The following is a 63135-nucleotide window of genomic DNA, read 5'->3' as shown; positions in this document are numbered from 1 at the left end:
ATGGTATAAAGTAAAGTACATTGTTGTGATAGATCTATAACGGATTAGGCAGCGTAAGCCAAGAAAGCGCTTGGGCATCCATTTTATATTCAATCATCACTGCTCAGCTCTTTATTGTCATACAGTAATGTGTCACACGCCTGTCATACAGTAATATGTTACACACCTGTCATACAGTAATGTGTCACACGCCTGTCATACAGTAATGTGTCACACGCCTGTCATACAGTAATATGTTACACACCTGTCATACAGTAATGTGTCACACGCCTGTCATACAGTAATGTGTCACACGCCTGTCAAACGGTAATGTGTCACACGCCTGTCATACAGTAATGTGTCACAAGCCTGTCATACACCTGTCATACATTAATGTGTCATACGCCTGTCATACAGTAATGTGTCATACACCTGTCATACATTAATGTGTCACACACCTGTCATACAGTAATGTCACACGCCTGTCATACTCCTGTCATACAGTAATGTGTCATACGCCTGTCATACATTAATGTGTCATACGCCTGTCATACTCCTGTCATACAGTAATGTGTCACACGCCTGTCATACAGTAATGTGTTACACGCCTGTCATACAGTAATGTGTCATACGCCTGTCATACAGTAATGTGTCATACACCTGTCATACAGTAATGTGTCATACGCCTGTCATACATTAATGTGTCATATGCCTGTCATACAGTAATGTGTCATACATTAATGTGTCATACACCTGTCATACAGTAATGTCACACACCTGTCATACAGTAATGTGTCACACACCTGTCATAATGTGTCATACGCCTGGCATACAGTAATGTGTCACACACCTGTCATACAGTAATGTGTCATTTGCCTGTCATACAGTAATGTGTCACACACCTGTCATACAGTAATTTGTCATACGCCTGTCATACAGTAATGTGTCATTCGCCTGTCATACAGTAATGTGTCACACACCTGTCATACAGTAATTTGTCATACGCCTGTCATACAGTAATGTGTCACACACCTGTCATGCAGTAATTTGTCATACGCCTGTCATACAGTAATGTGTCACACGCCTGTCATACAGTAATGTGTCACACGCCTGTCATACAGTAATATGTTACACACCTGTCATACAGTAATGTGTCACACGCCTGTCATACAGTAATATGTCACACGCCTGTCAAACGGTAATGTGTCATATGCCTGTCATACAGTAATATGTTACACACCTGTCATACAGTAATGTGTCACAAGCCTGTCATACAGTAATATGTCACACACCTGTCATACGGTAATGTGTCACACGCCTGTCATACAGTAATGTGTCACAAGCCTGTCATACACCTGTCATACATTAATGTGTCATACGCCTGTCATACAGTAATGTGTCATACACCTGTCATACATTGTGTCACACGCCTGTCATACATTAATGTGTCATACGCCTGTCATACAGTAATGTGTCATACACCTGTCATACATTACTGTGTCACACGCCTGTCATACATTAATGTGTCATACACCTGTCATACATTGTGTCACACGCCTGTCATACAGTAATATGTCACACGCCTGTCAAACGGTAATGTGTCATATGCCTGTCATACAGTAATATGTTACACACCTGTCATACAGTAATGTGTCACAAGCCTGTCATACAGTAATATGTCACACACCTGTCATACGGTAATGTGTCACACGCCTGTCATACAGTAATGTGTCACAAGCCTGTCATACACCTGTCATACATTAATGTGTCATACGCCTGTCATACAGTAATGTGTCATACACCTGTCATACATTGTGTCACACGCCTGTCATACATTAATGTGTCATACGCCTGTCATACAGTAATGTGTCATACACCTGTCATACATTACTGTGTCACACGCCTGTCATACATTAATGTGTCATACACCTGTCATACATTGTGTCACACGCCTGTCATACAGTAATGTGTCATACACCTGTCATACATTGTGTCACACGCCTGTCATACATTAATGTGTCACACGCCTGTCATACAGTAATGTGTCACACGCCTGTCATACAGTAATGTGTCACAAGCCTGTCATACAGTAATGTGTCACAAGCCTGTCATACATTGTGTCATACGCCTGTCATACTCCTGTCATACAGTAATGTGTCACACGCCTGTCATACAGTAATGTGTTACACACCTGTCATACAGTAATGTGTCATACGCCTGTCATACAGTAATGTGTCATATGCCTGTCATACATTAATGTGTCATACGCCTGTCATACAGTAATGTCATACACCTGTCATACATTGTGTCACACGCCTGTCATACATTAATGTGTCATACGCCTGTCATACAGTAATGTGTCACAAGCCTGTCATACACCTGTCATACATTAATGTGTCATACGCCTGTCATACAGTAATGTGTCATACGCCTGTCATACAGTAATGTGTCATACACCTGTCACACATTGTGTCACACGCCTGTCATACATTAATGTGTCACAAGCCTGTCATACATTAATGTGTCATACGCCTGTCATACAGTAATGTGTCATATGCCTGTCATACATTGTGTCACACGCCTGTCATACAGTAATGTCATACACCTGTCATACAGTAATGTCATACACCTGTCATACATTGTGTCACACGCCTGTCATACATTAATGTGTCACACGCCTGTCATACAGTAATGTGTCACAAGCCTGTCATACATTGTGTCATACGCCTGTCATACTCCTGTCATACAGTAATGTGTCACACGCCTGTCATACAGTAATGTGTTACACGCCTGTCATACAGTAATGTGTCACACGCCTGTCATACAGTAATGTGTCACACGCCTGTCATACATTGTGTCATACGCCTGTCATACTCCTGTCATACAGTAATGTGTCACACGCCTGTCATACAGTAATGTGTTACACGCCTGTCATACAGTAATGTGTCACACGCCTGTCATACAGTAATGTGTCACAAGCCTGTCATACAGTAATGTGTCACAAGCCTGTCATACAATAATGTGTCATATGCCTGTCATACAGTAATGTCATACACCTGTCATACATTGTGTCACACGCCTGTCATACATTAATGTGTCATACGCCTGTCATACAGTAATGTGTCATATGCCTGTCATACATTAATGTGTCATATGCCTGTCATACATTGTGTCACATGCCTGTCATACATTAATGTGTCATACGCCTGTCATACAGTAATGTCATACACCTGTCATACATTGTGTCACACGCCTGTCATACATTAATGTGTCATACGCCTGTCATACAGTAATGTGTCATACACCTGTCATACATTGTGTCACACGCCTGTCATACAGTAATGTGTCATACACCTGTCATACATTAATGTGTCAAACACCTGTCATACAGTAATGTCACACGCCTGTCATACTCCTGTCATACAGTAATGTGTCATACGCCTGTCATACATTAATGTGTCATACGCCTGTCATACTCCTGTCATACAGTAATGTGTCACACGCCTGTCATACAGTAATGTGTTACACGCCTGTCATACAGTAATGTGTCATACACCTGTCATACAGTAATGTGTCATACGCCTGTCATACATTAATGTGTCATATGCCTGTCATACAGTAATGTGTCATACATTAATGTGTCATACACCTGTCATACAGTAATGTCACACACCTGTCATACAGTAATGTGTCACACACCTGTCATAATGTGTCATACGCCTGGCATACAGTAATGTCACACACCTGTCATACAGTAATGTGTCATTCGCCTGTCATACAGTAATGTGTCACACACCTGTCATACAGTAATTTGTCATATGCCTGTCATACAGTAATGTGTCATACGCCTGTCATACAGTAATGTGTCACACACCTGTCATACAGTAATGTGTCATACGCCTGTCATACAGTAATGTGTCACACGCCTGTCATACAGTAATGTGTCATTCGCCTGTCATACAGTAATGTGTCACACGCCTGTCATACAGTAATGTGTCACACACCTGTCATACAGTAATGTGTCATACGCCTGTCATACAGTAATGTGTCACACACCTGTCATACATTAATGTGTCACACGCCTGTCATACAGTAATGTGTCACACGCCTGTCATACAGTAATGTGTCATACGCCTGTCATACATTAATGTGTCACACGCCTGTCATACAGTAATGTGTCATACACGCCTGAACCTTCCTCCACAAATGCTCTATAGAATAGTGACAAATGCTTCAAAATCCGTCCAGTGGTTAATGAGATTAGCCCGAACACACAGACAGACGCCTAGTAAGGACTTTATTTTATATTAGGTATAGATTTTCCTTCAGTCTGACACGCGTGTACTTTGTGACATGTTTAAAATGGGCTACACCCCAATAAGCTGGTTTGTGGTGAAAAACTGTAGATTAAAGACACATTGGGCCGAATTCAAATTGGAGTGAAAACAGTTTTCTGCTGAACTTTTTCGCCAGTGACGTCATTTTCACAGATTCCATTTATCCCCATAGTCTATTTGTCTGAGTTTTTGCTGGTACGAAAAGTTTGCGTCTTGTAACCAGCGGAAAAGTTTCGCCTATGAATATCCGGTGGAAAAAAGGGCAAAATCATGGTTTTGGGGGAGCAAAATTGTGACAACCCCCCTAATCCCTTTTTACACCCCTCTTGACTCTAATTGTGTAAAAAAAACGCAAAAAAACCCCCCACAAAGACACACCAAAAAAGCACTTTGAAAAAATGGGCGAAAAAAATATCAAAGTGGGGGTCCAAATTCAAAAACTAATGAAATAGCTTTTGTGGGGTCTGGAAGTATGGGGGAGGTGTTTTTTGGATTGCAGGTGTTTACTGAAGGTGCATTTTTGGCACTTTTTAATGCTTTACTTTAGTAACTTTAAAATATGCTTGCACCCTTTTTCATGACCCCAAATTTGATGGCACTACTTATTCCCCCCCCCCCCCTCCAAAAAAAAAAAAATGGCCAAATTCTATTCTTCAACCCCTGTCACCAAAGACGCTAAATAGCGCCTATTGAGACCAAAGATCCCAAATACTTTCAGCAGGGCTAATCGGGGGTACCCATAGTGAACCCCCATGTCAGAGCATCTTTTGGGGGGTCTCAGGCTGATTTCCCCAAAACTGACAGAACTTTTCGCTGATTTCGAATTCGCCGGGTCAAGTTTTTGCACATTTACAATTGAATACAGGGATACGCGAGGACGCACGCGATACTTTTTCGCTGGCAAAATCTCCGATGACGGACTTTTCGCTCCAAATTGAATACAGGCCATTGTATCTGGCACATGCGCCAGATTTCCCGATACAGTGCGTCTTTAATCTACCGTAATCATTGGGAACTATTGCAACAGTATCATCGGTTTTGCAACAATTTTTAGCACTGTTTGTTTTACTGTATGACCATCATCTATTGTGTAATAAATTGTACTTTATATGAATTACCTGTATTCTCCTCCATTGTACAAACATAAGACTTCTGATCACTTCTCTTTATTCTCTTACACCTACATATAGAGAGCCCACATCTCTGTTTATGCTGGGTACACATTAGCCCGATGTGTACCCAGTAACCAGCATGAGATCGTAGGTGACGGGTCCTGGTGGGGGTCCCGGCAAAGGAAAGTGTGTACACACTTGCCGATGCCTAGAGCGATGGCGGGGGCCTTGCTGCATTCGGCAGCATGGCCCCTGATGACGATATCCCCGTTCGGACCTGCAAGCAGGTCCAATGGGCGATGTTGCCAACGACGCACGGGGAGCGCAAATCATCAGCGACATAGCCAGTACACACTGGCCAATGTGGACGATAGATCATCCGGATCGGACGACATATCCATAGGGGTGAGCAATAAGTGGTCACCCAGGCTGTTGTAGAACTACACATCCCAGCATACCCTGGCACAGTTTTGCTATTTGACCATGCTAAAACTGTTGCAAGGCATGCTGGGATGTGTAGGTCAACAACAGCTAGAGGGCTGCTTATAGCCCATCCCTGGTAGTGTGTACCCAGCTTTAGAGAGAGCTGCTGTGAAGTCACGTTTTCCTCACATACTATGTCAAGTCGGATAGAACAAGCGCCCAGCATTGTGTACTCAGGGCCTGATTCAGACCCTGTCGCAAGCGCTGATCGCTCGCAACCGGGTCGATGGTGGCCCAGAGCGCATGCGCATGACGGAGCCGGCTCCCTCGTGCGCATGCGCGAGACCCGGATAGCGACGGGCACTCCGTCGCTCCGGGTCTCGTACCAAAGGGGGCATGCTGTCGATGTTGAGTGACAGCACGCCCCCTTCGGTGGGCGGGCCGGGGGAGTGGCTGCCCAAAGGGAGGCGTTCCCATGTGAACGCCTCCGTTTGGGGCCGGCTCCACTGACATCACGAGTGATGTCAGTGGGAGAGATTTTGGCTATATTAGAGCCAAAATCTCTCTGGGGCTTGCGGCAACGAGACCCTACCACAAGGGTCTCGTCGCAAGCCCATCGCGACCATCTTCCTGGCCGCTCGCTATAGCTGTGGGTGGTCACCCACAGCTATGCGAGTGGCCAGGAGGCCGTTCTGAAAAAAAAAAAAAAAATTGTCCGGTCCTGATTCAGAGCGAGCGCTCTGTCAGAGCCCTGATTCAGAGCGTCCGGCTCTGAATCAGGGCCTTAGTACACAGCGGTTTCCCCTTTTGCTATGAGGTGTAGACAGGTGGCCGAGCCGAGCAGACAGTGAGGAATTTCACATCTCTGTGCTGCAGATGTGGCTGTTTATTCAACAGGACATGCGGAAGTCCCAGTGAACTGAACAGGTATAAATCATAGATTCATTACAATGGTCAGGGCACTGTGTTACCAGCATCCTGTGCTGTTTGGGCATGCTGGTAACTGTAGTTCCACAGCAGATAGTCAGAGGGTCATTATTAGCATAGTATACAAAATAGACTACCACAGCACCTATATATATATATATATATATATATACATACACACACACACACACACACACACACACACACACACACACACTGTGCAATCCAAGATGACGGTTTAAAATAAAAATCACTATTGAGCTTTCGTGCCTGCACCTTTATCGTGCGATTATACAATACCAGTGCCAGATTACGGAGCCAGGTGCGTTTGGCCATTTCAGCCACATGTCCGGCTGACAAACCTTAGCAATAAAATAGGTTGTACGGAAGAGCTCAGCGACCATCGCGTCACAGGAAGCCGCCTTTCCAACAAGTACGTTTGTCAGATTGCTGTTATTGTGTAGTGGAAACGTTTAGGAGACGCAACAAGCTCAGCTGCAAAGCGCTAGGCGACGCCAGCTCACAAATCAGGACCGCCAAACGCTGCAATACGTAAAATTGTCTGCCCTTGGTTGGAATCAGGGGTGACTAGAGGGGGGTTAGGCGGGTATAGGGTACCCAGGCCTGGCCTGTATGAGGGGCCTTGTTGGGTGTCAGAGTTAGCCAAGGAGGAGCCATGCCCCCCACCCGTTGGCGCACACATTAGGAACAATACATGTTATTCAGCACGCAATGGCAATCTAGACAATTATGTGATCCCAACTTTATGGCGATAGTTTGGTGAGTGCCCATTCCTGTGCCAGCATGACAATGCCCCTGTGCAGGGTATGAGCGGTTGGGCATCTTTCAGCAGGGCACCTACGACACACCCGTAAGACACAACATCTCAGGCCCGATGTGTTAATAAGATGATGGTTGTGGGAAGGACCATTTATCAGTATTCGGTGGCATTTCAGACATTAGTAAGTGGGCAGGAATGTGTGTGATGACCAGATAGTCGCCAAGGAGTACCATCTTCCCATGCCAACCTCACAGCGACACCCGCTCCGTATTTCTGTACACAACACAAGCTGGGACAGATGTTACAATGAGTTTTATTAGAAAAATAAATTTCAGCTGAAAATAACACACATCAGTCAGTTAACAAGAGAATAACGTTAAGACACACAACTTACTAACACAAGGTATAGCTATCAGGCCACCCAGGGGTGTAGCAAATCAGACAGTGATCCTGTCGCTCGGTTCTCCGGCCAAGGGGTGGGACCTCAGTGAGGCAGGCTTAAGAAATGGTAAACAAGTAAAAAAAAAAAAAAAAAAATTCTATATATATATATATATATTTTAAAGTTTATTGAATCTCATATCGTCCTCCTTTAATGCACTAAACGGGAGTGATGTGCGCAAACTAGTATTATTTGTCCATTGTTTGACTCTAGAAGCAATGAGAATTTTCAAAATTGTATATATTCCTCCTTTAAGACTGGGCGATTCTGCATTGGTCTTCTAGAACATGGCCTAAACCGTCACCAGCACAGAGCAGAATGAATTGAATTGACATGGCCGCCCCTGCTCTGTCTATATACTAAAAATTCCAATTTACAGGGAAGCGCAGTAGCGGTGGAACCTGGCACCTCTGCCAAATGGCTTGTTTTGCAAGAGGGGGTTGTCCCGTTGCGTATGAGCCATAATGGCAGGGATTGGTTTATCTACATACAACAGGACAACTTGACTGATCTTTGTATGGTTGTTACCATATATATATATATATATATATATATATATATATATATATATATATGTATATATTTTTTATCAATTTATTTGTTGCCGAAGTCAGTTTTTATAATCTAAATTTTTATATTCACACAAGTTTTGCAGCCTCTCTACTACTTATATTATTCTCGCAATTCCGTGCAACTTTATTTCTGTTTTTTGTCCTGTGTATGGTTTTGGTGGATGTTTGCACCTATTTTTATTGGATGGCCTCAGCAATCTCCCCACCTCCTGTTTTGTTGTCCATCTCTTCGCTCTGTTTGCGGCTGAGTTATGTCGTATATTGAATTTCTACATTGATGTGTATTTGTAAAATTTAAAAATTCTTTTTAAAAATGTGGTCAAATGATAGAGAAAAAAAATGATTCATGTGAAATTTTATGTATGATATAATGTACATTTATTGTTGCTTAAAACCAAGGCACATATAGGAAGAAAAAAAAAAGTTATTGTGTACCGCAAACACGCCACGTACAGAACAAACAGTTATTTTTAAAAATTTATCTCACGACTGTAGAGTTTAAAAAAGTCTGTAAAGTGCATTTTCTCCTGAGCTTAATCATTATTCATTCATTATTAATCCCTGGAAAATATCTATATGAACAGCTGTAAGTTTGCACTATAATCACAGTTTAATAGACTTATACGAACAGGAGAAGTATAATCTTCTCAGGGCAATTCCTTTTGGTTAAAAATGTCACTACTGTGAGTAAGAAGTTATTGATAGCATTAAAACAGTTTGCCGCACAACTTAGACACGGACACATGAAGAAGAGCCTGGTAAACAGAACATACAGTAGATTCGGCGGTGCCCTTCTTGTTATTCATGTATGTAGGTGCTGTGGTGGAGGGAGGAGGGAGAGGAACGCGTCGGGTCTGCAGTAACTGAATAGGAAGACTGTGATGGATGTGTGCTTTCTAAATTGTGTTTCCTTTTTTTTTTTTTTTAACACAGTAAAATGGTTCCATTCATGGATGGGGCTGGGAGCCGAGATTCACGGCGAAATGCGTTACTCAGGCAGTGTTAGCCAGAAACGTCCGCTTTCAACAAAGTACCTGCATTTTCAGCAAAAACTTCTTACGTAATTTCTGTTTAAAAAAACAAAAACATTGCTCCTAATCCTTATTATAGGTCTTCTATAGAACAGCCTTTTTTTGTGTAGTGTGGTCGCTCAGTCTGGAACTTCCATCAGGTCCCATCTTGATCTCCTGGACCACCGAGGCACTACATGTTGGCTACTACCGCTACTTGATTTCTCATTGCATTGTATTGGATCCTTCCTTTCTCAAACGTTAGTGTAACTTAGTCTTAGAGTCAGGCCATTCGGTACCTACTGTAGGCACTACTGGAATATGATTGCAACACTTTCAGTCATCATGAAGTCCTAATGATAGTAGAACTGGCAGGAATGCTCCCACCACCAGCGTTAGGCTCTCCCACAGTCCCAGCCCTGGATGTGTGTAATCGGACGTCTCGTGGCGTCGATTGTGACCCCGGCCACTGATCTCTGGTAAGACGTGAACGGTCGCCACGTACAGGAAAGTCCCAGCCGAGAACAGCATCCCGTTTCCAGTTGCGCTGAGTTTGTGCTGCAAGCTGCCTCCTGTCTGACAAAGGAAGGAGAACATCATTCAGCAGCAGACACAGAATTTGCGGAACATTGTGATTACAAAAGATCAGTAATTCCAAATACTATGATTAATAATAACATTCCCACCAATATCCTTTACTTCCCATATAGCAATAAATCTCTCTCTCCAACCTCCTGTCCTACTCCCCGACATCCGGGCCCCGTCTGCCCCAATCCACTCTCCCGTCAACTGAGCCCCTTTTTCCCTACTCCACAGACACCAAGGCCCCATCCTACGACAACTGGGTCCCGACCCCACCGATACCCAGGCCCCATCCACCTGGCCCCAATGACACCTGGGCCCCGTCCACCCCATCCCGCTGACACCTAGGCCCTGTGCCTCCAATCCACTGACACTTGAGCCCCGACCACCACACTCCCCCAATTCTGGGGTCTAGTCCTTCCAGCTTGGACCTGTTCCACCTCCTCCACTGCCTAGCACCAATTGTCCATTTTCCAAACATTTGACACTATTCTTACCATTACAGAAACCACTGAATCCTAAAAGCTGGCACTACCCTTGCTGTTCCCCAATCGACTGGTCCTGCCGTCAGCATTCATTTTCACTGTTCTCCAATACTTTGCACTGCTCTCTACATCACTGAATACCCAACACACCATGTTCCCCAATACAAGGCCACCCCTTGCATACCCTGTAAGCTGCACATTGCTTTGCATGTCTACATATTCAATGACTGCAAAATTCCATTTCAGCAGGCGGTTACTTTAGGGGCAGGGACCACAGAAACCTAAGAACCTATTTATAATTCCTGTGCACAACGTGTTTTATGCTGCGGCAAACTGACATTTGATTTGTAACGTGACGGATCACAGCGAATGTCTGAATGACCCGACAACAATGGAAAGCATTTCACAGCCAGGGCTCGTGCACACTGGCATTGTAAGAGCAAACTAGTCACAGGCAACAGAGAAAAGCTATAGTTTATCCCAAGCATTGTTCTAGTATTCACACCACACAAAGCAAGAGTCTCAAAGCTTCATTGCGGGAATCAGTGTGGTCACACGTAGGTGGTCACCTGTATTCTGCCAAGAGCTTAGCAGTCACTAAAGAAGGATTCCCAGAGATTCTTAGATGGTGGTGGTACAGGAGACAGAGAAGACCCTCGCACAATAAATCCTGCAACATTTTAATAAATAATACACGCAACCACTCAGATCCACACAGTAGGTTATATCACAGGTGGGTTTGTCCAGCAGTGGGAACATAAACCCATCTTCTGCGGTTTGCAACTTACCATATTCAGAATTAAATACGTTGCAATCGTCAGGAGCGGCGCCGCCACAGAGAACGCCAAGAGGTGCTTCTGAATTTGTTTTTTTTCTAATCCCGCGTGCATGAGGAACGAGACCAACCCGAAAGCCGCTGGAGCCTGCAGGGAATAAGAAGTCATTGCAGCGGGTTAGAGAGTCAATAAACACCAATTCAAACTCTGTGTTACAAGCAGATGATAAAAAGAAAACCAATTGCAACAAGAAACATCAGCGGCACATTGAGGGGTGCGTTATTCCAGGAGGATGAGAGAGAGCGCATTTACAGGGTGGGCATGGGGAGCGCGGACCCTTCCTTGGGTGCTAACATTTGTCAGCGGTGAATACTGTATGGGCACGATTCTATTCAAAGCGAAGTGAATAGCGCCAGGAATCAGCTCCTGGAGCTATTCTTCTCGCATCTCCCCGGGAATGCGAGCAGAAATCCGACAAAAGTCCAGGCGCGATGCTGTTTTCTGCCCTTAGCGCTGGGAAAACAGCATGGCGCCAGGAAGTTTAGTCGGAGAACGCCCGTTCTCGCACCTAAGCACCCTGTTTGAGGCGCGAGAACGAGCCTTCCCCCGACCGAACATCGCGATGGATTGAATAGCTCCGGGAGCTCATTCCCAGCGCTATTTACTTCACATTTAATTGAATCGTGCCCAATGTGTATATACAGATGTGCTCAGTTACATTGTGGCTGATCGCGCCACAAACGTGCGAACGCATGGCGCCTTGAGATTCCCCGCGACTGCCTATGCCATGCTACGCTATGGCGCGCAATGCAATCACACCACGCATTCCTATGGAGGCGCGTACGCGCGTCTTGCGCTATGCATGGTGCGATTCGCTGCGCCATATAGCAACAGCAAATAGTTCTGTTGTTTCCAAGGGCAACCTATTTCCAGGAATTTCTCACCCCTCATTCTATGTCTACACGATATAATGAGGTGCAGCAGAATTCGAGTGAAACTGATGTTTTGCCCTGACTAGTTCTATGCACTAACCATTGATGTATATTAGATGACCATTGGACTATTAGTCCATATGATTAAACTAGGTGTATTTTAAATGAGGTTTTCAAATTATTATTGTACGTCATAATTGCACTTACCATTAATATTTCGCCGCTTTGCAGTGTACGGGTTTTCCCTACCGTTTTTTTGAGCACCTATTTGCACTTTACAGTATATATGTTTATTCTTAGGTTTTGACTATTGTATTAGTGATTTTTTTTACTGTGATTTCAATAAAAGTGATGTTTGATATGAGATGTACTTAGCAGAGTTCCCCATAAGGGAGTTTCTTTTTTTTTCTTCTTTTTGTGTCTAGATACTATATTACTCTAGGGAGCACCACCACAATGGTGTACGGGGGATATACTTTTGCTCACTACATGAAATATCGTGGTTTTGTTACTTGGGCAACATATTTTCCTTCGCTCACCTTTCCCTGAATGGACGTACACAATTATACATGGAACAGCGGTCTGTCTGTCCTATGGGAAATAGCACAATATAATGACGGCGTCTTTTTCTGTGTGAATTTATTAAGTACGAGTCACCCTGCAGACAAGCCTCCTATACACTGCATAATAATCATCTCCTTATGTATAGAAACACAGATTAATGGTAAATGTAAGAAACCAGCCAGAAACAGAAGCAGAATACGCAATGGGAGGATACTCTGGTAAAAGAGGGAGTGTAGTGTGGGAAAGGGAGTGGTCTACATAAAAATGGGTGTGGCTTGATCAGATGAGGGTGTGGTTTGGGTGGTCCAATTTATCCAGCTATCGGGGAGCGCAGCAACCCATTATGACCCGCCAGCCCGCACAGTACTCCTCTGCAGGATAATTATAATTATCTGCTTTACTGGTGCTCTGTGGGAAAAGCGCTCGTGTGTTTGCAGGTAGAACCAGCGACATCCCAAAGCCCCATAGATATTACACATAATGGCCGCGCACTGCCGATTGCACTGGCCACGTCATAGAGATGGAACAGTTCCACCTGCCCCGTAATACAAGTTTCTATTGTAGGCTGGACTCTGGGGTCCTGTAGGTGGGCCACACACTACCTACCTACAGTAATTGTACAACACCTCTGGACAAGGGCATAAACATGAATCATTCTCATGTATACATTTTTTTAGGATGGTTCCCAGGGGGTTTATATTGCCTCAATCAACCATATAACAAATTCAGTAATCCCTACTTTTAGCATGGGGTATTGGTTACCTTGTGCAAGATGACTGCGAAGAAGACAATGACTTGTACAGAGACCTGCGACGATGCCACCGCTGCCCCAAGAGCAACTCCGTCAGCTATGGGCAAGAACATAAAGGCCATCAGTTGAAAGGTGATCTGACATAGGCAAACACAAGGGGGGTTTCCGTCTGCCTGGAAACCCCCCTCCCCAGCCCACACCATGACTGCAATATAAATAGTAATGTAATAGAATGTTACTAGTGCTGCATGTTCTTCTCAGTATCACAAATGAAATAATTAGCACCACCTGTGGATCTTTTTACATGCATCAGCCAGTAATAAATAACCTGTGCACCAACTAGGAGATCTGGGAAACATGCACTGTTAGGGATGGTCTACTATAGAGGCCAATATGTACATATATGTCCAGGGCAGTGCTAGGTCCTGCTGCTGCTCCTCCAGGCTCCCGGACTTGCTCTAATACTCTGGAATGGTGCTCACATCTAAAATAAAACCATTCAGCACAGATAGGATGGTGTTACTGCCGCATTTAATGGCTCACTGTGATCGCTGGTCCTGTACATGCTGGAATTATGCAACACAATATACTTTGTATGACGCATATTAAAGCTGGTTAAGTGCTGATTATGCCCTCTTCATGGACTGGCCACACTCACTCTAAAATCAGGCATTTGGAAACCCCCCTCTAGAAATCCCGCGTTTGGCACTGTCTGACCATTTACAGCGTTTCCAATTCTCCTGCAGGTCTTTCTGCTCACTTCTCAATGGTTTAATAGAGTCCGAGGCTTCTCTCAATGGGCAATAAGCAGACAGTAACTAATTCAGGAGGTGTGCCCGCTGAGACAATACCCGAGCACGGCAACCCTTTCCGTCAGCTTTTCACCCATAACAGCTCTGTTCGGAGTCAGAACCTCACTTATACACCAACTCTTCCACTCTTATTGAGGACAATTGATGTAGAATAGGCGTTTTCTTCTTCGAAAATGTAAAGTGCTATAGATCGACCCTCACTAAACCATTGACGGTATAAAAAATGTTAGCATGGGTCATTTTTTTTGCACGGCAAAAATAATAAAATGCAGCATTCAGAGGTCTATTTAGAGTACATTAAATGGGAAACTCTGTTTCTCTGTCCCACAATAAAAAAAAACACATCAAGCAACGTTTTCTCAGCTGAAGCGCGTTTCGCAATTATTGCAATGTGTTACTATACAGACAGAACCTATGTACAATGTAGAAAGCACTCATCTATATATAAGAATTTCATTATGTGAACTGAGACCAGGCCCATCTACCCAAAATTGAAAACCTAAAGTGCCTCATTAAAAGGAAAAAAAAAAAAAATGTTCTAATTGGAATAAATACAATAACAAGATACAGTAAAAATTGTTGGTACTTATCAGTAATGAGAAGCTACTACACAGGTCTTACATTCTGTACGTACATGTTTTCTATGTGTACAGATCTGTCCTCACTCGCCATGCCTCTTTGCGCCATGTGGAGCGTGATGCTTGGCATAGCTTAGTCACCGTTCTAATGGCTTTTTTTATTTATTTTTTATTTTTGTGGGGTTTTTTTTAGCACAACAGCCACATACCATCAGACCTGGGATTTACACTTTTCTTGCTCTAGCCATTGTGTCAGTGTAAATTTACCCGATTCTGCATGGCGCAGTCATATCCGTCCCCGGCCTCGTTATTGTTTACAGGTTTGCCCTTTGTTTACACCGCTATTAGTATGCAAACACACTTGTACCTCAGCCCTAGCGGTGTGATAAAGATGCATATTTGTCAAATACTGAGCCATAAAGGCGCATGGTGCAGCTTAGTCGCATTTTTCATGGCGTGTCAAAGGGATGTAGTTTGGAAGCCGACGGTCTAAATCCCGGTGTGGTACTAATAACAGGCGTCTAAAGAAGACGCCAGAAGACCGACGCCCGCCATCCCGATCGAAGTGATGCCGGGCGCGGACAGCCGCGGGAAGGGAGGGGAGGGTGGTTAGGTTAAGGGCTCCCGGGGGGGGACTTAGGGTTAGGCACCCCCCTGGGAGGTTAGGTTTAGGCACCCCTAAGGGAGGATTAGGGGGGGGGAATTAGGTTAGCCATACTTATCTTAGGGACGATCGGGATTTTCACCCTTGCCGGCCTGCCGCTGTCAGGATTTGAACCGCCGGACATGCGTCCAGCGGTAATACCTACTACACACGTGTCAAATGGGGCTATTTCGTGTGATTTAAGGATAGGCGTATGTGCTCTAGGGGGGGTAGTCTATGAAAGTGGCAGAATCTGAAACTGTTCTTTAAAAAAATATATATGACTGACAGAACAGATATAAAAGTATACAGCATAATCTTGTAGATGCCTTTTGGGATTTAAAAGCAAATATTTCCCCCTTACTTTGAGGGATGCAGTGTAAGCGTGTACGTGCAGTACAGAAACTACGCTTTAAACGTGCGGCTCATCTGTACTGCGTGGCTGCGGATCAGGGAACCTCAGGTGTCTGCGGCTGATGAGAGGGTATTTAATTCCTGTATAATTACATCCCAAAAGCCCAGCCTTGTGCTGCAGACAGAAATCTCCTCCCAGCATCGGGAGTCAGGGGCACAGGTAATAAATGCAGAGCTTTCCCCCCAGATACACTCTGCAAAGCCGGCAGCAACTGTTCTAATGAAGCAATCACGTGATACATCAGGATAATCAGACAGTTGTGTCTCTAAGATTATTTGCATGAATACTGGATATGAGAAACTGATCCTGATACTTCAGGGAAATTGTATATAAAATAAAAAGATTAAAGCAACATAATTACTTTGCATAAAAGGTCAGAATTAACTCGCATTCGGTCCAAATGACAAAGTGAGGGCCTAGGATCCAACTGGGGTTGCCAACTTAGAAACAACCATTATAAAACGATCAGGGTATTAGTGTACCCCTCCTCCCATGTATGACTAATAAACGCCACACGCAGACATTGATAATAGTTGAGGCAGCATAACTATTTGGGGTGTTCCAGCACCCGCAGGCTCCTATGTTCTCCCCAAGCACAAGCTGTAAAAAGAGAATGGACAACAGGGAAATGCTGACGCCAAAGGCTGAGCGGTTCACTTCGTTGGTGCTGGAGTTTGCCGCCAGAGATGCAATCGCAGCCTCAAGGTGCGAAAAAAGTCTGTCTGCTCTGTCAGTCATCATGTACTGTAACAATAGCATCATTCTTGGTTGGGATTTTGATTATCTAACTGCAGTAAGAGGGGACCGAAAAGGTCTCATTCAGGAATTACAGGCGCTACGTTACGCAATATGCACAGGACGCCGATTTGCAGCCTGCCAGACACACAACACACGTAACAGTGCAATCTCTGGTCTCTTACTTGTTGCTGAATAGATTCTGGGGGAAGTGAAGCATTACACAGCAGTGTCCCACGTCACGTAGCAGCAGGTATACTGTAACACCAGATCCGGATCAGGAATCACATAGACTACAGGCGTAACCCGTTTATCCATCGCAAGCTCAGATAAGGATTTATTAGTACAGAGTCAGTTGTCTGTTTCCCGTACTAGACTAATTAGCCTTCTTTTGAATTATTGCCCGACTGGGTAAAGTACTTTATATTACCAGATGCTAATTATTTCCATAGAGAATTAAGAGTATGGTCTGCAAAGCCGCTCTCCTATCTGGCATTTGTCATTTTTCTGAGCAGATGTAACTTGGATAAAAGTTGTGTTTGTAGTGTAAACTCCATTGGGCCAGGGACTGATGTGAATGGCCAAATATTCTCTCTGTAACGCGCTGCGGAATGTGTGTGAGCGCTATCTAATATATATATATATTAGGGGTGTGCACCGGCCACTTTTCGTGTTTTGTGTTTTGGTTTTGGATCTGGATCTTTCTTCGTGTTTTGGATCTGGATTGGTTTTGCCAAAACCACCCTTCCGTGTTTTGGGTTCTGGGTTTTGTGTTTTGGATCTGTATTTTTTTTAAAAAAAGCATAAAAACAGCTAAAATCACAGAATGTGTAGGTTTTTCTGCTCCTATGCTATTATTAACCTCAATAACCTTAATTTCCACTCATTTCCAGTCTATTCTGAACACCTCACACCTCACAATAGTGTTTTTATGTCCAAAACGTTGCACCGAGGTAGCTGGATGACTATGCTAAGCGACACGAGTGGGCGGCACAAACACGTGACCCATCTAGGCGTGAAACTGCAGTGGCAGACAGGATGGCAGTTTGAAAAACTAGGCCCCAAACTGTACATAATGCAAAGAAAAAAAAGAGGTGCAAGATGGAATTGTCCTTGGGCCCTCCCACCCACCCTTATGTTGTATAAACAGGACATGCACACTTTAACAAACCAATCATTTCAGCGCCAGGGTCTGCCACACAACTGTGGCTGAAATGATTGGTTCGTTTGGGCCCCCACAAAACAAGCTGGCAATTAATGTGTCCCTGCACAAACTGGCTCTATGGAGGCAAGATGTCATCCTCATCCTCCTCATCCACCGATTCCTCACCCTCTTCAGTGTGTACATCCTCATCCTCACAAAGTATTAACTCGTCCCCACTTGAATCCACCACCACAGGTCCCTCTGTACCTTCTGGAGGCTGGTCTCCCTGGAAGAGCTGATAATTCATTTTGATGAACATCATCTTCTCCACATTCTGTGGAAGCAACCTCCTACGCCTTTCGCTGACAAGGTTCCCGGCTGCACTAAACACTCTTTCGGAGTACACACTGGAGGGGGGGCAACTCAGGTAAAATAGAGCCAGTTTGTACAGGGGCCTCCAAATTGCCTCTTTTTCCTGCCAGTACAGGTATGGACTGTCTGCCATGCCTACTTGGATGCTGTCACCGATGTAATCCTCCACCATTCTGTCAATGGTGACAGTATCATATGCAGTGACAGTAGACATGTCAGAAATTGTTGCCAGGTCCTTCAGTCCGGACCAGATGTCCAAACTTGGTCCTGCCTGCCCTGCATCACCGCCAGCGGGTTGCTTAGGATACCTAAGTTTTTTCCTGGCAGCCCCAGTTGCAGGAGAAAATGAAGAAGGAGCCGTTGACGTGTCACGTTCCGCTTCAGCTGACAGTGTGTTCACCAGCAGGTCTTTGCACCTCTGCAGGCTTGTGTCGGCCGGAAAGAGAGACACCACATAGGCTTTAAACCTAGGATCGAGCACGGTGGCCAAAACGTAGTGGTCTGATTTCAACAGATTGACCACCCTGGAATCCTGGCAAAGCGAATGAAGGGCTTCATCCACAAGTCCCACATGCCGAGCGGAATCGCTCCGTCTTAGCTCCTCCTTCACTTTCTCCAGCTGCTTCTGCAAAAGCCTGATGAGGGGAATGACCTGACTCAAGCTGGCAGTGTCTGAACTGACTTCACGTGTGGCAAGTTCGAAGGGCTGGAGAACCTTGCACAACACGGAAATCATTCTCCACTGCGCTTGAGTCAGGTGCATACCCCCTCCTTTGCCTATGTCATAGGTGGATGTATAGGCTTGTATGGCCTTTTGCTGCTCCTCCATCCTCTGAAGCATATAGAGGGTTGAGTTCCACCGCGTCACAACCTCTTGCTTCAGGTGATGGCGGGGCAGGTTCAAGAGTGTTTGCTGGCGCTCCAGTCTTCGGCACGCAGTCGCTGAATGGCGAAAGTGGCCAGAAATTTTTCGGGCCACCCAAAGCGTCTCCTGCACGCCCCTGTCGCTTTTCAGAAAATTCTGCACCACCAAGTTTATTGTGTGAGCAAAACATGGGACGTGCTGGAATTTGCCCAGATGTAATGCCCGCACAATATTGGTGGCGTTGTCAGATATCACAAATCCCCAGGAGAGTCTAAGTGGGGTAAGCCACTGGGCGATGATTTCCCTCAGTTTCTCTAAGAGGTTGTCGGCGGTGTGCCTCTTACTGAAACCGGTGATACACAGCGTAGCCTGCCTTGTAACGAGCTGGCGTTTCTGAGATGCTGCTACTGGTGACGCTGCTGCTGTTGCTGCGTAAGGTGATACATCTACCCAGTGGGCTGTCACAGTCATATAGTCCTTAGTCTGCCCTGTTCCACTTGTCCACATGTCCGTGGTTAAGTGGACATTGTGTACAACGGCATTTTTCAGGACACTGAGGACACTTTTTCTGACGTTTCTGTACAGTCTCGGTATCGCCTGCCTAGTGAAGTGGAATCTAGACGGGATTTGGAACCGGGGACACACTACCTCCATCAATTGTCTAAATCCCACTGCACTAATGGCGGATACCGGACGCACGTCTAACACCAACATAGCAGTCAAGGCCTCAGTTATACGTTTTGCTTCAGGATGACTGCTGTCGTACTTCATCCTCCTCGCTAAGGACTGTTGGAGGGTCAATTGTTTAGTAAAAGTAGTGGTGTTCCTACTTCCTCTCTGGGATGATGAACGACTCCCAGCAGCAGCAACAGCAGCAGCGGCAGCAGTAGGCGTAGCAATGCAGGATCCTCCAGAGGAATCCCGGATAGGAGAGTCAGTCATGCCAGTGACATGGCCTGCAGGACTACTTCCGATCCTGACTAAGGAGGAAATTGACGAGGAGGGAGTTGACGGTGTGGTTTGCAGGCGCTTGGATACAACAGGACAACGGGATTTAGGTGTCCCTGGACTGCTTACGGTCTTAGCCAAAGTTTCTGAACTTGACAGTAACTTTTTATGAACGCGCTGCAGGTGCCGTATAAGGGAGGATGTTCCTAGGTGGTTGACGTCCCTACCCCTACTTATTTCACCTTTACATATGGTACATATGGCAAGACAGTTGTTGTCCGGATTTGGATAGAAATATTGCCAGACCAAAGAGGTGGAATGTTTGGTCTTCTGCCCAGGCATGACCGTGATGGGCTTTTTCATCCCACGGACAACAACTGTCTCCCCCGGAGCCTGATTTAAACAAACCACATCACCATCAGAATCCTCCTCGCCAACTTCCTCCTCAGCGCCAGCTACACCAGTATCCTCATCCTGTTGTACTTCAACAGTGACATCTTCAATTTGCATATCAGCAAGTGGACTGTGGGTGCTCCTTTCAGCACTTGCAGGGGGCGTGCAAATGGTGGAAAGAGCCACCTCTTCCCGTCCAGTGCTGGGAAGGTCAGGCATCGCAACCACCACCACACTTGGACTCTCCTTGGGGATTTGTGATATCTTCTTAGAAAGCACAGTTCTTCGCTGTGCTTTTGCCAGCTTAACTCTTTTGATTTTTTTAGTGGGAGGAGGGCTTCCATCGTCATGTGAAGCTGAACCACTAGTCATGAACATACTAGGGATCGACCTTAGCCGTTCCTTGCCACTCCGTGTCGTAAATGGCATATTGGCAAGTTTACGTTTCTCTTCAGCTGATTTAAATGTCTTTTTCAAGGTCATTTTCCTGAACTTTGCCATTTGGGATTGTATGTGCCCTCTACTATGACATTGGGCATCGGCCTTGGCAGACGACGTTGATGGCATGTTATCGTCTATGTCATGACTAGTGGCAGCAGCTTCAGCACTAGGAGGAAGTGGTTCTTGATCTTTCTCTATTTTATTTTTATCGGAGAAAGTTTGGTCCTCCATTTATGTTATATCGATTTGATATATACGTGCGGCTAAACACAGAAAATAATTTTTTTTTTGGTTTGGACTGGAGTGTACTTTGTGGGTTACAGCACCTTTTAACGGTCAAGCCAGCCGGCCCTTTACTTATGACACAGGCGCACGCTTGGCACTACTTTGTTGATGCACGTGCGGCTACTGCGCACACAATTCACAAACACAGAAAATAATTTTTTTTTTGGTTTGGACTGGAGTGTACTTTCGGGGGTTACAGCACCCTTTAACGGTCAAGCCAGCCGGCCCTTTACTTATGACACAGGCGCACGCTTGGCACTACTTTGTTGATGCACGTGCGGCTACTGCGCACACAATTCACAAACACAGAAAATAATTTTTTTTTTGGTTTGGACTGGAGTGTACTTTCGGGGGTTACAGCACCCTTAACGGTCAAGCCAGCCGGCCCTTTACTTATGACACAGGCGCACGCTTGGCACTACTTTGTTGATGCACGTGCGGCTACTGCGCACACAATTCACAAACACAGAAAATAATTTTTTTTTGGTTTGGACTGGAGTGTACTTTCGGGGGTTACAGCACCCTTTAACGGTCAAGCCAGCCGGCCCTTTACTTATGACACAGGCGCACGCTTGGCACTACTTTGTTGATGCACGTGCGGCTACTGCGCACACAATTCACAAACACAGAAAATATATTATTTTTTTAGCACTTGGGGGGAGCACCCCTGATGGACAGAGCACCCCCTGGACAACACTACAGCACTCCTTTAGGACTGGGACACTGCACAGGACTTTGGAGTGGACACAGCCCCTATGGAGAACTGACTGCACAACACAGTCCAGCCAGCCCCTATGGACTTTGAAGTAGTGGACACAGCCCCTATTAACAACAGCAGCACAGCACAACACAGCCAGCCCCTATGGACTTTGAAGTAGTGGACAACAGCAGCACTACACTACACTACACTACACAGCCCTAACTCCCACCCTCCCTCTTCACTGTCCACAGCCGAGTGAGAAAATGGCGCCGACGCGGGTACCTTATATAGGATCCAAAACCCGCGAGACTCGGAAGGCGGGATGATGACGTTTTGCCTCGATTTCAGATCCGAGTCAGGCGGGAAAAGTCGAGCCTGACTCGGATCGGGGGGGCTCGGGGGGGTTCGGATTTCAGAAATCCGAACCCGCTCACCCCTAATATATATATATATATATATAAATATATATATATATATATATATATATATATATATATATATATATATATATATATTAGTCCATCGGGTTGGCACTCCCTCCACCAGGTAGAATGACCGGGGTGCCAGCAAAAGAAACCATAAATATACATCCAATAGGCAGCAGCACTTGTCGGAATTCCAAAAAATAAAGAGAGATACACCAGGTGCTTCAAAGTTTCGGGTTTATTTCAACCCTTCGTCAGTATAAATATATAAATATATATAAATATATACACACACATACACACTGCATCCGGAAAGTATTCGCAACTCTTCACTTTTTCCACATTTTGTTATGTTACAGCCTTGTTCCAAAATAGAAAAAAAATTAATTTTTGTCCTAAAAATTCTACACACAATACCCCATAATGACAACGTGTAAAAACTTTTTTTCGAGCTTTTTGCAAATTTCATTAAAAAAAAAAAAAAACAACACTAAAAAAATCTCCTGTATTAGAATTATTCGAGATTTTGTCTGGGCAGCCCGCAAACCCCGCTTCAACCACGATATACTATTTAGGAAAAAAACACCAGGGAGGCCTACAATTGCCACATTTGCTTCGGCTTCGTTCACATCCCCTTCTTTCCCCCACCTCTTCCACTTTAACACCTCTATTTGGTAATCCGGCTTTTGCACCGGGGATCCCAGCAAACTCATTTAGATTGTGGAAGTCACAGGGGATTCTCAAAATCAACCAACTATTTGAAGGTTTGGAAATTATGAGTTTTCCCTCTATTCAAACTAGATGGGCGCTACCTAACAGCGAGATTTGGAAATATTTGCAGATAAAACATTTCCTCTCGACTCTAGGACCTCTTAAAACGGGAGGGGTAATATTCCGTTTGAGAATGTGTGTGTAGTTCAGGGATCCCCACCGCACCCGCTGTCCTATATTTATACTCTGTTAATTGAAAGGCATTTTTCTGGTAAACCAAAATTTATTTCTGATTGGGAATTGGATTTAAGGAGATTAATAGGAGAGGATGATTGGCCGGAGATTTTTTGAAATACTTTTGCTGCATCTGCAAATGCATTAACTATGGAGACACATTATATGATCCTCACACGCTGGTATCGTTGCCCTAGCCAGCTTTCTGTATCCAGGAGTTCCTAGCATTTGTTGGAGGTGTGAGACAGAACCAGGAACACCTTTACACATCTGGTGGGAATGCTCTTCTATTAGACCCTTTTGGGACAAAGTAATTGAAACGGCAAATCTTATTCTCCATGAGGACTTGCCTTCGTGCCCTAGCTTTTGGCGTTTGAACCTTGTTCGGAAGCCCTATGCATATTTTAAAAAGTCGCTACTCCGTTATATATTAAGTGCGTCCAAAGCTGTGATCCCTGTTCACTGGAGGTCCAGGCTGGCCCCCTCCATGTCTGAGTGGTGTACACGTTATAATCACTATATGACTATGGATGATTTGATTTTATCCCACTCAGACAGGGGTAATAATTTTACTGTGACTTGGCATCCCTGGTTGCAGTATAAGGAGTCAGGCCACTATAAGATGCTTACACAGGTATTCAATGTGGGTGCGATAACATCGTTTTTTGCGTTAATATCGCACTTTTTAACTTTTTTGCATTAATATCACTGGATTTAGTTTTACACCGTATTCAATTTCAAAGACTTATCGCAGTTTTGAAAAGTCTTTGATAAAAAACGGGGATAACTTTTCACCATTGAATAGGTGTCGAAAAAAAGTGCAGAAATGGGGTTTAGGGGTGCAGGCTTAAAAAAATAGCCTGCACCCCTGAGATTGACATTTAAAAAAGAACTGTGTCAAAAAAAAGTTTAAAAAAAATATAGGGACACCCCAAAATATTAATTTAAAATTGGGGTGCAAAAAAAAAAAAAAATGGGAAAAAAATTGTTAGACAATAGGGAAATAGGTTCAGGGCTATTCTGCAAGTATGCGGCAGGTGTTTTCTAGAATAGAATTATAGCGGCAGGTGCACAAATGCAGAATTTTTTAAAAATTACTTTAGGGACACCAAAATATGCCAGCACCCATTTTCATGTACCCCAAATTTGATGGGACCACTTAAAAAAAATGAAAAAAATAACCTAAGTTCTCTTCTGCAACACTTCTTCAATGTCGTAAAAAAAAACACAACTGCTGCGGCTATTTAAATCCCCGACTTTCAATTAAAGGCTAAAACGGGGGTACCCATAGTGTTCCCCCATGTTTTTACAACTTTAGGGGGTCTTACAATTATTTTAAGGAAAAATTCGTAACTTTACGCAAATCCAACTTCGGAGTTTCCCGTTTTCGTTAATTTTATTTTGAATACGGGGATAAGCGGGAGCGCGCACCATACCTTTATGCAGAAAAAAACTCTGATATGAAACGTTAACTTCGCCAGGGAAGTTAACCTTTCATATTGAATACCCCTCTTAGTCTTAATTAAAGAAGTGCACAATAGGCTCAGGGGATAGATTTAATAACGCATTAAAATAGAGGATCAGACCTAGTAGTTCTACGATATGGTAAGAGGCTTCTTTCTTTGTGTATCTTTTATTTTTCATTTTTCATTTAATTTTTTATTTCATTTATTCTGATGCAACTGTGTTTGATAAAGATTTAGTTGGAAAATTCGACCATATTGTGTAACAATTTCAATTATATGGATATGTCAAATGCTGATTCCTCTGTCAGGTTTTCAATTGATATTTGTATATGTGAAATAATTAGTGTTTGTATTTTTGTTATGGTCTTCAATAAAAAACATAATGCAAACAAACAAAAAAAAAAATCTCATGTACATAAGTATTCACAGTCTTTGCCATGAAGCTCAAAATTGAGCTCAGGTGCATCCTGTTTCCACTGATCATCCTTGAGATGTTCCTACAGCTTAATGGAGTCCACCTGTGGTAAATTCAGTTGATTGGACATGATTTTGAAAGGCATACACCTGTCTATATAAGGTCCCACACTTGACAGTGCATGCCAGAGCACAAACCAAGCATGAAGTCCAAGGAATTGTCTGTAGACCTCCGAGACAGGATTGTCTCGAGGCACAAATCTGGGGAAGGGTACAGAAAATATCTGCTGCTTTGAAGGTCACAGTGAGCACGATGGCCTCCATCATCTGCAAATGGAAGAAGTTCGGAACCAGCAGGACTCTTCCTATAGTTGGCCGGCCACCTAAACTGAGCGATCGGGGGAGAAGGGCCCTAGTCAGGGAGGTGACCAAGAACCGAATGGTCACTCTGTCAGAGCTACAGCATTCCTCTGTGGAGAGAGGAGAACATTCCAGAAGGACAAACATCTCTGCAGCAATCCACCAATCAGGCCTGTATGGTAGAGCGGCCAGACGGAAGTCACTCCTTAGTAAAAAGCACATGGCAGTCTGCCTGGAGTTTGCCAAAATGCACCTGAAGGACCATGATGAGATAAAGATTGAACTTTTTGGGGTGAATGCCAGATGTTATGTTTGGAGGAAACCAGGCACCGCTCATCACCAGGCCAATACCATCCCTACAGTGAAGCATGGTGGTGGCAGCATCATGCTGTGGGGACGTTTTTCAGCGGCAGGAACTGGGAGAATAGTCAGGATAGAGGAAAAGATGAATGCAGCAATGTACAGAGACATCCTGGATGAAAACCTGCTCCAGAGCGCTCTTGACCTCAGACTGGGGCGACGGTTCTTCTTTCAGCAGGAGAATGACCCTAAGCACACAGCCAAGATATCAAAGGAGTGGCTTCAGGACAACTCTGTGAATGTCCTTGAGTGGCAAAGGTGCATCATCAAAGTACTGAGCAAAGTCTGTGAATACATATGTACATGTGATTTCTTAGTTTTTTTTTTTTTTCTTTTATTAAATTTGCAAAAATTAAAAAAAAAAAACTTTTTACACGTCATTATGGGGTATTGTGTGTAGAATTATGAGGACAAAAATTAATTTATTTCATTTTGGAATTAGGCTGTAACATAACAAATTGTGGAAAAAGTGAAGCGTTGTGAATACTTTCCGGATGCACTGTATATACTGTACACAACTTAATAAATAATATTAATCCCAATTTTGTAAGCCATTTTCCAATAGCCCGGCACAACTTTGCGACATTCACTCGGCCGTGTAAACAGGAAAAATGGTCAACCTAATTTCACTAGTTTTACGGCCACAAACGTGTTTGCTGTACGACCCTCTACAGTCCCCGATTGAATTTTTTGTTTGAAAAACGTGCCAGTCACAATTGTCATTTTATTACACGCTTTACCTTTTATACTTTAAACTTCTGGGAGGACTTTTTACTGCACATTAAAATGATGTAGGAATAATAAAAATGATCGGTGATATTACGCGCACTGCAGCTTCTATATCATGTCATTAGAACCCTCTTCCCAAGGACAGGCCACATCTCAGAGATAATAATAATATAGGTAGGTTACCTGCAGCGTGAATCACCAGCCCCAGTGTCGCAGTGATGCTGGTTCCAGCAGACATCCCAGTCCTGGGATCTGAAATCAGAACGATTATCACAATACAGAATGTGCTCTAAATATTTTTGCAGTTTGCATTAAGTGTAAATATAAATGAATTCAGGTTTTTATGAACGTCAGAAGGTTTGGAAGAAGACCTGTGTCCCTTAATAAGATTATCTGATTTATGTATAGTCGCCCATACGACCTTACACCTCTTAAGAAAAAGTTTAGAGTAGGAAAAAAGTCCCAAAAAACTTTTCTTATTCTAAACATTATCCTGTAGCTGCTCAGCCCCAAATGTATCTTCATTCCTAGTCACTGAGTTACAGTATAAGTAGTAGTAGCAGCGGGCCGGTTTGTGAGCAGGTGGCGGGTTACCTTGTCCCACCCACCCGGCCCACCACCCACTTACCTGCTCTGTGTATGTTGCTGAAGTATTACACAGGCTTCTACCGCACATACTACCATTGATTTCTAAAATGCTTAAATGTTTATTGAATACTATCCTCTATGCCGCACTGTAACAGGGCATGTAGAGCCCACCAAAAAATCCTGGATCAAGGGGTCACTGTTGAGTATATTATACATAACACAAAGGTTTTAGATGACAACAAACAACACAATAAAAATACAATATAGACATGTCTGGCTGGAGATTTGGTGGTAACAGAGGGCAAAGGTCATTTACCCACGCTCTCCCTGTATCAGGGGCAGGACCAGGTCTGGCGATGCCACTTCAGTCTCTGCTACCACATCACTGCTGCTGGGAGAAGAGATAGGTCCTCTTCTGACCACATTCCATTCCCGGGAGCGAGGTCAGGCATTGCTGGGCCCTACAGTAGCTGCACCCTATGTAGGGGCTGGAGTTCTGCCCCTGTCCTATAGCAAAGATCCTAAGGTGCCCGAATAACCGACACCATAGGAAGATCTGCAGGTAACTTATGGGTGTTAATAAAATTGCTGCCTCTACCTCCACTCCTTACCTCAGGGGATTGCTAACCTCGCTGCTGAGAGACTACAATCCCACCGACATGAGGGGAGACAGCACAATATAGGTGGGAGGGTGTCAGAAAAGGGGCGATGAGGCTGCAATATTCTGCTATGTGCATATGAATAGGGAAGGAAGGTCAGATCATGTGCCCTACCAATGGACCCGTGCCCACATATTAAATAATGATAACTAGCAGGCGGAAGTTGGGCAGCTATTATTTGTGTTTATCGGTACCGCTGCCATTAGGGGGGGATCCAGTATCTAATGAGAAATTGGAGAAGAGAAACAGAGAAACAGAGGCCTATTTGTTAGTAACGGTGCTATGGCCCAGAAAATGAACTTTCCATATAGAAGTTGTTAAGGGGCTCACGTCGTTGGGCTACAATGGTGTTAGCCATCGCTGATATCACTGCCGGGTGGGTGTCGAATACATAGGTTACATAGTGAGTAGGCCTAGGATAACTTCCTAGGGGGTTCCCATCCATATATGTATTAAAAGGTAAATCATTGGCATAACTAGGGCAGGGCGAACGGGGCACGTGCCCTTGGTGCCATGGCAAGCCCTGCAGAGGGGGGCGCCGCCACCCACAGCATTGTACCCACAGGCGGGGGGCCACCACCACCACCATTGTGTCCTGTGTCAGCCCCATAACAAGCAGGCAAGTGTGACTGCTAGCCTGGTGCTGACTTGGCTGCCTGTAGGGGGAGCTGCAGCAGAATTTTGTGTGCGTGGTGCCGGGGGAGGGGGGATGCTGGCTGCATTTGTGTGAAATAAGTGTGTCTCTGTATAGGCATTAAGTGTGTGTATGTATGTATGTATGTATATGTGTCAGTGTATGTGTGTGTGTGTGTGTGTATGTATGTATGTATATGTGTCAGTGTGTGTGTGTGTATGTATATGTGTCAATGTGTGTGTGTATGTATGTGTGTGTGTGTGTCTGTGTGTTGAGAGACAACACAGGGGGGGAAGGTGATGGTGTGCTGAGAGACAACGCAGGGGGGGAAGGTAATGGTGTGCTGAGAGACAACGCAGGGGGGGGAAGGTGATGGTGTGCTGAGACACAACACAGGGGGGGGAAGGTGATGGTGTGCTGAGAGACAACGCAGTGGGAAAGGTGATGGTGTGTTGAGAGACGACGCAGTGGGGAGGCAATGGTGTAGCTAAGAAGAGATGACACAGGGAGGGAGATGATGCTGTGGCTAAGAGATGATGCAGTGAGATGATGGTGTGGCTGAGAGATGACACAGGGGGGGATGATGGTATGGCTGAGAGACACAGGGGGCAAGAAGTTACACAGGGGGAACGAGTCTGGATGAACCGCTGTTGTTGTATGATGGTGAGAAACCACGGTATAGGTATGGTGCGTATGGTATAGAAAGGCATGTTCCCAGACTGACAAGAAATTGGTGGCGTGTCATGTTGGCCCTCCCCATTTTCAGTAGCCACGCCCCTTTCATTGTTTGACAACGGCCATTTTTTGCCGCACGCCTAAAGTGTGCAAAACTTATTTTCCTATGTGGAGGGGGAGGGGGGTTGCGCCAATCTTAAATTTGCCCTGGGCTCCGAAGACCCTAGTTACGCCACTGCATTGGCTGCCTGCATAGCCGGCCCTAGGTATAATAAGCATATGTCTAGGGGGCGACTACCGCATTTCCCCCCCCACTGGTTCTGCATGCCCCTCCCCCCTGTCCTGCTGCTGCCATGTGGAAAGCTGTGCTGGGATCAAGTGGCTGATCCCAGCACCGGCACAGGAGGAGATGTGTCCCCTGCGCCGGGGAAGCATAGGTGGCGGGTAGCCGGCGCTGGGACGGAGTATGTGTTCCTAGCACCGGTCAATCGTCAGGCGCGGCGGGCAAGACTTGGCTTGGTACAGCGTCGGCCGCGGCGGGTGTTTGGCTCTGGCCGCGAGCCAAACCCGGCTTGCGGGCCAGCAGCCAATAGGAGGCAGACTCACGGCGACTTGTATCAGATGCCTCTGACTGGGAAAAGGCAATACGGCGGTGGAGAGGGAGTAGTGAAGACCTCCTGAAGAGAGTGCCGTGGCAAGAGTTCCGGCAGCCGTGGAAGAGGCCAGAAGACGCCGTGATCAAGAAGGAAGTGGCGTCGCCGCTGGCCAGGACAGGCCAGCGGCTGAAGAATGCGGCTGAGGACCGTAGAGGACTGCGGGGGTGGAAAGTAAAAGAGCCTCTTCCAATGGAGCAGGTATGCCCTCCATGAGGCCTTCCATATACCCCCTCCCTAGACCACCAGGGTTGTCGGGCACTAGGCCCGTGGGGGCACTGTCGGGCAATAGGCCCATGGGCATATAGGTAGGCGCAAGGCCCAGGCTACATAGGGGGCATCAGGCCCTAGAGGGAGTTATTGCCCTATAAGGTGTAAGTGACCTGGGCACTAGGCCAGGTCACTATTGAATAAAGTTGGCGGGCACTAGGCCCGTGGCCATAGGGAGGCCACCTGTTTTTTCCAGAGGGGTTGTTCAGCTCGGTATGGGAAGTTGTTAGGGGGCAACAGTCAAAATTTTGCCTAGGGCACCAAATGGGCTAGGGCTGGTTCTAGCTGCCTGATCAGGTTAGGCTGGTTCCAAAGCACAATAGAATTATTGGCAACAAAAGCTATGTAACAGTACAGTCAATAGAATGTGCACATATGGTGAGTACCAGCATACGCTTGTAATAAGAGCGCACTATTATCCAAGGACAGTGCAGGTTTATTTATACACAGCAAACAATAGAGGAGTGACCGCACATACATGGTACAGGTCACATACACAGCACAGGTCAGACACAGGTCACATGGGCGGCACAGGTCAGGTCACATGGGCGGCACAGGTCAGGTCACATGGGCGGCACAGGTCAGGTCACATGGGCGGCACAGGTCAGGTCACATGGGCGGCACAGGTCAGGTCACATGGGCGGCACAGGTCAGGTCACATGGGCGGCACAGGTCAGGTCACATGGGCGGCACAGGTCACATATACACGGCACAGGTCACATATACATGCAACACAAGTCACATACACACCACATAGGTCACATTCACAATAGGTCACAGGTAAAGACATCGTAATAACACAACGTTGTAATAGTAAAACTTGAAATGTCTTCCTGAGGTCATCACAACCCCCCTGCCTGTCACCGTTGTTGTATCCTTCTGTGCTCATGCCACGGCCCACCGCCACTCAAAGTGCACACACAGGTCCTTATTGAGAACGCATGCATTTAACAAACCATAACTACAAACAAACGGGAATAAAACAAAATAAAAAATAAATCAGAACGCACACGTCATTGTATGTTGGTCATGATTCCCCTGATCCCTACGGCATGTCCCTCTGGTACTAGAGAAGAGAATGGATGGTGCTAGGCTGGGACCTTATTGTAGCAGGATTTTAGGTTATTCCCAGGATTTAGATGATTTCTGGAGATTTTGGCCTCTGAAAATGTCCCCATTTATCAATTCTGACCAGCTGCCCAGTACAACTTCTTACATCTGCGTATTTACTTCAATCCTCACAACCTGCCCTTATTGCCTGGGATTAGTAATATACGTGTTCAACGACGAGCATTTAAGAAACATTTACATTGTAACCAAATTTAGTAAAACAAGTTATAAAGGGGAATGTGGGGCTCCTGGAAATGATCTTCAAATGCAATCAACTTTGCTGCGTTTATACCAAAGCCATGAGCACTTTGCCTCTTCTCAGGTCATGTAAAACCTGCGCGTGACGGAGCCGCTGTGTAATCTCACCGTGGTAGGAGCAGTAACTTGAAATTTGGTCCACAATGAACATGAGCACGAATCCCGTGACCAGGAAGACCCCGATGAAGAAGTGAGCGGGAACGGAGGATCTGATCTCTGCGACTTCCTCCTCCATCACCGCGGCCTCCGTCACATTCATAATCTGCGCAACATTCAGGCATTTCACCGGGGAGCCTGCAAAATACACACGTACAGATGTCTGTGAATGACAATATGCCCAATGCCCTCCAGAGCCAGGATGGTGCGCATGTATTATCGTCATTATTATTAGCATTAATTGACAGGCGCATCAAAATTCTGCAGCGCCATACAGATGAAACCAGAATAATATATAGACACAGTTACAAGTGTAGTTATAATTACAGCACATACCAATGGGCTGAGAAAGTGGACCTAAGGGGAGGGATGAAACAATAGGAAGGAGGGCCCTGCCCATGAGAGCTTACATTCTATATAGAACACCAATCAGGTAGTCACTCGGAAATTACACCTGTGCTTTGTCCTTTCTCAGGGAATTATCTGCCATTTGTCTTTTATCATTAGAAATCAGTGTGAAGAGGCCTACAGTACTCAGGCAATGGAATGCAAGCGAGTTTATAAAGGGACGCATGGGGAATGCAGTGGTACAGGCACAAGTTTAAGGGGCGTGGTCATCCACCAGAGGGGGTGTGGCCAGCCACCACAGGCGCTTGGCTAACCATTAGGCATATCTTGGTGTAGTTTCTATAGAAGGGGACCAAGCCCCCATGTTGATCCGTGGTACTGCTCCAGCAAGTAACAGACGTCTAATAGAGTAACTATGTATAATTTGAAATCGGGAACCTGACACCTAGAAGACTGGGGTGAGCCCACAGGCAGTGTGGCCCACTGGGGATTTTCCCTGTACCATTGGGGGCCAGTCCAACCCAGCTGCACACAGGTCCTTCATATTAGCACCATTCATCAGGGAGTGCGGAAAGAGCCTAGGGGGCATATCCAATTAGCCGCGGGATTTCACCCGCGGCTAATTGACAGGCAAAAGTCCCACGACACGGGGTTTTGCTATTCAATTAAATAGCTATTTCCCCGCGTCATTAGACCGGAACTCCCGCCCGAGAACACACCGATTCCGCGAGAACTGCGGAATCAGTGTGTAATACCCGCTTGCGCGAGGCAAAATAGGGCGGCCTCACGCTGATTTTACCTCGCACCTACATGAGGTGCGTGGTAAAGTCAATCAGCGGGGACTCGCACACGGGGTCTCAGGGACACCCGTGCGTGGAATCCCTGCTAATTGAATCCCGTCCAGAGCGACAATTAGCCGCGGGGTTTATGGATAAGCCCCTAGGTAGGCAAGCCTGACTAGGGAATGGCGAGGTTATGCAATGAATCGGACTGTTCTTACAGAGGTGATTCTAACATCAGTAATACATAGCTGGCGTGAAGTGATGGATATAAAACGGTTTGGAGTCAGCACCCTGCATGTACAGTAGATATAAAACAAATGTTGAAAATACGGTTAGACTGGCCAGAATCACGCCCCGTGTCTGAATCTCGCCGGCATCTCAAAGGCTGTTACATACTGTAAGACCCAGAGACAACAAGCTTTGGTCATTGTTCACTAGTTAAAAATCTTGTCAGTTCACAGGCGGTTTCTCCCATGAGTTGAAGTTGCGCCTCACCTAATAGTAACACAATGGATAATATTGTTTCTATTGAAGTAATAAAACATAGTACTTTACAATTGGCCGGGCCACGTCTACTGAGGTCATGAATATATACGAGAGGATATAGTGGTACTGAGGAGGAACTCTCTTCTGTCACCTGCCAGGACCGCTATGCCCATCAGCTCGCTCCCATCCCCTCACCCCCACCTCCCACCCCTCTTTAAGTTCCTTTGGCTGGTTTGGAAGAGGAACAGATTAGCCCCAGTTTGGCTGGGGCGAGGGCTCATAAACTAAAATCTTTTCCCAAACTGGTAGAGCAAGCCGAGCCAGTTTTTCAACATAAATATATATACATAAAAGGGTGTGTGTGTGTGTGTGTGTGTGTGCGCGCGCGCGCGTGTGTGTATATATAGATGTGTGTGTGTGAATGTGTATATAGATGTATGTGTGTGTGTATATAGATGTGTGTGTATGTATATAGATGTGTGTGTGTGTGAAGGTGTATATAGATGTATGTGTGTGTGTGAATGTGTATATAGATGTATGTGTGTGAATGTGTATATAGATGTGTGTGTGTGTGTATATAGATGTGTGTGTGTGTATATAGATGTGTGTGTGTGTGTGTATATAGATGTGTGTGTGTGTATGTATGTATGTATGTGTGTGTGTATATAGATGTATGTGTGTGTATATAGATGTGTGTGTATATAGATGTGTGTGTGTATGTATGTATGTATGTATGTGTGTGTGTGTGTATATAGATGTATGTGTGTGTATATAGATGTATGTGTGTGTTACTGAGCTGAATAATCTGCACCTTTACCATGCACTCTCTCACTGCAGTCAGATCAGCGACAGGCAACCAGGTACTCTTCAGGGGCCATGAGAAGGGCCACGCCCAGCCCAAAATATCAGTAATAAGTTAAATCAAAACATGCGACCAAAGAAAGAGACCTGTCTGTAATAACGTATCAGCATTACTGTAGGTGACGACCCGGCTGCTTTGAGCCTCTGTTTTGGACCGTGAATTGGATCCTATTCTCATGGGTGAGAGAGGGGCTTCATCTATCTGCAATGGAGCGGGGGAGGTAATCCTGCTGGGCAATGTCAGGGTGACAGAGTATTTTACCTCCAGGATTCAGAGCTGTAGAGCTTAGTTTTGAGACTTAGGAGTTTATATACTAAGCGGCAGCATGTAAAGTCGCTTCCCCATTGTGTGTGAGCCCCAAACTTAAAACGCCAATTATTATAGTAGCAAAACTCTGCATTTTTTTGCCATTAAAGTCATTGGCGGTTTAAATTTGGGGCTTAAACACACCAAGAAGCTGCAGCTTTTGCAAATTAACACTCACATCCATGCTATTATATCATCAGGCAGAGGTATTTGTGCGTTACCCTGGGATATAGCAATGCAACACAATGATATATCTCACAGCTAGAAAAATGATATAAATGCATGACTGACTGACAGAGGAAAAAAGACAAAAATCAATATATTTGTAAAAGTTGCAATACGACACATACAACAAGCCACTAAACTAAAGTGATCTAAAGACGGAATACCCATTTACAGACTCTATGGGTTTATAGTTTATATCGATGATCAACATAACTAATAACATGTTTTTGTTGGTTTAATAGTTATTTATATAGCACACATATACTGTAGTGCTCTACAGAGAATTTCAATCATTCGCATCAGTCTCTGCACCAGTGGAGCTTACAATCTATATTCACTATCAGATGAAAACACAGACAAACTATGGTTCATTTATTGTCATAATTGAATTAATCTACCGGAGTGTTTATGGAGGAGTGTAGGAGAAAGCCCAGAGCACCTGCGGGAAGCTATTCAAACACGTGGAGCACATACAAACTCCACAAATACATGTTTCTTAGGTTTGCCAAATACACAGCACTTTTACTCTTCATTATTCTGTGTATAAATGGAGAATGAGGACGCTTTGTACCAGCCGAGACATCTGGAAAGATTAGTAGCAGAGTGTGGCCAAGCTCGGCTTGAAACGTTTTGTCCAGACACAACAAAGCGGCTGCATTTTAAAGAATATGGGGCTTTTCTAACCTTTGGAAGAGCCGTCCAGTAGTTCAATCCCTTCTGGTATAATTATAGCCAATGCTGTTCCACAAAGCAAGCCGGCCCCCAGGACACTCACAAACTGCAGCTTTTGCTGTAAGAGAAGGACGGATGTTACTGGTGGTGATAGATTACACGGAGTCTCTGAGCCTCGGTTCAAGGTTCTGTTCATACAGCCCTGCAAATACATCCTAGGTGACAGATAAAGGCCAGATGTACGAAGCTCTGGAAAGTGATAAATTGGGGAGTGATAAACTACCAACCAACCAGAACCTAAGTGTCATGTTTCAAACACAGCCTGTAACTTGACATTTAGGAGCTGAGTGGTTGGTAATTTATCACTCTCCACTTTATCACTTTCTAGAGCTTAATACATCTGCCCCAAAGGGCCTCATTCTGAGTTGCACCCGAAAGCGCAAGCAGCAGCGTCTATTGACGGTCGCCTATCTGCGAGTTTATACAAACACCCTACAAACTCCTTCCCTTGTGTACATGTGTGCGAGGAGCGAGACGCCCACGTTTAGCGCACGTGCGCACTGTATTAACAGTTGGCACTTCCTTATACGTAATGTCGAAGCTGGATAATTGACAAGATCGGCTTAAAATTAGATCGTAAAGACGCCATCTTGCGACTGGCCGCAAGACGCCATTTTAGAAAATGAGATCGTAAGACGGCATTTTTGCAAATGGCCGCCCAAGCGTTATTTTAGGTAAACTCACGCTTAAGTACATATGGCGACATTACTATTAGCATCATGCGATTGCATCTTTCACCATTTCTCATACACACAATTGCGCTGTTAACTAGTCACATATTAGCGAATGCATAAGATCCTCTATGAAAACGCTGTTTATTAGCTTCATGCGCACGCATCTGCCCCAAGTTAACTAGCGTCTTTCTATCAAACCCCAAATACTTATACAGTACATATTCACATAAAAGGTCTCATAAGCTTTAAAGTATAAGATTCAAGTTTGTTCATTTATTATAATTGCTGTGAAATAAAGGTTATTTAGTAGCTAAGGTTTAATACATGATAAATAAGTCATGTTTGATATTTTACTGATCGGCACTCTTTCAACAGCATTTTGATATCGTCAGTGCATTCTCAACTTATGGACTGCAGAGACTTAAAGCACCGAAATGTACATTATATGACCAACTATTAGGATGTGCATGAACAGGAAACCAGAGACAACCAGTTGTTAGAGGCTGGACTGTGTCTATTTGAATAAACTTGTTAAATGCTCTGCATCAGATCATCCTCCTGGGAACCAATGGCGTCAGCGACAAGCCTCTCTATTGTGTTGTCTGTTTCTGTGAGAGTATAAACGTGTGTGTTGTGACCCCAGTCTGAGTCTTCTTGCTGAATGCTGATAGACGGAGGTTTCTTGCTGAAGCCTACATCTGGCCCAGAGCGCTGCGTATGTATAGTTGTACTTGGGTCTGTATAATTTCTTTGCGCTAAGATATGACGATCACAGCGTGTAACTTGACTGTACTTTTACTTGAATAATACTTTGTGCTTTGGAACCACAGGTTCTAGGTCTGGAGTCTTTATTTACTGTATGACTGCGTACGCAAAATAGCGTCATCCTTAGAGGTTTATAGGCAGGATATCAGAAGGTATAGGCAGGGGTATTTAGAGGTTCAAAGTCAATATCCTTAGTAACCATCGGTCGCACCATTGAAAGTTGCACCAGCCCTATGGCAGACGCAGTTTCTCTGTCTGCCCATGGCCTCCTATGCCTGCGGTTGTGCATCTGGGAATGCAGCTGCTTGCGTTGACACGCCCACAACACTCCTATAACACGCCCATTGTTGCGTGCACTTCTAGCGACCGCCCACTCACCACCCATCGTTTTCCTGCCACCTTTCTGATACAGTCGGAATCGAACGCGACAGCGGCTTTGTGCGTACACTCTGTGTAATGTAAGCGACGTGGAGGGGTTTTCAGAAATTTTTGTGCATGCGCAGTTGCTCGACTATGTGAATATCGGCATTGCGTGCGGATTACATGCGACTCGGAAGCAGGCACAAAGCGTATTTGTGGAGAGCTGTACATTCCATATAGATGATTAAATATCACAAATGTATGATTTCTGCGGTAATAAAGTGACCCATTATTTTGCTCCCAACTTCGGCCTTATAGACCCGAGTCATTACAGGCACACCCCAGAATGGCTGCTGGCATTTGCTGTCACAGACAGAAGGATGGGTCACAGACGGAAGGATGGGAAAGCAAGCGTTTACACCAAATCACGCATACACTGCGACGCATATAGCGAAAATGGAGCCATTAACATCAGTGGCGGGAAAAGGTGACACAAAGATGTCCTCTCCTGTAACTCATCACGTGTGTACTCAGTGACATCATACGGGGGGGGAACAGCAATAACGTGAGGATTGAAGGTTATCCAGTGTAATTTGACGAATCCGAGGCTCCGCGCACACGGGTGGTTTTTATACACCCGCCTAAAGCCCTTCAGTCTCAGTAGCTGGAAGGACAGAACTCAGATAATGAATCCCTGTTAGGCAATGAGGGATTTCTGTCACATCACACTACACAACACGAATGCAAAAATACAGTGCGTGTTCCTTTTTTTCTTTTTAACTTCTGTCGCTCAGTCTTACAAAAAAAAAAACAGTCAGCACAGGCCGCCAGTCGCTCGATAAGGATTACATACCCCGTTCTGTGCCTGCGGCTGGCCTCCCCCATTCTTGCCAACTCTCCCTCATTGTCAGGGAGACGCCCTGAAATAGCAGCAATCTCCCCGACTCCCTGAAGAGTCCAGCAATATCCCTGATTGAATCTTACACCCACTGTGAAGCTGTATAATATAGATATATATATATAAAAAAATAAAGAAAGATGTATACATTCAAAAGTGATCATTAGTGTAATTTCCCTGCATTGGGTATAAGGCCCAGTGACCCCTATGGCTACATAATGTATTTTCTGAAAAATATCAGCGTTTTTATTTATTTATTTTTTTTAATCAACAAATAGATCTTACTAACTGCTTTGGGTCTCATTTACACTTATGGAGCGTACACACGGTCAGATTTGTCAGACTTGTCAGATTTGTCAGATGAACGACTGAACGATTAAACGATTTGAACGATTTGGACGATTTGGACGATTGAACGATTTTTGACTGCATTAAAATGAATGGAATCGTCCAAGTCTGACTGCAAACCCATCAGATGTCAGATATCGTTATCTGACAAACGGGAACGCGCATCGTTGATCGTCCATCGTTCAGGCATGTCAGATATGAACGATTTTCCTTCAGATATGAACGACTGAACGATTTTTAAATCGTTATCGTCCATATCTGAAGAAAAAATCTGATCGTGTGTATGCACCATTAGATGGAAGTCAATTTTATGACACGCCTCTCAGATGTAGCAGTACACGCCTATCACATGTATGACACGCCTCTCAGATGTAGCAGTACACTCCAATCACATGTATGACACGCCTCTCAGACATAGCAGTACACGCCTATCACATGTATGACACACCTCTCAGATGTAGCAGTACACGCCTATCACATGTATGACACGCCTCTCAGATGTAGCAGTACACACCTATCACATGTATGACACGCCTCTCAGATGTAGCAGTACACGCCTATCACATGTATGACACGCCTCTCAGATGTAGCAGTACATGCCTATCACATGTATGACACGCCTCTCAGATGTAGCAGTACACGCCTATCACATGTATGACACGCCTCTCAGATGTAGCAGTACACGCCTATCACATGTATGACACGCCTCTCCGATGTAGCAGTACACGCCTATCACATGTATGACATGCCTTTCTGATGTAGCAGTACACGCCTATCACATGTATGACACGCCTCTCAGACGTAGCAGTACACGCCTATCACATGTATGACACGCCTCTCAGATGTAGCAGTACACCCCTATCACATGTATGACACGCCTCTCAGATGTAGCAGTACACGTCTATCACATGTATGACACGCCTCTCAGATGTAACAGTTCACGCCTATCACATGTATGACACGCCTCCAGGTGTAGCAGTACACGCCTATCACATGTATGACACGCCTCTCAGCTGTAGCAGTACACGCCTATCACATGTATGACACGCCTCTCAGATGTAGCAGTACACGCCTATCACATGTATGACACGCCTCTCAGATGTAGCAGTACACGCCCATCACATGTATGACACGCCTCTCAGATGTAGCAGTACACGCCTATCACATGTATGACACGCCTCTCAGATGTAGCAGTACACGCCTCTCAGATGTAGCAGTACACGCCTCTCAGATGTAGCAGTACACGGCCACTTTACCGCCGCACTCATAGGTGCTGCTTTCACAATCGCCCTGAAAAGCTTATTCAAGAGTAAGCAAGTATGCCTCTGCCTCATCACACATGGAAAGTGCTTGAGGAAGATATAAAATCTCCAGGTGCCCGGGGCCTAGCAAGCAATGAAAGCAGGGAAACCTTCAGTCTCAAATTTGTACGGACGATCTGCTTATGTCAGTGGTTCCCAAACGTTTTTGAATCACAGCGCCCTATAGTATCAGCATTGTTTTCATGGCACCCCTAAATGTAAGTTTACTACATTTTTTTCTGAATCTCTCTATAGCAAAGTTCCCTACCCTCTAAAATCTCTTCCCGGGAGAAGCCCGTGTAAGAGAAGCAGGAGGGTGGCAACGGGGGTGGGGCCTGATGATTTGTGTCATTAAACCCCGCCCCCTCGCAGTAAAATTGCTGCGATTGGCTATAATTTGCATAGGGGGCGGGGCCAAATGGTGTGATTAATGAAGAATCATGTCTTAAGCCCCGCCCCCTACACAGAGAGCCGCGATCGCCGTGGGAATTCTCCTCATTCTGCCCACTTCACTAGGAAGTGGGCAGAATGCGGGAGAAATGCCTACCCTCCCGGGGGTGCGGGGGGTTACCCGAAAAATCGTGAGCCTCCCGCGAAAACCGGGAGGGTGGCAAAGTGAAGTAAATTGTGCTGACCTGTCATCCCTGGGTCCAGTTATGTGGAGATGGACAGGTTTGTGCTTCTGTTTGTCCACATATTTACATTAACTTGTCCTTTAAATAATTTGATTTGGTGCTGGACCAGAAACCTGAGGCACCCCTGCAAGTGTGCCGAGGCACCCCAGGGTGCCACGGTGCACAGTTTGGGAACCACTGGCTTATGTCATTGTAGAGGCCACTGACATGAGGCGCCCATGTCTGCTGCCTCTACTGCCAACCTCTCCTCTCTTCCCGGCCTGTAGGGAGATTTATCAAACCAACTAAAGTGGACACGTGAAGATGTTGCCCATAGCAACCTGATTCTAGCTATCATTTTGTACAATGTAGTATATAATTGACAGCTGTGATCTGATTGGTTGCTAGGGACACTTGTCCTCTTTAAAAATGTTTGGTTCAGCTCCCACAGAAAATCTCCCACAGTCTCTGGTATGGCTGGTTAGCGTCCCATATGTACACTACCGTGTTTCCCCGATAATAAGACCTACCCTGAAAATAAGCCCTACCCTTACTTTTGTAGCCCGGTCTAAAATAAGCCCTACCCCGAAAATAAGACCTACCTTATTCTCTTTTTGAGCTGGGAACGCTGCAGAGACCAGCGTTCCCAGTCATGCAGTGCGCGGGTGACGTCACCCGTGCGCTGAGGATCCAGTGCGGCTGCGCCCGCTGGACCATATTAGATCCAGTCAGCGCGCAAGTGAGAGGGACATCCCGGACGGCGGCGACTCAGGTAAGTAACGTACTTGCACTGCAATAAGGGGGCCTGCATAAGGGGCACTGCTACACAAGGGAGGCTGCATAAGGGGCACTGCTACACAAGGGAGGCTGCATAAGGGGCACTGCTACACAAGGGAGGCTGCATAAGGGGCACTGCTACACAAGGGAGGCTGCATAAGGGGCACTGCTACACAAGGGAGGCTGCATAAGGGGCACTGCTACACAAGGGAGGCTGCATAAGGGGCACTGCTACACAAGGGAGGCTGCATAAGGGGCACTGCTACAGGGGGGGGCCTGCATAAGGGGCACTGCTACAGGGGGGGGGCCTGCATAAGGGGCACTGCTGTCAATGTTAGTTAAAATAAGACCTACCCCGAAAATAAGCCCTATGGTGTTTTTTGGAACCAAAAAAAAAATAAGACAGTGTGTTATTATCGGGGAAACACGGGTAGTAATATTGTTATAACATTTGTTATTTTATTGTCTTTATGCTGTACACTGGCTGTGTGTTTTATGTGTAACGTGATAATATCACATATGCAGATAGGATTAAATTCATTTAATTTTTTTAACTGATGCACAGCCTACAGATTCAGCCTAATATGCAATATACAGTACAGATGAACCAGAAATACTGAGTGTATTTTACTGTACACATTAATTAGGTGCTTACAAATTTAATAGTGAGATCAGAAAAACCATCAAACTTACGTGGAACGAAAATAAATGTTGGCTTCAGAAGGCGATTTCAGCCGCCACCGCTCAAAACAAAAGATCAGAGGTTGTCGAGGGACCTTTGTTTGGAATATTTTTTGCATAGGACATAAAGCAGAGTTCTGATGACTGTTCCCTGTCCCTCAGGAGACGCTTTCATATTATAATCACCTCTTCGTGGCGCTCGTCAAAGAAGATCTTCAAAGCAGATCTTAAAATGGGAAACTTTGATGTCTTTCAAAGAGATTATGGATTGGGCAATTTCTATATTGTCATTTCAGGTTCACATTTAGGGGGTTAATCAATTAGGCTACGAAAAGTCGAAATCATTTTCGCATGTTTCAGTTATGCCCGTATTCAATTTCAAAGACTTTTCGCCGGGTCGAAAAGTCTTTGAAAAAAAAAACGGGGATAAGTTTTCACCATGTTTTACATGGCGAAAAAAAGTGCAGAATTGGGGTTATGGGGTGCAGGCTTAAAAAAAAATAGCCTGCACCCTTGGGAATGACCCCTTAAAATGAAATGTGCAAAAAAAAAAAGTTAAAAAAAAAAATAAAAATCGGGACACCCCAAAAAAATTATTTTCATTTTGGGGTAAAAAACAAAACAAAAAAAAAAATGGGGAACACTTTAAAAATAGCGCAATAGGTTCAGGGGTATTCTGTAAATATGCGGCATGTGTTTTCTAGAATAGGCTATTAGCGGCAGGTGCATTTTTGCAGAATTTAAAAAAAAAATTAGTTTAGGGACTTAAAAATATGCTAGTACCCATTTTCATGTACCCCAAATTTGATGGCAACACTTAAAAAAACAAAAAACCTAAGTGCTCTTCTGCATCACTTCTACAATGTCGGGGAAAAAACACCTGCCGCGGCTATTTAAAACCCCCGACTTTCTTCTGTAGGAAAAAACGGGGGTTCCCATAGTGATCCCCCATGTCTGGACATCTTTAGGGGGGTCCGACAATTATTTCCCAAAAATCCCCATTTTTTTCGTAGATCCAATTCGCCGGGTCCCGTTTTCGCTCATTTTAAATTGAATACGGGGATAAAGCGGGCGCGCGTCCGATACTTTTTCCCAGGAAATGCTCCGATGTGGAGTGAAAAGTCCAGCACAGACTTTTCGCTCCCATATTGAATACGGCTCTTAAAAGAAGAGTTTGAGGTTTGCAGAAGAGTTTTAATCAAAGTTAGATTACATATATATTAGTAAAACCACCGACAGGCGAAGTGAATCACAATGCTAGGGATGAAGTGTACAAGGCTCACTGTTGAGTGTGGTCCTATGCACAGACGCACGTCTGTATAAAGGCGTCAGAATACAGAGAGCATCGCAGCTTGCTGTGTATGGGGCTGCGTAGCTACAGACCAGTCGGAGTGCCCATGCTGACCACAATGGGCACGAGAGCATCAGAACTAGACCATGGAAGGTGGTGGCCTGGTCTGATGAATCATGTTCTCTTTTACATCATGCGGAGGCCGCTAGTCCATGATCAAGTCTGAGAAATGCATTTGGAAAGCCATGAAGAGGCCGGCGTCCACCTGTAGGGGCCGATTCAATTAGTCTTCCCATGGCTTTGCGGGATGCGCCACTGGCAATGCACGCCATGTCAGCGGCCGGCAGCAGCGCGCCTCTAATTGAATCTTAGGCCCTGATTCAGACCCATCGCAAGTGGGTCGATGTTGTGCACTGCGCATGCGCACGACGGCGGGAGCTCCGTCGTGCGCATGCGCCAGACGCGACGAGCGAAGGACTTTCCTTCGCTCGTTGTGTCTGATCAAAGGGGGCGTGCTGTCGATGTTGATTGACAGCACACCCCCTTTGGTGGGCGTGCCTCCCTGACGGGGGCGTTCCCAAGGGAACGCCTACTGTCAGAAGCCGGCCCACTGACATCACTAGTGATGTCAGTGGGAGTGATTTGGGCTCTGATAGAGCAAAAATCACTCCGGGCCTTGCGGTTGAAAACCTCAACAGCAGGCTCCGGCTCGCAGTTTCGATGGTCGCGATGGTCATGACCATCAAACTGCACGCTCGTATAGGCTGTGGGTGGTGACCCACAGCTATACGAGCGTCCAGGAGGACGCTCCAGAATTATGGAGGGCGGCCCTCATTCAGAGTGTGCGCTCTGCTCAGAGCGTACGGCTCTGAATGAGGGCCTTAGTCTTGAAATGCTCTATGTTTGGAGCTGCCGAGAGATGGGCCGGGAACTGGTACTAGAGGGGTGGCCATGCCCCATGAGAGGCCCTTTGCAGAAGCTGCTCACCACCAGAAAGCAGGGCGCGGCTGCACCATCTTAGAATTGTGATTACACCCCATACTGTGCACTCCCAGGTTTCCATAGTACCCTCCACCACCCCCCTCGGGCAGCAATGGCAGCATTAAGCCTAGCCAGATCGGACGCGTTCTGATGCCTAATAACACGCAGCAGATTAAGGGGGGAATCCAATTGCGGGCAGGCTTTTTCCCGCAGCCATGGGGTTTTGCTATTCAATTTGGTAAGTGAAAATTTCTATACAAATCACGGAGTCTTTTTTTCTCGCACCTCCAGAGCAAGTCTGATTTTACCTAAAATGATTAACTTTAGGAAAAAATCTGCAAAACTAGCTCTGGGACCCCGGCACCATCGCCCTGAGGACTAATTAAGCAATTGGAAGTTTCCAATTAGCTTAATTGCTGAGAGAGTAGGTCAGAGTGTGTGTGTGCCAGTGTGAGTGACTGCTGGTTGAGAACTACATCGCCCAGCAGCCCTTGCACCTCCCACCAGCCCCCAGAGCCTCACAGCAGCCCGCGAGGCACCCAGAAGCGACCTCCACAGGTACAAGATGGAGCAGAGACCACCGGAAGCCGCCGAGACCCCCAGACTGGTGAGGATCTTTTTTTTTTTTTTTTACGCGCTGCAGGGCTCTGAAAATCCCACAACCACTCTTCTCTTTATTGTACCACGTGTATCGCCAAACCTCGCCCCCAACTGAATATGCCCCGAAGGCTTCTTCGGTAACACACTGCAAACACCACTATGAAATGCTGGACCAGGAGGTCTACATACATTACAGTGGTTAAACCAGTTTATCTCATTATTAATGTATTCAGGAAACAATGTCATTATTATACCACATTCCAGGATCTAGGCAAGAGGGGAACCAGGAAACTGGCTGCAAGTATGGCTTTCACCCAGATTTATCAACGGGTCACATACTGTATAAACCTTGTATAAATGGCTGATGGGCTTCATAACAAAATATAAAACACATCTAAAAGTAAGAGAGACAGACATAGAATTTGGCAGAAAAATGGTAGATATTCATTTAAATCTTAGATTAAAACTAGAAGGGGAGGAAATTACTGTATGGTTGCATAGAAAAGGACGTCCAAGATCAAAACAACCGATCAATGCACCACAACAACCGAACAACGACGTGCACTGTAGGCGGATACCGCTAATGGTGCCAAGCAAAACAAAACATTCCACACAATGGGGGTATCCAACTTATCCTTCTAACTTGACTACCCACCTGTGAGGATGATGACGTTGCCCCCGCTCAGCTGGTACAGCCAACTGGACAGACAGTAAATAGGTCAACAGGGACAAAAGGTCGACATGTACAAATGGTCACCACAAAAATGGTTGACTTCTTTCTTTTAGGTTTAGGGTTAGACACTTACAGGAGGGTTAGGGTTAAGCACTTACCCTGAGGGTTAGGCACTAGAAGGGACGGTTAGGGTCAGGCACCAGGAGGGAGAGTTAGGGTGAAGATTAGGGTTAGACCTTCTTACATGTCGACCTTTTGTCCCTGTCGACCTACTGACTGTCTAACATCTGGTGTCTATTAGACATTGACTACCTTTTTACTGTCCTCAGTGGGGGAACTGCCTGGGTCCCAGAGCAAGTCCCGCTGATTTTCCTAAAATTAAATGATTAAAGGAAAAACCTGACAATAATCTCACAGAGCTCAGAATGTCAAAAACCCCTGCACCTAATTGAATAGCAAAAATCCTGCACCTGCAGGAAAAACGTCGCAGGTGCGGGATTTTCGCTATTCTCGCCCCCAATTGAATATGCCCCTCATACGCTACATTCCCTAAGTCTTTAGGACACAGGGCCCGATTCAGAGCTGAACGCTCTGACCAGAGCGCTCGCTCTGAATCAGGGCCCTCCTACCTTTTTTTGGAGCGTCCTCATGGACGCTCGCATAGCTGTGGGTTACCACCCACAACTATAGCGAGCGTCCATGATGATGGTCGCGATGGTCAAAGACCATCGCGACCATCGGGCTTGCGACGAGACCCTGCGGTGGGGTCTCGCTGCCGCAAGCCCAAGAGTGATTTTGGCTCTATCAGAGCCAAAGTCACTCCCACTGACATCATTACTGATGCCAGTGGGGCCGGACTCAGACGGTAGGCGTACCCATGGGAGCGCCACTGTCTGGCTGCCACGCCCCCCAAAGGGGGCGTGCTGTCAGTCACCATCGACAGCACGTCCCCTTTGGTGCGAGACCCCGAGCGACGTATTTCTCGTCGCTCGCCGGGTCTCGCGCATGCGCACGACGGAGCTCCCTCTGTCGTGCGCATGCGCAGTATCACAACATCTACCCGCTAGCGAGCGAAATTTGCTCGTGAGCGGGTCTGAATGACCCCCACTGTCCTATCCTGGTTCTCATCATACTTATCTTAATCTGTTTAGGTTGTTTTTCTGGATCCACCGTGGAGACCACAAGGCTCCGACTGAGGGGTCTTTGTTCTTCACGTCAAAACCAATCAGGTCTTATGGATTTTAGTATAATATGTATGTGTATGATCGCTAGACCTACCTGTCCTCCCCAGGTGTCTCTCCAGCCATGCTGGCCCACATTACCGAATGGGACATTCAGGATTTCCCACCTGACCTTCTCCAATTATGCCATAATGTTACAAAGGAGGAATGCATATTGTTCAGACTAACCTTGGGAATCTTTTTTTAATTCACAATATGCAATAGTAGCAAAACTATGGCCCTCAAAGTGGGGGTGGGTGCAACTGTCACCAACTCCACAGCGCACAATCAGCAGGTGGGGACGATCTTCAAAATTGGTCCATGTGACATGAAATGACCCGAATGTCCTCTCACCACCTCAAACTCCTCAGTCTTTCAAAAACATAGTTAAGAATATTTACAACGGCAACCGCTCCCGATTGGCTGCCGGTCCGGGCCTGGCATTCCCCCCCCCCCCCCCCCGATGGCGGCCCAGCCTGGATGTCATCCTTGACTTTGAAAGCAGCGGCTAGATTAATCTTTGGCTGCTCCGCTCTGCCAGTCCTTACATTTGCTGCCTGTATTTCACATCCAATATGAAATTATTCTTCTAACATAGAAGGGCGCCCCCTTCGCTCTGCCCAATATCTGGTCTTTCACCCACAGGGGCACGGAGAGGGTGGGGGAGCAGGTGTGGCCAGCTTAAGCCACGGAACTGCAGAATTAATTCAGGTGGGAATTACATTCCCTGCAGAGTGCCGCTACGATGTTCAGCTGTGCACTTCCCCAAGAGTTACGGTAGCCCAATATCGCTAATTTCCTATGCACTTCTATGCTATTCAAGGAAAAAAACTGTGGCCAAGATTTGAAGGCGTCACAAAAACATTTTGCGGATATTGACAAGCATGAATTTCCCCCGTAAATGTCTTGATTTTTTAAACATAGGAGAACAATTTCTTACATCACCAAAGCTTGAATTGTTGCTCACTTATTAAAATACTGCTGGCAGAATGTGCTGGGACTTGTAGTTCCAGAACAATTAAAAAGTCATTGCTGAAACCCAGTATAGAACCTTAGCAGAGCTGCAGCATGCTACACAAATAGTGGGAAGACTTTTGTAATAGGTCTGCTTAAACCAGTGTTTCCCAACCTCGGTCCTCAAGGCACATAACAGTCCAGGTTTTAGTTATATCCATGCTTCAACGCACATGGTTAAATAAAACTAACTGAGGTACTAATTAAGACACCTGTGCTCAAGTATGGCTATCCTTAAAACCTGGACTGTTAGTGAGGACCATGGTTGGTAACACCTGACGTAACCACATCTAAATACACTATAGAAAGTGATGACATAATGCTGAAAGCCTAAAGAAATACACAGAACCTCTGTCATCAGTGGGGTTATCTGTAAAGCTGACAACTTTTATTGCACAAGTCATTGTCAGCAGACCCAGCTCATGTGTTACAATGCTATAGTGATAATCACTGCACACTTATCAGGTTGTACTCTCAGGGGTTAATGAGACTAAAGGTTATTTCCTTTACTGGCATAGCTGTACTTTTAGGGGTTGAGGTTACCACTTTCCCTGACATAGCTGCACTCTCATGGGTTAATAAGACTACCTGTAGTTATCTGCTTCCCTGACATAACTGCGCTCTCAGGGGTTAATGAGACTTGGGGTTCCCCCTTCCCTGACATAACTGCGCTCTCAGGGGTCAATGAGACTTGGGGTTCCCCCTTCCCTGACATAGCTGTACTCTCAGGGGTTAATAAGATGTGGGGTTCCCTCCTTACATGACATAGCTGTACTCTCAGGGGTTAATGAGACTTGAGGTTCCCTCCTTACATGACATAGCTGTACTGTCAGGGGTTAATAAGACTTGGGGTTCCCTCCTTACATGACATAGCTGTACTGTCAGGGGTTAATAAGACTTGGGGTTCCCTCCTTACATGACATAGCTGTACTGTCAGGGGTTAATAAGACGTGGGGTTCCCTCCTTACATGACATAGCTGTACTCTCAGGGGTTAATAAGACGTGGGGTTCCCTCCTTACATGACATAGCTGTACTCTCAGGGGTTAATAAGACTTGGGGTTCCCTCCTTACATGACATAGCTGTACTCTCAGGGGTTAATAAGACGTGGGGTTCCCTCCTTACATGACATAGCTGTACTCTCAGGGGTTAATAAGACTTGGGGTTCCCTCCTTACATGACATAGCTGTACTCTCAGGGGTTAATAAGACGTGGGGTTCCCTCCTTACATGACATAGCTGTACTCTCAGGGGTTAATAAGACTTGGGGTTCCCTCCTTACATGACATAGCTGTACTCTCAGGGGTTAATAAGACTTGGGGTTCCCTCCTTACATGACATAGCTGTACTCTCAGGGGTTAATAAGACTTGGGGTTCCCCCCTTACCTGACCTATCTGTACTCTCAGGGGTTAATAAGACTTGGGGTTCCCCCCTTACCTGACCTATCTGTACTCTCAGGGGTTAATAAGACTAGGGGTACCTCTTTCTTTCTCAGACCGTCAATGAATGGGAAGAGAAAGATACATTGTAACTAGTTACAAACATAAACATCCCACGACCTCTGACCTGGCTCCGGCTGTTGGACCCTTTCGCTGCCGGCACCCTGCAGAGACTACGCGGCCACTCAGCTGCAGACTTACCTCGGAGAGTTTCACAGCCAGAGGGATTAATCCCAGCAGGAAGCAGCCCAGGAACATGCCCAGGGAGATGAGGCAGACCACCAGCAGCCCCTCCATAGTGGCCAGAGGGTGGGACAGTCACACAGCAGCTTCCCTTGGTCTCCAGGGGGAGAGTACAGTACACAGAGGCTCCTCCAGTGCAGGGGCTGCTCCCTCATGCCTCACACGTCGCCTCCTTCCCGGGCCTGCAGCAATGATCCTTCTGTACTAGTCAGATCATTGCAGCCTTCATAGCCCTGGGCGCCCCCTGCTGGATGTCGGGGAGAACTGCAGGCAGACAGGACTATGGGCTGTTACAGTATAAATACAGTATTTGCAGTAACAAAGGTCAGTGTCCTGATTCTGCAGTAACTTTGTCACCTGGCTCTTTTTAGCCAATATATAAGGGCGAAATCAGAGGCTTAAAGGCTAAAGTGATAACATTAGCAAGGGTCCAAAGAGTCTATTATTAAAGCAGGGGTGACCGCCTTTCCAGGGGGGCCCACACTGCACACCACACTGCACACATATAATCATTATACTAACCTCTCCGGAGTCCCACGTCGGCCGTTTCTGCAGACTGAAAACACTGGGAAAATTGCGGGGATCAGGGGCATCTTAAGAGAGGAGGGGGCCTGTGTACAGCTTCTGTGTGGCCCCCACCTCTCTGGCAGCGCAGTAGATTCAGGCTTAATGCGATGTGCCTGCACTGGTCTCAAGGAAAATGGCACCCACATCTTTGCAGCGCATGCACAAATCAACGGAAAAATGTCCGCCACTATTTTCCCTGTGATTTTTGCTGCTCTGGAGACTGCGGAGAGGTAAGTTTAACTATAGGTGCAGGGTATACAGTATAGGCCCCCCCTGGGGCCTGTGTGCCCCGCATGACCTGCACCCATTATAGATACGCCATTGGGCGTGGCGGTAATTTTTCCCGGTGCTTGCGCATACGCACTAGAGATGTCTACAGATGGTGATTGGCGAAGAGTCGGACACTCTCAGGTCAATCACCGGATGGTTTCCATGGCAGCATCCACTGATTGGCTGAGAGTGTCCGACTCATAGCCATTCAGTGATTGACTATTGTGTAGTACAGTGTCCCACATGGGAACGGTCATATCGCGGTTAGCGCTGTACATAGTGTACAAGTCCATTATGGGATTGGGACAGTGCATTTTTTTTATTTTACCAAGACACTGGACTTGTACATGGAGATGGAAAAGGGGGCCGAGCACATCCAAGGTGTAGGTAAGTATGAAGTGTGTGTAATAAAGGGTTAAAATATTTGGTGTGTGAGTGTGTCCTGTCGTCATTGTAATATTTTCTTTACATTGAGACTATAGGTGCCAGTGGACCCTTAATGTCTGAGCATGCTGGCACTTGTGGTTCTCCAAGTGCTGCCATGCCGGGGCAGGCTTGCTGGGACCTGTAGTTCCACTGTATAGAACAATATTAAAGCTATACACATTATCCCCACACCCACTACCTCCAGTGGTACGGGGAATAGCCCTGGATTTTTAGATCCTTGGGTGGGGGGAACCCAATTTATTTTGGGGTCCCCACTTTCCAAGGATTTCCAGCCCTAGGCTAACCAGTTTGGGTCTGATTAATGTGATGGCAGGGGGACCACACGCTGTGTGCCCCCATGCTATGGCATTACCATCCAGCCTAGTGCTGATTATAGGAAAATAGGGGGAACCCCACGCCGTTTTTTCCATAGATTTTCCATGACCAGACCAGGCTGTTTTTGTTTTTTTTGTTTTTTTTTTATCACTGTTAGTTCTTTTAAGCCTAAGAAGTTATCTGTGCAGTGCTTCTTTTTTTACCATTGTGTTTAAGGTTCTATTTGCCAACGACTTTCAAAGATCGAAACCGACGGCACTTGCATCGGCAAAATCCAACTGACATCGACGTTGATATTCAAATAAAATACAAAACTGACTGTTAGTAAATCTGCAATTTAGAAGCTGAAACACGACGTTGATGTCAGTCCATTTTAAAATCGACACCAAAATTGACCGTTAGTAAATTCATCCTTAGTGTTTACCTGCAATGACTGCGCAGCATTGGCTGGTGACCTGGAGTGAATAAGTTTCTTATTGAGAAATTCAGCAATAATTAAATGAAGTAAATTGTGTTTATATGTCACCCTTAGGGTCAGTTACGTGGTGGGTGACAGGGCTGCGCTGCTTTTTATCCACATATGTTTTGATGGGAAGCCATTAGCGCTGTCGATCAACATCGACAGCCGCCCCTTTTGTAGTGAGTCCTGGGCAATTAGCCTAACAGGAGCACAGGTGTAGTCATTACTAACTGCCACATTGTAAAGCATGTGGTGCATTCATTCCTAAGCGACACATTCTACAGATCCACAGGTGGCCTGGAAAACATGAACTGTCAGGGGTCCTTGAGGACCGGTTTGGCCACCCCTATAACTAAGCCTTGGCGAGAGATAAAGTGGAGAGATAAAATACCAACCAATCAGCTCCTAACTATCAGTTTTCAAACACAGCCTGTAACATGACAGGAGCTGATTGGTTGGTACTTCATCTTTCTCCACAGCTTAGCACATCTGCCCCTATTAGAATGAAACACGTTAGGTATGTTATTAGTGACAATAAGCCTCAGTTATCTGATATAGATCTAGATGTATTTAATTTTAGGGCAGTTTCCAGCAGTAAAAAGAGCTTTATTTTTGATGGAACAGTCCTCTCCTCCAGGGGAGCTGAGAGGGGGTCAGGGTGGGTGGTACAGTATGCTGAGGCCCAGGAAGTGCAGTTATGATCATGCCCCCCACATAGAGTGGCCCTTTATCCTTTGTTTACAAGAAAAAAGAAGAAAAGAAACTCTATTATGTGAGCACTCTTATTGGAAAAATGATCTATGAAATACTTAAAACATAACCTTTAATGTAGTAAACTAATATTTCTATGACAAAGGACAAAAGACTAGACAATCAACATATAACATGAAAGTACCCTGAATAGTGGTAAAACAAGAGGTCTATAGGTGTATGCTAGTACAGTAAAGCATCCTATTTTATAGACGACCCCTTAAATCAACAAAAAGTTCAATGGGTAACAAGTAGGGAGCATAGTCACATGCTCTAAATAGTTCATCAAACAAACGGCGAACATTTAAAGCAGCATAATGAACATATAATACTTAAATGGTACTTATTGAAATCTCAACAGTCAGTATAACATATTGCTTAAAAGGATGAAGTAACAGGACGGTCGGGGTGAAGATCGATCCACCTATAATTCTACTTCCCCTCACTTAGCAAAGCCATCTATGAGGAGCGAGAGATCATTTGGTAGCAATGTTACCCCTAGAAACAACAGTGTAACCGCAACGTTACTCACTATTTCGCTTCTGCTGTTAAGAGTCTTACTCTATGCATTGGACCCCTAATGAGAGAGTTACTTTAAATGAGATTGTCATCAGTTAATAGAGTAGATAGTAAGGATTAGTTAGTAACCCATCATGGATAAATACTGTTGAACTTTGACCTTAGTTATTTGACAAAAATACAGGATAAGAGTATCGTTTTGTACTCATATATGCTGAAAGGTCTCAGGTTGGTTCTAAGGATAATATGTAGGTAGATAAATCCTATAATAGCAAGATATTTCTCACACAAATCAAAAAATAGAAGTATACACAAATTCAATTTGAGAAACCTTGTTTTTAATGTCACCCGAACTGATAATTAAGGAAAAAGGGTAGCTGTTGTAAAATAATTTGCTGACATAAAATATGCAAAGTAGTTTGCTATCAATAACCCTGGACTAATATACGATGATAAAGGAGTTTCATTGGGTATTTAGTGCTGATGTTCATATCATATATGAAAAAGGGTTTTGCAATCCGTACTATTTATTCAAAGACATGGCATGCGCTACCTTCTAACCATAGGCTTAATTGATCAGAAGGAGCATTTCACCTTTATAAGGAAAATCAAGTTTATAATAGTGATAGTGATACAATGGAATGAATAATGCCTTGAATAGAACAGTTTCTGATGTTAATCATATGTTGTATTTCAACACACAATCGTTCACAATAGTGACATATACTCCCTTGAACAAGCCTTATCGGCGAAACGCGCATCGGCTGGAGGGTGCCTGCGCTGGCGACACGCAGGACACCCCATCAACAGTCAGTATACACTGCTGCAATATTGTCTGCTGTTGCTCCCTTTGGGAGACTTTTGTCCTCTGTGCTAGGACTTGGCTAGTCGCTGTGCGGCGACCGCCCCGTTCAGGTATGGGGGATGTTAGTGGTATATTACAGGTATGACATTTTTACTTAACCACTAGGACCAGTGTCTACCTACAGACCACATGTCCTTGCACTACTAGAGTGGTATTATATAACAGCGGATTAGGATCTAGTATGCTATTCATTATTTAATTGCTGTAAAATACTTACACGCTGACTATATTTATCAGTTGATTACTAAGTACCATAACGTGTGATCATTGTGCAATTGCCCTGTTTGGACATTTTTTGGTAATATTGTCTACCTTATATAGGTTAAACATAGCCTTTAATTAACTTAGTTACTTATTAACAAAGGGAGTATATGTCACTATTGTGAACGATTGTGTGTTGAAATACAACATATGATTAACATCAGAAACTGTTCTATTCAAGGCATTATTCATTCCATTGTATCACTATCACTATTATAAACTTGATTTTCCTTATAAAGGTGAAATGCTCCTTCTGATCAATTAAGCCTATGGTTAGAAGGTAGCGCGTGCCATGTCTTTGAATAAATAGTACGGATTGCAAAACCCTTTTTCATATATGATATGAACATCAGCACTAAATACCCAATGAAACTCCTTTATCATCGTATATTAGTCCAGGGTTATTGATAGCAAACTACTTTGCATATTTTATGTCAGCAAATTATTTTACAACAGCTACCCTTTTTCCTTAATTATCAGTTCGGGTGACATTAAAAACAAGGTTTCTCAAATTAAATTTGTGTATACTTCTATTTTTTGATTTGTGTGAGAAATATCTTGCTATTATAGGATTTATCTACCTACATTTTATCCTTAGAACCAACCTGAGACCTTTCAGCATATATGAGTACAAAACGATACTCTTATCCTGTATTTTTGTCAAATAACTAAGGTCAAAGTTCAACAGTATTTATCCATGATGGGTTACTAACTAATCCTTACTATCTACTCTATTAACTGATAACAATCTCATTTAAAGTAACTCTCTCATTAGGGGTCCAATGCATAGAGTAAGACTCTTAACAGCAGAAGCGAAATAGTGAGTAACGTTGCGGTTACACTGTTGTTTCAAGGGGTAACATTGCTACCAAATGATCTCTCGCTCCTCATAGATGGCTTTGCTAAGTGAGGGAAGTAGAATTATAGGTGGATCGATCTTCACCCCGACCGTCCTGTTACTTCATCCTTTTAAGCAATATGTTATACTGACTGTTGAGAATTCAATAAGTACCATTTAAGTATTATATGTTCATTATGCTGCTTTAAATGTTCGCCGTTTGTTTGATGAACTATTTAGAGCATGTGACTATGCTCCCTACTTGTTACCCATTGAACTTTTTGTTGATTTAAGGGGTCGTCTATAAAATAGGATGCTTTACTGTATTAGCATACACCTATAGACCTCTTGTTTTACCACTATTCTGGGTACTTTCATGTTATATGTTGATTGTCTAGTCTTTTGTCCTTTGTCATAGAAATATTAGTTTACTACATTAAAGGTTATGTTTTAAGTATTTCATGGATCATTTTTCCAATAAGAGTGCTCACATAATAGAGTTTCTTTTTTCTTGTAAATCCAGTTTCCACTCTAGTGAGCACCTACACTACCCGATATGACATTTTTTCTATTTGAATAGGGAATAGTGGTTATGTCTTAATTAGAATATTATCATTATTGAGGGTCAGTGCGTCGATTCTCCCCCTTCCCCCATTTCCCTTGTTTTTGCCTGTATCCTTTGTACGTGGGCCCAAATGTCTCACATCGACCCTTGAGGGATTAATAGATTTCGGCATGGGGGAATTTGAGCTTTAGCATTGTTATGATTTAAGGAAGGGTGAAGGAAGGCGCCCCTGTGGCTGGGGATTAGGGATAAGCTGTGGATCGGTTTGAATAAGACAATTAATGATATGATGTGTTGTGCAATAGCTCCTTTGAGAAAGCGAGACAGCGAAACGCGCGTCAGGAGACACGCGATCACGCGATTCACGCTACATAGTGTTTTCAATGTGTTAACCACCTCTATGCAGTGCTCACGACGAATGTGATGGGTGTCTGTTAGACGCTCGGACAGCACAAGCGGGGACAGCTGACCCGCGGCAGTTACTGTCTATGTGAGACATTGTATCAGATCACTACAGCGCACGCTACATAGCGGAGAGGGTGCAGATCTTACAGCGCTTGGGTCATAAACTATACCTGTTATAATTATCAGGGGCGATCTCTGAGGCTTAAAGGCGCCTATCCATTACACGACTTTTAGAATGACCAGGAGGTTTAGGTCGCATTGTTCACAAAGTTGTGTAATGGATAGCCGACAAGAACCAGCGATGCGCGTGCACGCTGGGTCCTTGCCGACCCCGACAATTTACTGGACATGCCCGTCAACCTGACGTCGCTCATCAGGTTCGGCATGTTCAGAGATAGGAGGTCGGGCTCTTGCACTGAATGACGTCCAGTGAACGCTGTTCAGTGCGGGCACCGCACCTCAGCGATCTGAATTCACCTTGGTGTTTTTCAATGCAATGTCTTGGAACAGAGGGCCTGATTCAGAGCCGGACGCTATTTGCACTCGCTCGTTCAGAAAAAAGGGGTGGCTATTCAAATGAACCGTTCGCTCTTTGCGGTCTGTTCACGCCTCTATGTCTGAACGAGCGAACAAAACTTGCGGTCGTTTTTTGGGAAACTACGCCCCCTGGCCGCTCGCATCCTACGTCATGTCCGCTATTTATTAGATTAATCGAATACATCGAAAAGCGTATGAACTGCTCGCTATTGTTGTGGTTGGTTTTTCCTACCACAATCTTGCGAGCAGTTCTGACTATAAAATAACCCAGTGACATGGTCAATGACGCTGCTGTATTAATTATGCACACCCATAAAACGCCCGTTTTGACCTTTAAGCATGCCTGCGTTCGGATCTCCACTCCCCGTTTTCAAGCACCTTCCCCTGTTACCACCCTCATACGCCTCCTCCTGTCACTCAAAATAGCAGGCATTCGCTATTTAGCGAACAAACGATTTTCGGCCGCACTGACTGGTTCGCGCATGCGTATTACGATCCGTACGCATGCGCAGTTGGGCAAACATCGCTTGGAACGAACGAGCGGCCGCTTACGAGCGGCTCTGAATCAGGCCCAGAGTGTTGTATTTTTTTATTAATGACATTCCTTCTGTGTTCTAACATTCTATCCTTCAATTTTCGTGTGGTACGGCCGATGTATTGTGCACCTCACATTGAAGAAGATATACTACATATGTAGAATTGCAGTTTATGAATGTCTTGATATGAAAGGTTTCTTTGGTTACTGAAGATGCAAATTCTTTAGTTCTTTGTGAGATGTATTCATCTATTGGAGCCGCATTTATAGCAGCCCACGATGTCTGTATTTCACCATGTGTGTTGTCCTATTTTTTCTCGATTAAGTTTAAAAAAGGACGGTGCTAAAAGGTTTCCCAAATTTTTTGCTGTTTTAAAAATAACTCTTGTGCCCATTTCTAAGTCAGATTTTAATAGAGGATCGCTCATAAGGATCTTTTGGTTATTGAGTATCATGGTTTTGATTCTTTTTGGCTGCCAAATTATGCCTGACGATAAACTTGATGGCATGATTATAATTTTGATCTTTGTCATCGGTATCTTGATTTTTTTGAGAATTAAAATATGAATTCCTGTCATTAGTAATAATTTTCTTGTATGAGTCTTCTAAAAGAGATTCAGGATAGCCTTTATCTTTAAATGCATTGATTCATTTCTTGGAATGCTGTTTGAATTCTTCTGTATTGGAACAGTTCCTGTGTATGGGGAGTAACTGTCCCGCAGGTATATTCTGCAGCCATTTGCGATAGTGATTGCTATTGAACGGAAGGACATTGTATGAATGAGACTCCTGATCTGCAGATCACAGGCTGTCATATCTACCGGAATCGAGTGAGCTCATTCCGTGTTGCAATAAATATCAGCATTATGTCCAATTGCTGCATTAGCTTTAAAGCTGCCACAGATACAGCGTATTTATACTTAAGAGACACATTTTACATTTTTTCTTTTTTCTGGCAACAACTTAACCAGAAACATTGACTACATTCATTTAATTTCTCTTTTTTTGATATTAATTATATGTTGTGTATATGCATGTATGTATTTTCCCAGTAGGAACCTATATATGTTCCACTTAGGCTCTGAATATTTTTTACTTGTGTATAAAATTGTCTTATTAAATACTTTTTACTTCACACTTTAGTGTGGTTCATAATACACATATCCAGTGTAACCAATTGAGCGCAGACAATTTTTTCTATTTGTTTTCGAAGCAATCACGCAAATTCTTTACTTTGGCAGCAATCTCTTTTCACACTTCAGATCATCTAGGAAGCGCTATTTTCTTCAGTTTTTTGTAGTTTATTTAATTAAATATTATCCGCCATTTTCATGGGATTTGCTATAATACCTAAAGATTTATGAATTTTATTAATTAGGTACAAAAATTTGGGACTTAAGTGAATTCCTAGTATACCCCTCTTAATCATAGAGGTTGACCTGGTACATACAATTAGTGAGGTTCTGAATCTAATCAGGAGATTTACTTCAGAATGAGGTGTATTGTATCACAATACAGATTACAGATTACATTAACAGACGCCTGATATATCACCATTATTTAATCATCTTAGAACATACAATTAATGTTATAGACGCCCATGCATGTATTATAATTGCTTTACTAGAATTTTGAAGAAATAAATTAATTACACAATACAGGTGGTTGATTAATAATATTTTAATTGATTTTCATTATTATTATGTTTAATATTATTTGTATAAATAGTTCGCTGATATGATCAAATAAAAAATAATATTTTAAGCATTTATTAATGAACATTCATTTAATGATTATTACCGTCCCATACATCTGATATTGGCAAGAATGTATTAATTTGTGTACCCCTAGAGGGGGTGGGGCTTTCCAGGAAGTGGGCGTGGCTAAAATAAAATCTGCACATGCTCGGTGAGACCAGGCTGATCCAGATCCGGATTTTGCACTGTTAAACACCGGCAGCACACACGGTGAATGTCTCCACCCTACACCCGTGACTGCGACAGATCCACGTGTAGGTGTGTAATGTCCATCTACGGTCACAAAATGATGTATGTACACGGCGTTGTCCTTCACGCCATCCCAGCACAGAGCCACTGCGGGGAGAGAAGAGAGACAGAGAATTTATGTGCGGAGATGCTTAGATTTGTGATGGCGCCGGTGGGCGTCTTAATACACATCCCGGCGGCTGCCATGTTTGCACTGCAGCTGCGTACAGGACCATGGCTGTGATGGTAATAACGTACGTCTCTAAATCAGGCCCATAATGAGGAGATCACCCAGGAGAAGGACAGCGTAGGGCAGGTGCAATCTGACTGAGCCATAAACCCCGTGGGTGTGGGAGCAGTATACCTGTAAAGTCTTTTGATCTTAGTGTCAGTCATTAGTGTTAGCCTATAGGGATCCTTGGGGGTGTGGCCTTGCTGGTATATTAGGTCTGTTATCCATAGACTCCTCCTCTTTGTTTCTGGAAATTTCTAGTCCAGGAGTCAGGGAAGTGTCTGCACAATGTGATTGTATAAATCTGTGCATTGTCTGTCTTTTCATAAGGTGGCCATACATCAGACCCCGGATTTTGCGATCCGGCGATGCGATGTGACAGCGTTTCCGGGTGTAAACGCCGACCTCCCACCATCGATGTTCTGCGATCCGTCGCCGGATCGCAGACATTTTCCATTGTAAATGTCGCCGATTTGACGATCGCGATCATTTTTTGATCGCGATCGTAAAATCGCGAAAATCCAACATGTTGGATTTCTGCGATGCCGGGTTGCCGTATCGCAGCAATCCATCGCTGATGGATGGGCCCCATTACTCTTTATTCCTTATTTCTTTTTCTAACCTTTGTCATCTCCCTTCTTTTCTTGTCTCCCAGTATTTTTTTCTTATCCCTTTGCTTTTCTTCTAACTCCTCACTAAGGGGTCTAGTTACTAAGCAGTGTTAGGAGACAGAGTGAAAAGTGATAAGGTGCCAGCCAATCAGCTCCCAACTGTCATTTTTCAAACACAGCCTGTGAGATGACAGTTGGGAGCTGATTGGCTGGCACCTTATCACTATTCAGTCTGTCTCCTAACACTGCTTAGTAATTAGACACCTTAAACTTGTCTTTTCTTGTCTCATTCTCTGTGCTTTTTTTCTGAGGTTATTTACCTCCCACCCCCTGTTGTGTGGTCCTTTTACAATGCCCCGCTGCCCGGTTCAACGTGCTGCCCGCTTGGCTGTTACTGCCGCAGCGGGGCCTGCCGAGACCCGAGCGGTTTGTGTTCACGTGGCCCGCGGCACGGGCCACCGCAAGTGATGGCTGCACCGGGGACGGAGGCTGCTTCAGCAGCTCCGGCTCCCGGCAGTGCGATGCAGTCGGCGGTGGGCCCCGTCGCGCCACATATTAATGAGGACCGCGGCCCGATCGGCTGCAAATAGCGCGTCCATAACGAGCGCTTCAACATGGCGGCTGGGTCAGCGGCGCTTCCGCTTGTCCCCGCTGCTGGCCCTGGACATGTTGGGGATCTTGTTGCTGCGGACCCTGGTACCTGGCCGGGGTCGGAGGTGCTCCGGACAGGGGGCGGGGCTAGCGGTCTGGGAGGGGGCGGTGTTCAGCATCACAGGTCCCTATCGGGACCCTGCAGGCCAGCTTAGTATTATAGATCAGGTGCAGTGCTGTTGCTGTTCAGGGAGGCATGATGCTAATTCTCGGACAATGTTTTCCCCTGCCCCGCTGTACAGTGCGGTGGTGTTTGCGGGTGGAGCTATGTTTAATGGGTGTCAATTGACGCTGGGTCATACCTACACTCCGCCGATGGCACAATGTATGCAGCAGTTTGCTAGTGCTGCATGTTCTTATCGGTGTCACGGATTACATAGTTAGCACTACCTATTGATATGTGTCAGCCAGTGATGGGTGACCTGTGCACCAACTGGGAGATCTGGAAACCATGCACTGTTGGGGATGTGTTGCTATAGAGCCCAATACGTGCATATATGTCCAGGGCAATGCTAGGTCCTTATGCTGTTCCCCCAGATCCTGGACTCGCTCCAATGATCTGGACTGGTGCGCACATCCGACATTCAGCTTAGGCAGGATGGCCCTACTGCTGAAACTAATGGCTTATTGTGATTGCTGGTTCGGAATATATGCTGGATTTAATGAACACTCAAAATATTTTTATGACACATTTTAAAGCTGGATAAGTGCTAATTATTCCCTCTTTCTGCTGCTCCCCCAGACCCCCGGACTTGCTCCCATGCTCTGGAATGGTGCACTCATATGAAAATAAGAGTTATGGTACATACCTTCGTTAACTCTTTTTCTTCGAGGTCCATGGGGTCCACAGCTGATACGTTGGGGTATAAATCCCGGTCACCAAACAGTTAAAACAAACGAGCTCTCTGCTCCCAGGATGCACTGGGTCTCCCCCTCATATACCACGCCTCCAGCCCCAGGTAGCCAGTTCATTACCAAGCTCAAACAGGTGAAGACAAAACAAGGATAAGAAGGAAGAAAAACCCATACTCACTAGTCCATACTCTCAAGAGAAAGGAATTCGTGAAGACCCCCAGAACTACAGATGCGTCAGCGTGGGTGTCCTGTGGACCCCATGGACCTTGACGAAAAAGAGTTAACGAAGGTATGTTATACCATAACTCTTATTTTCTTCTTCGGGGTCCATGGGGTCCACAGCTGATACGTTGGGGATATCCCAAAGCAGTAACCCTACGGGCGGGGACGCTCCTGGGTCTCAGAAAAGAGGAGAATCCTATGCCCGAAGGAGGTATCCTGAGAGGCAAAGGTGTCAAAAGAATAAAATTTGATGAAACTATGGATGGAAGACCATGTGGCTGCCCTGCACAATTGTTCAGTAGAGGTGCCCCGGCGGGCTGCCCACGAAGGCCCTACTGTCCAGGTCGAATGTGCTGTTACGGAATTCGGCACCTGCAGGCCAGACTGTGTATAAGCTTGAGAGATTGTCATGCGAATCCACTTGGCCAGTGTCTGTTTATTGGCTGGCCAGCCACGCTTATGACAACCATAAAGCACAAAAAGGGAATCAGACTTCCTCCACTTGCTAGTGCGTTTTACATAAATTCGCAATGCACGGACAACATCTAGGGGTCTCCTCCATTGAGAGACTTGCATCCTGAAAAGATGGGACCACTATCTCTTCATTTATATGGAATTTAGATACCACTTTTGGAAGGTAATCCTGCCTAGTACGCAGTACTGCTCTATCTTGGTGAAATACCAAAAAGGGAGCGCGGACGGAAAGCGCAGCCAGATCCGACACTCTGCGTGCAGATGCTATAGCCAGAAGAAATACTGTCTTTGCTGTTAACCACTTAAACTCTGTTGAATTTAAGGGCTCAAACGGGGGAACCTGTCAGGCCCTGAGAACTAGCGTCAAATCCCACGGAACTACCGGGGGAACGAAGGGAGGCTGAATCCTCAACAACCCCTGAAAAAAAGTAATATCTGGCATTAGTGCAATCTTCTGTTGGAACCAGATTGAAGGGGCTGAAACCTGCACCCTCAATGTGACCAGGCGGGGCCCCTTCTCCAGTCCGCTTTGAAGAAAATCAAGCACTCTAGACATCCGAAACCTTTCCGGGTCATATTCCCTCAGTTCACACCACTGAAAGAAAGCATGCCAAATTCTATAGTAAATACGAGCCGAGGACGGTTTACATGCCTTCAGCATCGTCAGTATCACAGCCTCAGAAAACCTTTTCTTCCTCAAGACCGAGGCCTCAAGAGCCATGGCGTCAAAGATAACCGATGAAGATCCGAGTAGCAACAAGGACCCTGTACTAACAGATCCGGTCTCAACGGAAGGGACCATGGAGTATCCACGGAGAGAGACTGTAGGTCGGTGAACTAATGATGTCTTGGCCATGCTGGAGCTATTATTATCACCATACTGCCCTCTTGCTTCATCTTTCTGATGATTCTGGGTAGAAGAGCAAACGGCGGAAACATATATGCTAGCCTGTACCACCATCTTACCGTCAGTACATCTACAAACTTGGCCCTTGGATCTCTTATCCAGGATCCGTACCTGGAAACCTTGTTGTTCCTTCTTGATGCCATAAGGTCTATCTCTGGTAGACCCCATTTGACCACCAGTGTTTTAAAACCTGTGGATGCAGGGCCCATGTTCCTGCACTTATCTCCTGCCGACTGAGAAAATCCGCCTCCCAGTTCAGGACTCCCGGTATGAACACGGCAGATATTGTGGGGAGGTGATGCTCTGCCCACACCAGGATCCTTGACACCTCTGTCAAGGCAGACCGACTCCTTGTGCCTCATTGATGATTTAGGTAGGCTACCTCGGTGCGATTGTCGGACTGTATTTGCACAGGTCTGCCCTTCAAAAATTCCTGAGCCTGAACTAAAGCTCTGAGTAATGCTCTTAGTTCCAGGATATTTATGGGTAGCTTACTTTCCGCCTGTGTCCACCTTCCCTGAAAAACATGTGATCCTGTC

At 45.1% G+C, this 63135-nt stretch overlaps 1 protein-coding gene across 1 annotated transcript; it reads right to left on the bottom strand.

Annotated features, from left to right (window-relative positions):
• Window positions 1-7856: 7856 nt before the first annotated feature.
• LOC148453481 (zinc transporter ZIP9-like) lies at window positions 7857-49581 on the bottom strand. The gene is made up of 7 exons (XM_088462069.1): window positions 49284-49581; window positions 35400-35505; window positions 31659-31844; window positions 26887-26955; window positions 13685-13770; window positions 11439-11573; window positions 7857-10159 (listed from the first exon to the last, which is right to left on the bottom strand). Exons 1-7 carry the CDS (start codon window positions 49377-49379, stop codon window positions 9920-9922), a joined length of 918 nt encoding a protein of 305 aa, XP_088318195.1. The 5' UTR covers window positions 49380-49581; the 3' UTR covers window positions 7857-9919.
• Window positions 49582-63135: the final 13554 nt, after the last annotated feature.

This window comes from Taudactylus pleione, unplaced genomic scaffold (assembly GCF_031769625.1).
Source record: "Taudactylus pleione unplaced genomic scaffold, aTauple2 ptg001144l, whole genome shotgun sequence".
Taxonomy (NCBI): domain Eukaryota; kingdom Metazoa; phylum Chordata; class Amphibia; order Anura; family Myobatrachidae; genus Taudactylus; species Taudactylus pleione.
This window is presented reverse-complemented; position numbering and strand designations above follow the sequence as displayed.

Coding starts and splice junctions, on each gene's coding strand:
- LOC148453481 (XM_088462069.1), bottom strand. CDS start 49,379: ATGGAGGGGCTGCTGGTGGTCTGCCTCATCTCCCTGGGCATGTTCCTG. Junction 31,845..35,399: donor ACTGGACGGCTCTTCCAAAG/GTTAGAAAAGCC, acceptor TGTATTTTGCAG/GCTCCCCGGTGAAATGCCTG. Junction 13,771..26,886: donor GCTGGTGATTCACGCTGCAG/GTAACCTACCTA, acceptor TCTTGCCCATAG/CTGACGGAGTTGCTCTTGGG.